At 35.1% G+C, this 72089-nt stretch overlaps 5 protein-coding genes and 1 pseudogene across 7 annotated transcripts; 1 reads left to right on the plus strand and 5 right to left on the minus strand.

The window, feature by feature from the left end:
• Positions 1-7786: 7786 nt before the first annotated feature.
• Positions 7787-11470, plus strand: LOC142627418 (sterol 14-demethylase). Of its 2 annotated transcripts, none has more exons than XM_075801276.1 (3): positions 7787-7985; positions 8680-9176; positions 10197-11470. In XM_075801276.1, the coding sequence occupies exons 2-3, from the start codon at positions 8712-8714 to the stop codon at positions 11193-11195; spliced, it is 1464 nt and encodes a 487-aa protein (XP_075657391.1). In that variant the 5' UTR covers positions 7787-7985; positions 8680-8711; the 3' UTR covers positions 11196-11470. The 2 variants fall into 2 exon arrangements, with proteins under 2 accessions (XP_075657391.1, XP_075657392.1); XM_075801277.1 differs by having other exon boundaries at positions 7859-8014.
• Positions 11471-11953: 483 nt separating this feature from the next.
• On the minus strand, positions 11954-18987 carry LOC142627419 (peptidyl-prolyl cis-trans isomerase FKBP19, chloroplastic). 2 transcript variants are annotated; one of them, XM_075801278.1, is made up of 11 exons: positions 18827-18987; positions 18648-18720; positions 18214-18345; positions 17372-17457; positions 17222-17272; positions 16841-16921; positions 16717-16761; positions 16260-16315; positions 12578-12653; positions 12350-12497; positions 11954-12269 (listed from the first exon to the last, which is right to left on the minus strand). In XM_075801278.1, exons 1-10 carry the CDS (start codon positions 18890-18892, stop codon positions 12402-12404), a joined length of 762 nt encoding a protein of 253 aa, XP_075657393.1. In that variant the 5' UTR covers positions 18893-18987; the 3' UTR covers positions 11954-12269; positions 12350-12401. The 2 variants fall into 2 exon arrangements, with proteins under 2 accessions (XP_075657393.1, XP_075657394.1); XM_075801279.1 differs by lacking the exon at positions 11954-12269 and adding an exon at positions 12759-12787 and having other exon boundaries at positions 12357-12497; positions 12578-12661.
• Positions 18988-20685: 1698 nt separating this feature from the next.
• Positions 20686-24139, minus strand: LOC142629600 (uncharacterized). The gene is made up of 7 exons (XM_075803609.1): positions 23761-24139; positions 22882-23053; positions 22651-22700; positions 22180-22480; positions 21563-21751; positions 21289-21471; positions 20686-21139 (listed from the first exon to the last, which is right to left on the minus strand). Exons 1-7 carry the CDS (start codon positions 23940-23942, stop codon positions 20894-20896), a joined length of 1323 nt encoding a protein of 440 aa, XP_075659724.1. The 5' UTR covers positions 23943-24139; the 3' UTR covers positions 20686-20893.
• A 5166-nt stretch (positions 24140-29305) lies between these two features.
• On the minus strand, positions 29306-34178 carry LOC142627322 (putative beta-1,4-xylosyltransferase IRX10). The gene is made up of 4 exons (XM_075801159.1): positions 33758-34178; positions 31901-32289; positions 30911-31152; positions 29306-30032 (listed from the first exon to the last, which is right to left on the minus strand). Exons 1-4 carry the CDS (start codon positions 33852-33854, stop codon positions 29519-29521), a joined length of 1242 nt encoding a protein of 413 aa, XP_075657274.1. The 5' UTR covers positions 33855-34178; the 3' UTR covers positions 29306-29518.
• Positions 34179-44476: 10298 nt separating this feature from the next.
• LOC142628880 (uncharacterized) lies at positions 44477-45823 on the minus strand. Its single transcript, XM_075802915.1, has one exon. The coding sequence runs from the start codon at positions 45821-45823 to the stop codon at positions 44477-44479; it is 1347 nt and encodes a 448-aa protein (XP_075659030.1).
• Positions 45824-59889: 14066 nt separating this feature from the next.
• LOC142628881 (exopolygalacturonase-like) lies at positions 59890-62653 on the minus strand (annotated as a pseudogene).
• Between the last annotated feature and the right edge of the window lie 9436 nt (positions 62654-72089).

The following is a 72089-nucleotide window of genomic DNA, read 5'->3' on the forward strand; positions in this document are numbered from 1 at the left end:
TAGGTTCCCTTCCTTAGCCATGATGTTATCTTGTAGGGTCCTTTCTAGTTTGGGCTTTCCTTGTGCGGGATCTCTGGCGGCACCCATCACTTTCCTTAAGACGAGGTCTCCGACTTTAAAGTCTTAGTGTTTGACTCAGGAGTTGTAATGTTTGGCCATGAGGTCCTGATATCGTGCGAGTCTTTGTTCAGCTGTTGCTCTGACCTCGTCAACCCTATAACTTGTGAGCCCAATCTCAACTGGGATGACTGCATCGCTCCCGTACGTTAGTCGAAACGGAGTTTCTCCTGTGGGTGTTCTGATCGTCGTCCTGTACGCCCATAGGACGCTTGGCAACTCTTCTGGCCATATGCCCTTTTCCCCCTCGAGCTGGGTCTTGATGATTTGAAGCAAGGATCGGTTCGTGACCTCAACTTGTCTGTTGGCTTGGGGATGAGCTGGAGAGGAGTAGTGGTTCCGGATCCCTAACTGTGAACAAAAGTCTCTAAAGGCGTCATTATCAAACTTCTTACCATTGTCCGAGACTAAGACCCTGGGGATTCCGTATCTACAAATTATGATTTTCCAAACAAAGCTTCGCACGTTCTTCTCAGTGATGGTGGCCAACGCCTCGGCTTCCACCCATTTGGTGAAATAGTCTATACCGACTATTACGAACTTCAGCTGCCTTATTGCTGTAGGGAAAGGGCCCATGATGTCTAGTCCCCATTGGGCGAATGGCCATGGAGCTGTGATTAGAGTTAGCTCTTCTGTTGGTTGCCTAATTATGTTGCTGAACCTTTGACATTTGTCGCAAGCCTTCACATATGTCTCGACGTCCTTCTGCATGGACGACCAGTAGTATCCTGCCCGGATCAGCTTATGTACTAATGATCGCGACCCTGAGTGGTTGCCACAGATCCCTTCGTGTACTTCCTTCATGACATAATCCGCTTCTTCGGGACTTAAGCATCTTAAGTATGGTCGAAAGAATCCCCTCTTGTACAGGACATTCTTTATCAAGACAAAACACGCTGACTGGACCTTCAGCTTCCTCGCCGCCTCCTTCTCGCCGGGCAACGTACCGTCTTTTAAGTAAGAGATTAAAGGGGTGGTCCAATTGTTTTCGGAACCTATCTCCTGTATGTTGACAAAATCTATTAGTGGTAAGGGTTAAATAAAAGAAAATACCTTATCGAGGGCGATCATATACTCTGCTGACGCGGTTTTGGCAAGACGGTCGGCTTGCTCGTTTTCTCCTCTTGGGACTTGGACTATCTTGGCCTGCAGCTCATCCACTCTCCTCTTCGCTTGCTCCCAATACTTTTTCATCTTTTCGCCCTTACACTCAAATTCGCCGTTCACTTGGCTTGTGACGACCTGGGAGTCGCAGTGAACAACCATGTTTGTGGCCCCTACAGCCTTGGTGAGGTCTAAACCCGCTATCAGGGCTTCGTACTCGGCTTCATTATTAGTGGTAGGGAAATCGAGATGGATCATACATTTGATCTCATCACCTTCTAGAGATTTGAGTACAATTCCTGCTCCACCAGCCTTCTTGTTGGACGACCTATCCGTGAATATGCTCCATTAGGGATTTTCTGCCCCCTCGCCTTCTGTGCTGGCGAACTCTGCAATGAAGTCGGCAACTGCTTGTCCCTTGATGGAGGTGCGAGGGCGATACTATATGTTAAACTCGCTCAACTCTATTGACCATAATGCCATTCACTCGGCAGCTTTAGGACTGCCCATTGCTAGCCGTAAAGGCTTGTCAGTTAGGAAGATTATCGTATGGGCTTGGAAGTATGGCTTGAGTTTACGGGCCGCTGTGACTAGAGCGAAGGCGAGTTTTTTCATGAGGGGATACCTTTCTTTGGCACCATGCAGCACCTTGCTGGCGTAGTACACGGGCCTTTAGACCCTATCATCTTCTCCAACTAAGGCCGCACTGACGGCGATCGGGGAGACGGCCAGATAGAGGAAAATATCTTCTCCTAGTTGAGAAGGACTTAATAACGGTGGTGAAGAGAGGTAGGCCTTCAGGTCTTCGAACGCTTGTTGACAGTTAGTCGTCCATTCAAAAGATTTCTTCAGTGTGCGGAAGAATGGTAGACACCTATCCGTTGCCCTCAACACGAATCTATTAAGCGCGACGACCTTACCATTAAGGCTTTGTACTTCCTTTATATTTTTAGGAGGCGCCATTTCCATTATGGCCCGGATCTTGTCCGGGTTAGCCTCAATACCTCTTTGGGACACTATGTACCCTAAGAACTTTCCTACCGTCACTCCAAAGGCACACTTGACTGGGTTAAGCTTCATGTTGTAGGAGCGAAGAGTATCGAAGGGTTCTTTGAGATCTTCCAAATGATCTTCTTCCCTTCGAATTTTCACTAGCATGTCATCGACGTATAATTGGACGTTTCTTCCAATCTGTCGTGCAAACATCTTGTTCATGAGCCTTTGATAGGTTGCGCTAGCGTTTTTCAAACCAAAGGGCATGACTTTGTAACAAAAAAGGCCTTGGCTTGTTACGAATGAAGTCTTCTCCTGATCAGCTTCGTCCATACAAATTTGGTTGTATCTGAAAAACGCATCCATGAAGCTTAGTAGCTAATATTGGGCCGTAAAGTCCACCAGGATGTCGACCCACGGGAGGGGGTAGCTATCTTTGGGGCATGCTTTGTTTAGGTCCGTGAAGTCGACACACATCCTCTATTTTCCGTTGTTCTTTTTTACCATCACGACGTTTGCCAACCAATTAGGGTAGTAAACTTCCTTGATAAATCCCGCCTCTTGTAGCTTGCGGACTTCTTCTGCTACAACCCGATCTCTCTATTGGGCGAAGATTCTTTTCTTTTGTCGAATGGGCGGGAAAGATGGCGACACATTCAACCTGTGTACCATAACTGACGGGTCAATTCTTGGCATGTCTTCATGGCTCCATGCGAACACGTCCCGATTTTATTTTAGGAAGGTCGTGACTTCTTGACGCACCATCAGGTCTGCAAGGGTGCCGATTTTGGTCGTCCGCTCCGGTTGGGATTCGTCAAGAGGTATGTCTTCGAGCCTTTCAACGGGCTCCGTTGCTGCCCGACATTCTTCTATGTTCATGGCTTGAAGGTGGTCGTCCATCTTCATCATGGCTACGTAACATTCGCGTGCGGCCACTTGATCTCCTCTTAGCTCTCCTATTCCATAATCAGTAGGGAATTTTATCATCAAATGGTAGGTTGAGGTTACTGCCTTCCATGAGTTGAGGGTTGGACGTCCTATGATGGCGTTGTAGGCTAACAAGCAATCGACTACGAGGAATGCTACATTCCTGGTGATCTGCTATGGGTAGTCTCCAATGATCACTGCCAAAGTGATGACGCCAAGTGGAAATACCCTCGTTCCTCCAAAGCCAACGAACGGGGCGTTAGTCGGAACTAGTCGCTCCCTTTGAATCCCCATTTGTTGGAAAGCAGGGTAGTAGAGGATGTCTGCTGAACTGCCGTTGTCGACGAGGACTCGGTGCATGTTATAGTCTCCTGCCTATATGGTGACAACGAGCGCATCATCATGGGGATGGTGAAGACGCCGTGCATCTTCTTGTGAGAATCCAATGAAGGGATTGTCAATCCGCGACATTTTGGGCGCGGAACCCGTCATCTAGATGTTCTGAACCATTCTAAGGTATGTCTTTCGGGCTTTCTTCGATGACCCGGTGATCGCGGTGCCCCCTAAAATCATCCTTATATCTCCTAGGGGTTGTTTGAGGTGATCGTTATCTCATCGAGGAGCTTGATTTTGTGGCGGGTCTGCCCTCTCCTTGCTGACGAACCTCTGCAGCCTTCCTCTTCTAATAAGAGCTTCTATTTGCTGCTTCAAGTCATAGCAATCAGAGGTGTCATGGCAATCAGCGGTGTCATGGCCATGAACTTGATGAAAACGGCAGTATTTGTCCCTTGGCCTCTTGTTGGGATTTCCCTTCAGCTTGCCGAGAAAAGTCAAGGCTCTTTCATCTTTAATTTGCATTAGTACCTGGTCGATAGGAGCGGTTAAGGGAGTGAAGCTTGTGAATCTCCCCGCGGGTGGTCTAGGGCGTCGATCATCCCGTCATTCTTCAGTTCTAGCCTTCTTTTGCCCCTTATCCGAGCGTGCGTCTTCCTATCTTTCCCTTTTTCTAGGCTTTTCTTCTCTGGCCAGTAACGCATCTTCCGCGTTCATGTACTTGGTTGCCCTGTAAAATACTTCGGACATAGTCTTTGGGTCGTTCTTATACAAAGAGAACATGAACTTACCCTTCCGCAGCCCGTTTGTGAATGCTGCTATAAGTATCTTGTCATCCGCCTCGTCTATTGAGAGGGCTTCGTTGTTAAAGCAAGCTATGTATGATCTTAGAGTCTCGTCTTCTCGTTGTCTAATGTTCATCAGACACGCAGTAGACTTCTTATGCCGGTGACTCCCGATAAAGTGTGATACGAATTGTATGCCTAATTCCTTGAAAGTGCCAATGGAATTAGGCGTCAGCCTACTGTACCAATCCCTCGCAGGACCCTACACATGATCTCATCCGGTACACCCTGAAGATGCATTAGGGTCTTGAAGGATTCCAAGTGATCCAATGGGTCTTTGGATTTGTCGTAAATCTCTACTTGAGGCATGTGAAATTTTGGGGGAAGGGGGCATGAACTTACGAGCACTGTGAAAGGCGAATCAGTTCTCTAGACTAGGTCATCCAAGTCACTGGAGATTCGACCTCTGAGGGCGTTTATCATTACATCCATCTGTTCCCTCATCTCCTGCATCTCAGCTGCTATGTTAGGTCGTAAGGTGCCCGAGATGGATGGCCGGTTAGTGTCTTGCCACTCTGGTCGACTCGGAGCGTTGCTACCCTCAGGCCTTTCCGAGTTTCCCCCATCCGCGCTTGCACCTTCCTGGTCTTCCTCCGGTGCGCTAGGGTGTGTATTCCTTTGCCACAATTGCTCCTCCAGATTATGATTCTGTTTGGTCAAGCGCTCAACCGCCGCCACAAGCGTTTGGACTTGCCTCTCCAAGACTGTGGTGTGCGGTTTGTCGCCTTGATTGTTGGTTGTTGCCACCGATCGAGTGAGTACCATGCAACTTTTGTCTTAGGGGTAGAGCAAGGGCTGATTACTCTCGAATGGTGATGTTGATTTCCCACAGACGGCGCCAACTGATGATGAAGAGAAATCCACCAGTTGTCGCGTGGCCCTCACTTGACTCGAAACAACACCTGCACAAAAAAAGACAAGACCAAACAAAGGGCACCGGTGTGGTGCCGGCCAAAAACCCTCCGAAGGTCAAGTTAGAGCTTCTTTCTTATTCGCAACCCTAAGGTGCTAGAGCTGAAGTGAATTATGCGTACCTTGCTTTGTGAGGGTTTTGGGGTATTTATAGAAGCGTAGGGCTGAAATTCATGCCTTGATCAAGAAGTTCTTTCCTTATAAGAGAGTAACTCGTGGATTTTGCGTATCTCTTAGAGTTCTTTTCCTTATAGGAGTCTTCTTAACTAGGGTCAAACGTGTAGCGCAAGAACTTTCCTTATAGGTGCATACGTGGAGAACAAGATAGGTTATGGATGAAGGTTTGCTTATCCCCTTCAGCTTTTCCTTCCGTCAGCCTTTCCTTCCTAAGGTCGTCAGCCTACGCAGCTGTTTCCAGAAAGATTGTCAGCTTAGAAGCTTCAGCTTGATTCCATCAGCTTTCTTCCTTCAGCCTTGATCTCATTAGTTTTCTCCTTTCAGCCCAACAGCGTTAGATATGAGGCAGGGCCGCGGACGTCGAAGGAAGATGGTTCAGCGACCAGAGCTGACGGGCTCGTTACTCCCGTCAGCCTTCTTAAGGTGTTAGGAACAACTTGTAAAATCACCCTCATCATATATATATATATATATATATATATATATATATATATATATATATATATATTTTAAAAGGTTGTGCATTTTTTATTATTAGTGATGTTAAGGATACTATAAATTTTATTATTAGCTTACAAATTGCCATGTAACTAATCACAAAAAAGTCATTTAAACATTTATTAATTAAATTGATGAATTTCATCAATGAGAGTCAATGTCACATCATATTGTGAATATTTTATAGTGCTTTTAGCACATTGTTCCTTTTCATATCTATTAAGACCTTCAATGTACAAGACCAATAGAACCATAGTCCAATTGAAACCTTAAAATGTTTCAAAAAAAAATGTTGCAAATATGTTAAATCATCATTTTTTTCTTTTTTTTGGAGAAACAAACACACACACACACACACACACACATATATATAGGGGAAGGGGATGATATAAAAGAATACACACACATATGTTAAATCATCAATTATAGATTAATCTCTCCTAATAATTTTAGACTTTAACTTTTGAAAACTCATATCATACGAAGTTACACACCAATTAATATTTATCTCTCTCTTAAAAACTAAATATAAAATTAAAAATTAAAAATTAAAAATTAAATTACAACTTTACTTAACTATGCATCGTTGTATATCCAAAATAAAGTATCTTTTTTAATTGTAATTTATTTTTATTAATATTTATGGTTCAATTATGATATTCAATTCTCAATATAAAATTAACATTAGTTTAGTTGACATTATTCATCAAATTATACATTTAATGTATCAAATTAACCTTAATTTGTTTAGTATTAAATAATTTATTTAATTAATATTTACATATTAATAGTCACGCATAAATATTTCTTCCCAGGATACAAATTATGTTGGGCCGCCCTGTCTAGCATTATTCATCATAGATAGAGGGTCCGTTTGGATAGAACTTATTGCTGAAAACTAAAAACTGAAAACACTGTAGCAAAATAATTTTTAAATATATGAATAGTGCTGCTGGACCTATTTTTAATAAAAATTGCTAAAAAAGTACATGAACAGTGCACGCACAGTACGCGCACTGCGCGCTTGTCCCCGCAGCAGAGGAAAAAAAAAAAAAAAAAAAAAGGCAAAATGTGAACGCAGCAAAAAAAATCTGAATCCAAACACCCTTAGAGTCTGCGATGAATTAATATATCAGAGCTCCCATAAAAAAAAAAAAAAATATATATATATATATATATATATATATATATATCAGAGCAATTTTTGTGGTTCTCTCGTCTAAGGTCTAACCCAACTTGCCACATTTTGAGAAAGATAATAAGAACTCTTCCCAACAATCAGGACGCACCACGTGTGCGACAAAACCACCTTTAACAGCCCCACTGTTTTCCAGATCCAACGAGCCCAGCTAATCAAAACCATATTCCCTATAAATTATTCCCTTTCTTCATCTTCTTTTTCAAAAAATACATTTCTGTTTAATATGTTGTTTTCCAAATAAAACTTGTACTTATCTTTTTAGTAATCTTAATTTTTATCCAGCTTTACTACTATTAATTTTTTCTGAATTTGGAAAAGAATAAAAAAAATTTTACTTTTTTTTAATTGAATAAAATGAGATATATTATACCAGAAAAGTTTTAAAAAACTGTATTTACTTTTTTTTTTATAAGAAAAAAACAGTATTTACTATTTAAGGGAAAAACCAAAAAAAGAAGGGTTTGTGTCCATTGGAAGTTTTCACTGGACACATCAGGATTTGAACACATGTTCAAGAGTGGACATGTGTTCACAATCCAATGTATTCAATAAAAACTTTCACTAGATACAAGCCTAACGAAGACAAAGTTAATGAGGAATTTAAAAAATTGAAGAGAGTAGCAAAATTCAAAATTGGCCTAGTTCTATAATTAACATTAACAGCACTCCTAATAACAACGCGCAGGCGCAGCACCCAACTCAAAAACTCTTTTGTGCTTATAAAATTAATAAATAAATAAAGGTTTAGAAGTGAGTATTATTTGCAAGACAGTGAGCCCTGACTGCCTCCCACTTCTTCATCTTTCTCTCATATCACCTTCTAATCTCTCTCTCTCTCTTTTCTCCTTATTTTCTTCCACATTACTCTCTCAAATCAGGTACATAACATTAATCACACTTACCTATGGTAATTTCTATTGCTTTATTGTTATTATCTATTATCTCTACCTATCTATCTGCTTCCATCATTTGCTGATTTGCTCATGTTTTTTTCTCTCTTTTCATTTCGTTATTTTGTTGTCTTTCTTTGATTTCCTTTTACTCTCTGTTTGGTTGCCGAGAAATCTGACGGAAATTTTTTTTTTTAAAAAAAAACTTACATTTTCCGATGAAAAAAATACTGGCCTCATTTAAGTCTGATCGTTGTCTTCTTCTCAAAAAAAAAAAGAAAAAAAGAATAAAAAAGTCTGATTGCTGTTCTTATCAGTGATTAATTCAGTTATCACATTATCAATACTCTATTAATTCATTTTATATTCTATTATCACATTTTTTTCTGTTCATTTACAAATAAATGCAGGCATTACTTTTGCTTCCCAAGCATTATTTCAAAAAAATAATTATTAATATTACCTAGATGCTAGTTGACTATGATAATTCCGTGTATTTACATTTTAGATCTGAACTAAATTTTCTCTAGGAAGTACTACTCTTTTTTTTTTTTTTTTTTTAATATGTTGCAATTAGATTCATAAAAACAAAGAAAAAAAAATCTTGCTATATGGTTTTATTTCACTTTTCAATCACTTGCTTAACATTTCTTTGAACTTTGTTTGGATTTTTGATTTTCAGTTAAATCGACATATTTTTATCGGATTACAATCATGATGGATGTGGATAACAAGTTCTTCAATGTGGGTGCTCTTATTGTGGCCACTCTAGTGGTGGCCAAGCTTATTTCTGTGCTTATAATGCCTAAATCTAAAAAACGACTCCCCCCGGTTGTTAAGACGTGGCCTTTGATTGGCGGCCTCGTCCGCTTCATGAAAGGTCCAATTGTGATGATTAGGGAGGAGTACCCTAAGCTTGGGAGTGTATTCACATTGAAGCTGGCTAACAAGAAGATTACTTTCTTGATTGGTCCGGAGGTTTCGGCACATTTCTTTAAAGCCCCCGAGTCTGATCTTAGCCAGCAGGAGGTGTACCAATTCAACGTGCCCACTTTTGGTCCAGGAGTAGTATTTGATGTTGATTACTCGGTGAGGCAAGAGCAGTTTCGGTTCTTCACTGAATCTTTGAGAGTTAATAAACTCAAGGGATATGTGGATCAGATGGTTACAGAAGCAGAGGTATGTGTGAGTGTGACTTGAAGATTATAGATATGTGGATCCTTGATGGGTTTGTTGTTACTTTTCTTCCACATGTCAGTAGTTTATTTATATATTCATAAGATCATGAAGGCTCCATTTTATATAGTAGGATGTAAGTACTAATTTGTTGGAGATGCGACATGTCCTAAGGCAGTTTTTTGTTACAAAATGGGTTGAATAATATACTACCAGCATTTTAAAACTTCAAAATTAATATATTACCAGCATTGATTGAAATGAAATAATAAAGCCACTTCGACTAACATGTCTAGATAGGTTTCTGCATCAAGTGCTCAGGTATTCTTATGGTGAAGAAAACTTAAACTATGACTTTGTCTAGGCTTTGGGTTGCAAATATTTTATTTTCTTTCAAACTTGATAAACTGTTATCTAAAGGCACAGTTGTCTTGTCAACGAGGCTTGCCCATTTATTGTTGACTATATGCCTAAATCCTGCTGATTAGAAGAAGAGTTATGCAGACTAACACAATGGGGCATAGATGCCTCATGCATGAAAAAAGGGAGGATATTCACCCTTAAGTGGTTAAAAGGATGTTTAGGTAGTGAATCAAAAAATGTGTAATTGTGTGTTGGGAACAAATGCGAATTAAGGACTAGCCTAGGATGGTTCTAATTAAAAAATTGACAATGTCTAGATTATTGTTTAAGTTGTTAAGCTGTAATATTAGTACCTATCATCTGCAAAAGTTTAATGTACAGGTCTACAGTCACCAGCCACGCTTAGAATTATGCTTTCAATGTCCTCACTTTCAGCTATGTTATGTAGTGCTTTCAATTCTTCATACTCTATGAACATTTTTTGCTTGGCAGATGGCTCTCTCTATTGTTATTTGAATTGCTCTATTGACCATACATGTGTGATATGGCTTTTGAGTAGTTTATAGATGGTTCTTTGATTTCTCAGATTCTGCATTATACCTTTTTCACAAAATTAATTACACTATGGTCCTAATTGCCTTTTTTACTGGCACCGGACAGGATTACTTCTCAAAGTGGGGAGACAGGGGTGAGGTGGACCTTAAGTATGAGCTGGAGCATCTAATCATCTTGACAGCCAGTAGGTGTCTCCTGGGTCGAGAAGTTCGTGATAAGCTATTCGCTGATGTTTCTGCCTTGTTCCATGACCTTGACAATGGAATGCTCCCTATTAGTGTTCTCTTCCCATACCTGCCCATCCCTGCTCACAAACGCCGTGACCAGGCCCGCAAGAAGCTTTCAGAAATCTTTGCAAACATCATAGCCTCCCGCAAAGATGCTGGCAAGTCAGAGAATGACATGCTGCAGTGCTTCATTGACTCAAAGTACAAAGATGGCCGCCTGACAACTGAAAGCGAGGTCACTGGCTTGCTCATTGCCGCTCTATTTGCTGGGCAGCACACTAGTTCCATCACCTCCACTTGGACTGGGGCCTATCTCCTCAAACACAAGCAGCACCTATCTGCTGTTTTGGAGGAGCAGAAAAACCTGATGCAAAAGCATGGGAGTAAGGTTGATCATGATATCTTGTCTGAGATGGACACCTTGTATAGGAGCATTAAGGAGGCATTGAGACTCCACCCTCCACTGATTATGCTGCTACGTAGCTCACATAGTGATTTTAGTGTGACAACACGAGATGGAAAAGAATATGACATCCCAAAGGGCCACATAGTTGCCACATCACCAGCTTTTGCAAACCGTCTTCCTCATATTTTCAAAGATCCTGACAGTTATGATCCTGACAGATTTGCCATTGGGAGAGAAGAAGACAAGGTTGCAGGGGCATTCTCATATATTTCTTTTGGAGGTGGCAGGCATGGTTGCCTTGGTGAGCCCTTTGCATACCTGCAGATAAAGGCAATCTGGAGCCATTTGCTGAGGAATTTTGAGTTTGAGCTTATATCACCTTTTCCTGAGATTGATTGGAATGCCATGGTTGTGGGTGTGAAAGGAAAGGTGATGGTACGGTACAAGCGGCGGGTGCTTTCTGTTAATTAATCTAGGTGTTTGGCAGGTCTAAATTAATTACTTGGTCTTTGGGATTTTATTGCTCCATCATGTATGCTTCTTTGGTGTCATGCTTTAATGTGTGTTTCTAGAAAGGTGTTGCTCTCTTTTTTTGGATTTGGTCTTTGTTAGCCTTCATCTGTTTATGGTTGATTATTGTAGCTTGTAATAGAACTTTAGTTTTGTTTTAGTTGTAACTGCCAAAAAATTGGGGCCCTTGACTTGCGTTGGATTTCTCGTTCATCAATGAATTTGTGTTAGAACAAGTATCTCTCTGAATGGTGTCATGTGTCTAGTTCGTGGTTGTAGGAAGGGCTGGATTACCGGCTCATCATCAAGTGGCGAAAATATTACATCAGGATAACCAATGCACTTGAACCGGGCTAATCAATTCCGCATCCAAAATAGAACATGATCGTCATTATGTTGTGTACTTGTCCACGTTTTGATACAACGGGACACCAGGGTTCATATCTTGTGCCCACAACATTGAGCTAAGCGAGACTGTAAAGACCAGAGTCTGTTGTAGGCCATTTCAATTGTTTATAGCCCATATGGTAGGCTGCAAACCTAATAATTAGCCAAGAGGTTTCATGGGCACAAATCTGATTAAGCAACACGTTTTTCATTTGCAACAGAACTTAAAGATCTGAGTTTTGAATGTTGTTCCGAGTGTTTAGGCACTTGGAAGGAAAGATGCTAGAGCTCTTTACATCAACTTTGGATGAATTTAACTCGATTCATAGAAATGAATTCAATGCTAAGTCGTTACCGGCATAAATAATTCAGTTTTGGTCCCAATGAGATATAGTTAAGATGATGCAATACTAATACAAGAATACAGTAAAACAAAAATTCCTACTACACAGGCTGGTGTGAAATAACCTTTCTTGTACATCTTCAAGCTACTTACCATAATATTAGATCACATGAAAAGGTCTAAAAAGGAAATAAAAATATCTCTCTATCTTCGTGGAGATCATCTTTACGTTCATCAAGACCATGTTTTAACATTTATCATATTATGTCTTTGTGGCCGATCATGATCTTCATTCTTCCAGCACCCTGGATTAAAGAGCAACTGAAATAAATGAAAGCTATGAACCTTTTCAGAATTAGAAGGAAAAAACAGAACAAAAACTAACCTCTATGTTTCAGACTGTGGCATCTGTAACATATGTTGAGCTTCACAGGTGATCAGTTTGATATGATTTTTAGGAGTTCAATATCAAACAAAAGAGTCTTGTCTATCAGCCCTTGGTTCCTCAGTACAAAATCCAAAGCTCGTTGACCCTTTGAAACACATTGGCATTGTATCTTGTAAGGGTTCACAAAATTATAATACAAGTATCAACAAAATACTCAAATTTTACCGAAAATGTTGTTGGTCTTGGGCCACTTTTGTTGTAATCATTGTCTGGATATCCCAGATCCGGCGGCACTATGATCCTGCAACACTGCAAAATGGATCATGAAATTTGCATACAATTTTCTTTTTCCCTCCCTTTTTTGCCCAGGCTCAATGCAAGTATAAATTTTGCCAATACTACTAACCTAATTTTGTGCTCAAGGTCAAGAGAAAGCTGCATTAACAATATCCAGGAGCTCAATATTTCATCCAAAAGAACATATAATTAAAGAGAGCACCAATTTGTGAGCTGGTATTAACTTGAAGGTATGGTGACTAGTATCCAGATAATGAGTCTATTAAGTTGGAGTCTGGCATCTCTAGTAGAAATGCATTTTGCAGATTTTTATAAAGTGAAATGCATTTTGCAATTTTTGGTAGTGCTTGGATCTAGTGGTTTAGGAAGGCGAAGAAGGATGGATTGGCAATTGGGGCCAGGGATTGAGATTGTGGTTGAAATTCAGTGATAGTGGTGGTGGTGGTGTGGTTGCAATTGGGGCTTGGATTGTATTGAGAATAAGATTTTTATTTAGCAGAAAGATAGAGTTTGAAATGAGGAAATTCGTTTAAAAATAGGGGTGGTCTCTACTGATGAAAAGATGATGAAGAGTTGCTTAAGATGGTTTAATTGTGTTAAAAGGAGAGTGATTAATGCATTGATGAGCAAGAGTGAGTTGATTCAAGTTGACGGAATACAAAAAGGTAGAGGAATGCCAAAAATTACAGTAGTAAAATAGTAATAAAGGACATGTCAATAAAGGAAGTAATAGAGAGTATGAATTTGGATAGAATAAATTGCTGGAAAAGGATTTATTGTTGTAGATCAATAGCTGAAGTTGACTCATTTGTTGAGGATCTATAGCCGACCCCAAAAATTTGGAAGAAAGGCTTGATTGTTTTTGTTGTTGTTGAGAGTTTTCTTGTGCAATCACTGTAATTGGGTGGCCAAGAAGTCACCGTGCATGATGGTGTGTGCAATTGCAGTTTCAGCCCTTTTTCTATTTGTTGTCAATGTGTGATCATCTTATACACATTGGCTGGTGATCGGGATGGATACAGTGGCTTTGGTGCATGGGAGTTTCAGAGATTTTAGAGATTGATTTAGAAATTTGGGAAATAGATTAGGGGGCTATGCATGGTGGCTTGACTTCTTAGAATTTCTTTTTTGGGGGAAATTGTAGAGAGTTAAAAGAAATTGGTGAAACAAGAAGATTATTTTGTTTGTTTTTTTTTATAGATCTCATTTTTTTTAGTTGGGGTTGTTATGTTTTCTTTTTAAAAAAGATATTGATTGGGTAATGGTTAAATTATTATTTAATGGAAAAAAAAAAAGCATTCTCCAATGACATAACTAAACACAATTTCATTAAGTATTATTACCCTTAAGAAAAAGTTTCAACATAATACCAACTGCATTTTTTTTTTTAAAGAGATACATTATGTAATGAATTCATTATTCGGTTAGAATTCATTATCCCAAAATGCAGTAGAGTTACCAAACACAGCTGAATTAATCCATAGAATGCAATCTTGGCACACTTTAGTGAATGCATCTAGAGACAAAAGACATTGATGGCCATTAGGAATTACGGACAGGAGGTTAGGCAGTTCCTTGAAATCACAAGTAACAAACCAGGCATACATATCATTCAGTTGTAATTCTCTTTAATACTTAATGTGTGGCATGTGCATTGTGCACTACCTTTAAGCAAATGAGCTTTGACAGGTTCTTGAAATCACACTAAAGTAATAAACTAGGCATACATGTTGATTATTTGTAATCCTCTTTATATACTTGACTCATGGTGTTAGGATCTAGATTTTAGTTGGTGAATTCCTGTGACAAAAAGCACTTTAATGAGTGTCATATTCATTGAAAATAAGTAGGTTAGGTATTGAGTCAAGTTTCTGTCTAAAGGTTGCAAGTTCATGAAGACTTGCTCAAACGATCACCAAGTCAGGCAGTAACCTTGCTTGATGCTCTCTCAAGCGAGATTACAGAATTTAGATTCCTGGCCTTTCTTAGACACAGTTTAACCTAAACTAGTAAACTTGAATCTACATATAGATATCTTTCATGTGTGATTTCGAAGGTGACAGAGGCAACAATTCTAATACCTATGAGAGAGCCTAAATTTCCTCAAGTCTAAACCATCAAAAAGCCTCTGCTTGAGCTACCTTTCATTTTCTCTGTAATTTATCCTCAAACCACAAATATCCTTAATACCTTTACTTTTTTAGCAGAAAGTAGAAACCGTCCAGAGATTTTTTTAGAGTGCTGGTGTTCCAAGTTGATGCGGGTAAGTTCCTTTGTGGAGAAAGTTCTATAGAAGGATTTTAGAGTTCTGGAGCCAATAATCAGGAGGCAAACGGGTTGCTTGTTGAGCTAAAAAGTCTGACAGCACATGCTATTACAACAAAGTCATGTTTATTTTACAAAGGTTTTGTGAGTATAAAATAATTTTTACTATTTCTTCTATAGTGGAAATTTCTTGTGAAGTTAGTTATCCTCTTAAGTGGTTTTTCTTTTGAAGAGTTCTTCAGAAGTTTTCCACTTCATAACCAAAATCCGTGGGTTTTTATTTATTTATTTTATAATTGCTTTGGATTGTGGTTGTTACTATGGTTGTGCTAATTTTTATGCAGTTAATTTTGGACATATGAGATAATTAATCCATTACTTCGTTAAGTGGGGTTGATATAACCTTCATACCTCCACTTGTTTGGTAGAAACCCTCCAGAGAGTTCTTTGGAGCGTCTGAGTTCTGGTTGATGCAGATGAATTCATTCATGTAGGAAGTTCTATAGCAGGATCTCAGAATTCTAGAGTCACTGAGGTAGGAGACAAATGGTTTGCTTGCTGAGATTACAAGTCATGTCACATTTAAAAAGATTTTACGAGTATAGATTGATTGTAACTGTTTCTTCTATAGTAAATTCCCTATGGGCTTCATTACCCCCGGAGAGGTTTTCCTTTTGAAGAGTTTTTTCAAAAGTTTTCTATGTGTTTTCTTTTTACTTTTTAATTGTTTTGGATTGTAGTGATTATTACTTAGTTGTGTCAGTTAATTTTGAGCGTATGCAATAATTAATCTGTTACTTTGTTAACTAGAATCACTATAGACTTCATACCTCTACCTGTTTGGTGGAAACCCTCCAAGGAGTTCTTTGGAGTGTCAGAGTTTTGGGTGGATGCGAACAAGTTCATTTGTGGGGGAGTTTCTATTAAAAAATTCTAGAGTTCTGGAGTCGCTGAGGTGAGAGGCAAACAGGTTACTTGCTGAGGTTACAAGTCATGTTTAGTCTACAAAGGTTTTGTGACTATAGGCTTATTGTAACTGTTTCTTCATTTGTGAAAATTTCACATGGGGTTGGTTACCCTGGAGTGGTTTCTTATTTGGAAAATTCTTCAAAAGTTTTCCAATTCGTCACCAAAATCTGTATGTTGTTTTATTACTAAGGATTGTGGTGATGATTACTGTAGTTGTGTTAATTGTTAAGCTATTACATATGTGATAATTATTCCATTACTTAATTCACGTGGCAGGTGCACTACTTTTAATGCTACTGTTCAAAAATTTTGTGGATCACTCAGAAAATAGCATAGTCTAAATAGGCTATATATTTTAGAAAAGTAGATGCAGCACCTTCTAATGCCACCCAGAGCCATGCCTGAAACAGCTTCTTCAAAAGCTGGTATTACCTGAAGATTCAATAGAAACAGAGCACCATTAGAAGCCTCAATTTTGAATGTCCAACTGAATAACAATATGGCCAATTAATCCATAGCATCCCAATTGAATCCAATTCCCAAAGTTGTACTTCCCTACTGAATCTTGACTTATGAAGTTGCACTATAGAATTTAACAATAAGCAGTAGCTTCTTATATAATTCCATACTTTAAAAAAATAAATTTAATAAATAATTAAATGCTTCATCAACATGAGATAGACATGCATTAACTTGAGCCAAGATTTAGAAATTAAATCAAATTCAAAGAAGAGTAGGAATTTGAGGAGACACAGTAGTTCTCCATTCCATCTTAAACAAGATGGAAGGAAAACATTGTTTATTGTTCAAATGGGGAAAAGAATATTCCTCACCTCTTGAGATCCTATTCTAAATTTGAAGAAGTCTTTGTCATCACCCTGCAATTAAGCACTTAAATATTGTGTTCTAATTGAGTATAGTAGAAACTCCAGTTAAAGGATGATAAGCATTCCATACCACAAAGGAGCCACCCTTTGTCTTGTTTCGGGCTTCAAATATACGGCCATAATATCCGATGGTGTAACCATCCCAATCAACCTAGAACAACATCATTGCCAGAAGCTGCTTCAGTTAGACAATTTGAGAATAAAACAACTTAGAATTGAACTTCAATGTTGCATGGTTTATATTGTATTAAATTCAGCTCACCATTTTCTCAAATGTTCATGTATCAACTCTATCAGACTTAAGACAGATGACTCCATGCATACTTATACATATAATTGGGGATATGGAACTAATGCAGTCTAAAATTTCTCTTTAAATGAATGAGATTAGGCTCCAAGTCTTGGCTAACTTACATTATGAAAAAATGCATATGAAAAATTAGTGGCTTACCACTACAGTCTCTCCCATCTTTGGTATGGGACCATTTCCTACTCGCAAGTCCTGCATTCTCATAAATAAGTTGTTAGAACGGATAATTAAATTATGATGCTTGTGCACTGAAACATGTTTGGAGGCCTTATGTATTTTCCATCAGGCAACCTTATACTGAAGACCTGATTCTGTCTCTGTGTAGTCCGGATAACGCATTTTAGTCTTGCCGTAGTCCTTTCCCCGAAGTGCTGGCACTGTAATCCCAAACATGGTGCTCATAATTAGTATTTAGCACTACAAAGCCTCCCATATTTGATTCTTAACAAATTAAGATTACCCAATGGTCCACAATCATACGACTGTGAGATAGAAAGCAAAGCAAAGCAAAGCAATATGCTATAATTAAATCCACTGAAATCAACCTAGGTTACCTACAGCATAAATAGTGTAAACATCAACTATCAAAAAATTCAAAATTAAAGAAATTAGACTATATTCAATGATAGCTCTAAATGACCCATAAAATCATATGAATGAGAGGAAGGACAAGGAAGAGTCCTAAGTGATGGCCAAGCTAAATTATTAACATGTAAGAACACATACCCAAAGAAATCATGTCATCTCTTATTTCAGCCGAAGCTGACAGATGGATTATTAAGCCATGATCAGAAATGCATAATAATTAAGGAATTCAATTGTTTAGATTTTAGTCGAATTTAAGGCTTTAGTATAGCCTTGCAGAATCTCTAAAGTTGATATAATTTGGAACCTTATTATTGTAAGGCTAATAAAGCAGCTGATTGGTGAGATAAAGAAGGCTAGTTGGACCTTCATTCATTCATATATAATCCAGCTAAAAGAGTTGAGGCATTGCTTATCCATCCAAATTCGACATTAATTTTTTGATGAAACCACGATTTGCTTACAGAATTTCCCAGTAACAAAAAAACAATGCTCACGTGCACAAATATAGTGAATAAAGGTCATTGTTAGTGAGGTATGTAAATTACTGTCAGTAAATTCAGCTGCCACAGATACTCCTTCCATTGAAGCATTCCACCAGAATCCAGCAACAAGTATCCCAACTGATGAAACCAAAACTTTCCTTCGCTCAACCACTTTCCCATAAGGCGTGGGGTCTCCTTTAAGATTCAGAAACAAAGTATTATTAAACAGTGCAACTTCAAAACAAGCACTTTTACAATTACTGATTCATTAAAATTTTTCCACTTTGCACACAAAACATATAGAAGAAAAAGCTAGAAAATAATGCAGATAACTGAAAACCCTCAATTAAGCCACATTATCAGCATAGACCTTAGGAAAAAAAAAAAAAAAATCCCAATTTGGTATACAGTTTTATCTTCTTTTTTTTTTTTAAGTACATAATTATTGAAGATTGGTAATTGTGGGAGCAATAGAAGGGTTGAGAAAAAACACAGACCGCATGAAGTTGGAACAGATAAGCAGTGAGGTTGTTGAAGAGATTGAGGAGTAATTGAAAGTCGGCAGCATCCCTGAGAATGAGATGAGACATGAAAGAATAGAAGTGAGTCAAATCAAATGAGAAAAAGAAAGACGAGGTCGGAGGACGGTAGACGTAGACGTAGTAGTAGTACTTACTATGTTTGAAGAAGCTTTAGTAACAAAAGATAACGGTACAGAAACAACCCCTGAAATCCACGCCATTACTAATTATCAATGCCTGTCAACTTTGGTAGTTTCTAGAGAGTGGGAGGGATGGCGGCCTTTCGCGCGAAGATAACGACCTTAGTTTAGAGCTGTGTCTTTGTGGCTCATTGCCACCTTCTGGTTGTTATTGGGCTTTACTTCTCCACATGGGCCCGTAAAAAGGGGCCACTCATTTATAATAAAAAAAAATTAATTAGCTTAATTATTAAAATCTCTTCCATAGCTTTAAATTTCTTAATCTTTATTTAACTAACAAAAGTAGAAGATAAAACTATTTTTATCATATATATATATATATATATATATATATATATATATATAATGGAAGTTGCAGAATTTTATTGCTAAAAAAATATAATTAAAAGGGAGTACATACAGAGAGAACACATGTATAAAAAGTAAGAAAGATATTTATGAAAAGTAGCAAACAAACAAAGAAGGTAGTGATTCCAAACTATCTACGCTCTTCTAGATCCTACTACAATGGCATCAAAAAATTATCAAATACATACACCAAACTCATGGCCAAAAAGTAACCGATAGAGAGAAATGACCCATAAGTAGGGATGATCAAAACCCGGTGGGCAACAAGTACCCTACCTAGCCAATGGGTATGAGTTTTGCCCAACTTGAGAGGGAATTTCAAGTTACATGGGTAGGTTTTTACTTCTGCTCAAATCTAGTGGATCAGGCAAAACCCCCCTACACAATAATATTATTTTTTTTGTTCTATTTTTGGTTTTGGTAAAAGGAAGAAAATTTTTCCCCCTTTTACCAATACCAAAATTAGAAGAAGAAAAAATACTAGTATATAAGGGGCTTTGCCCGACTTCTGCATTTTCCCAAGAGAGCCAGTTAACTCTTCCAAACAAAAAAGCAAAAACTCGGGTCAAGACAAGTTTAGTAGAGATTTATAAAATTCCGATTGAGCAAAGGAGTGGCTCACAGCCACCTAGGGCGGTGACCTATGGCTAGCCTCCACCAAAACAAGACTAACAAAAGGGCACCAATCTACTCAATATTAATCTTCTTTTCCCCAATTGTGGACAACGTTTATTTTTTATTTTTTTTTTCAAACTGGTTTCAGAAGAATCTCATCCAATTCATATGGGGCAATTTTTTAAAATATTTTCATGTGTATTAAATCAAATAACTCATTAAATTATTTGAAAGCACGGACACATGACTAAAGTACATTAGAATGGTTGTTAAATCACCACGTAGTGGGTTAAAATATCTCTTCTCTAAACTAGTTTGAAGGTAGACTCTATCCATATTAAGTGTGCGTTTAAATACTGTCTATTTTGTTAAAAATTAAAAACAAGAAAAAAAATAAAAAATAAAAAAGTTACTGTAGAGGCACGGGCTACAGTTCATTGGCCTAAATACACTGTTCATATCCCATGAATAGGACAAGAGGCAATGAGCTAAAAAAAAAAAACGTAAAAATGCAAATGCAGCAGACAGTGAAACATACCCAAACGGAGCTTAATAATAGTTTACAAAGTAGACCGCAATCTTAGATACTGTTCAAGGATGCTTTGAAAGAATCAACAGGAGCAGGATTATTATGTCCTTAATGTAGTTTTAGAACACAATTAAACATTCAATAAGCTTAATTAAATAACACGTCCAAATCCTGTTGGTAGGTAAGCAAGCTAGGCTCTCTTGGGCAAATGCAGGAGTCACTGAATAAGATCCTCATTGTTCCTGGGCCACCTAATAGAAGTAACTTCTTGATTGAGGAAAGAAAAGAGAGATTATCAGCACCAGTGGCTTTCACAAAATACTTCCCCAAAACACTAGCACATTTTATAGATCGTTACTAATCTTTACAAATCAGAAAATGATGCAATCAAACCTCACATAGTACACGTACTCATACAAAATACAACCTTATCGTCTTATAGTGCATTCATCAACTACATTTACAGCAGGATTGAGCACCCCACAAGTTTTATTAACTTTGCATCGCCCCAAATAAGCAAACCATGACGCTCACAGGCTGATTAATTTAAGAGAGTTCGCCTTCTCTTGCAGGGTATCGAGCAGGCTGTCAAAACTTTTCTTAAAGGAATCCACACCTTCAAGTTCAAGCTGGATGCCAACATCACTCCAGTCAATGCCCAATTTTTCGAGTGCATTGTAAACGCCTTCAGCCTCAGATACATTTGAATCAATTGTCCTTGAAACAGCACCATGATCAATAAATGCTTGAAGAGCTTGGTCAGGCATGGTTGACACCTACACAAAGAAAAATGACAACAAACATGAGGAGGATGAGTTTTTAATTTAATAAAATTGAGTTTGAAAATCATGAACTTCCATTCTAATTTTCATCAAAGGCCATAAGCATATAATAAAATTGAGGTATGATAGATGTGTCAGCTCACCGTGTCAGGTCCAATGAGAGGAGCAACATATAAGGTGTCGGAGTAGGCAGGGTTCTTAACACTGGTTGAGGCCCACAGCAGCCTCTGCTTCTTGGCACCTTTTTTCACCAGAGCTTCCCATCTTGGACCAGAGAATTTCTTCTGGTAGAGCTTGTATGCCAAGGCTGCTTGAGCAACTGCAGCCTGAAAAGCAGTGATTAGCCATGACATTAGCAAATCTCTAAATTCTAGGTTTCTTCCCCCACAGGAAAAATAGAATTCACAATCTAGTTACCTTTCCTCGAAGATCAAGGGCCTCTGGGGTTCCAATCTTCTCAAGCTTCTTGTCAATGAGGGTATCTACTCGACTGACAAAGAAGGAAGCAACACTGGTTACTTTGGAGAGGTCATTTAAGCCAGAAGCTTCAAGACCATCCAAGTAAGCATCAATGACTGCTTCATATCTAGAAAGAGAGAATATGAGCTGTGCATACCCAACAGAAGGAGATGGTTAGAATGGTACCAAATGGAAATCAAATCAAAACTTAGAAAATTATGATACAAGTTCATAATGCTACCACTTTATCTGTCACATAACCAAAATAACAACATGCTGTAAATATTCCATTTTTCGTCATGCATAGAATAGCTTTGTCAATCAAGGAGATCATGCTATTCCTTACAAAGACTGCCTCACTTAGTAATGGCCAAATAAACCCAGTATACTACAATCACTTTGTAATCATAATCTATTACGAGTGATGGTCCAATAGTACACTATAGACATAGAGAAGTGAAGGAGAGAGCCAAATACAGTCCAAGATCACATAAAACAAAACTACCAAAGTCTACCAAATGCTGTAGAGTTTCTTTTAAACTAAGCATAGATGTGTAGAATGAACTACTACTTACTGTCACATTCACGCTTATGCCAAGTGAAATAACATCCTTAATAGAGGGAATGCATGCAGCTGTAGCAGGAATCTTGATGTAAACATTGCGCCGATCAACCACTTTATGGAGCCATTTTGCAGCATCTACAGTCCCTTTAGTCTCGTCTGCAAGTCTGGGGGAAACTTCAACAGAAACATAACCATCAGCAGCATTTGTTTGATCATAAATTGGCTCAAAAAGTTTGCATGCATCTTGAATGTCCTTCACCACAAGTTCCCAGTACGCAGCTTCAATGTCTTTTCCTGATTGAACAAGTTCCCTGCAGATTCAAGTAATAAAAGGTTGGATTTATAGCCACATAAAGTACCTGCTGGAATGAAAATAATCAAAGAAAAGCACATCTAATTTCTAGATATCCGAAGTAAGCAGCAACCAGCACACTGGTAAGAGTTATGCATACATCACGCCACACACACACACACACACTACCTGAATTGGTCATTGTAAGCATTTGAAGATGATATTGCTTTCTGGAAGATCTGCGATCATGTATATTAAAAAATTAGTTACATGGGATTGGAAGTGATAAATTAAAACTGCATAAAAAGCATCCTTAGATACAATTCTATAAGTATAACTGATCTTGATGGTTTCATCCCACCCGCCCTCCCCAAAGAAAAAAGAGCAAAGTTTTAATATTAATAATATGTGCATAATTACCGCTGGGTTGCTAGTAACACCTCTAACACCACTTGCAATTAGAGGAAGCAGATCTGTAACAGGCCGGCAGAGGTTATCATACCATGGACTCTGCCCTTCCTTCTCATAGAGATCATGAAGAACTGTTCTCTTCACTGGAGTTCCATTTCCATCAGCATGGGAACACTTGACACTATAAGAACAACTAATATATAAGAATCCAAAGTTTACAATTCAAGATTAGAAGGACTACCATGCAACAACCACAGATTACAAATACATCAAAAAAAAAATATATTATTGCAATCTAAGATTTCAAAAACTAACTAACATAATATAGAATTAATTTCAAAATATTATGAAACGCTGAGTATCAAGATTTCAATGATATCTAGTAATCAAGAACCATGAGCGCATACAGAATTAAGCCTTACAAATGATGCATTTTGAATGGTATAGATTATGCATCGTAAGCAGGTAATCATTCACAATTCTGTGAGAACTTGAAAGGAAATCAATTTTTATAAATTTTTTGAACCAGAAGACCAACCAGTCCACAAACAGAGTGCACGTTTAAAGTTTGAGAAATTAAACAAACAGATGGAGATTGATTGTCACTCTTAGTATGTCTAAAAAATGCCACCTTTTCCAGGAGAATAACAAAGAACCCTCTTTTGTTCTAACAGTAAATCAAAGATCTTAACTCATTTTCCCTTGAAAAAATGAATTGAAAAAAAAAAAGGGTGACTGTCAAATTGCAAAATATGCACAATATGATTGTAAATCAGATCATTACCATAATAAAAATTTCAAATCACAATTACCACAAAGAGATGCACAAAAAAGCCACGATAACAATATTACCAGCTAAGAAAATAACGAGTGAAAGAGAAAACATACACCAAAGGGCCCCTCAAAGCTGGGTTGCTCCTCACGGCTAATTTGGAAGATGAAACTTTGGCGTTGAAATCACTGCTCCTATAGAAACCAATCAAGATCTTAGGCTGTGCAGATCTGGGTTTCAACGTAGAGGATACAGAGGCGGCATGGCTCGGAGTTGAGAGCCTGGAAATAGTAGCCATGGGGGATCAAACGCAACACAGACACAGAGGGTAGGTGAAGGTGTGAGAGAGAGAGAGAGGGAGGTTTTTTGCGTGTTTATATATTACGCTATGATACAAACGATGATAGTGGACATGTACCTAGGACTATATATGGTTTTTTGCTTGTTTTGGTTGGTTCAAGTTTTACCCCCTTGTTTCTCAAAAAAAAAAAAAAAAGGTTTTACCCCTTGATCCGTGTCAGCAAAATCAGCTCTCTATTTGACCAAACGGGCAGGTGGAGATTGTGAGAGGTGGCTGTCAATGTAAATAAGGTAGGAACATTTGGTGAGTTTTGTTTTGTTTTCTTTGTGACTTTTTGTACATTTGTGACCCTCATCTCATTGCTGACCAGCCTGACCTCGTAATTCCTTTCTATTAAATTAGATAAATCTGCTAATTTTGCTACTTTATTATCTATTTATAGTCCCTTTTTAACTTTTAAATTTTCACATTTTTTTCTCAATTTTTTTTAAGGTTTAAGTATTTAGCACACTTTTAACAAAATTTTTTTAGCAAAAAGTTAAATAAATTATTTCCAAACAAACACATAGAGCCACTTTAAGAGCCGACTTAAGCATTGTGGGGCCTAAGATAGCTACTTTAAGTGGGGAGTATTCTTATATTTTAAATATTAATAAAACATTTATTTAACTTTTGACATATTTTTTTTCATTTAAAATATGTTTTTATAGATGAAAATTACAAACAACATTTGTGTCTAGGATATTATTGAATTCTACGCCAAAACTGAGAAAACTTAACGGTCATTGTCACTTCAAATAGAAATAATCTTCTTTTTCTAGTTTTTCTTTGATAAAAGAATTTTTATTTTTATTTATTGACTAATATTTGAAGCTTAATTAATACTCTTATTGGTATGTAGATATTTCTATTTGTTAAAATTTGGGGACCTTTTTTTTCATAGGAAGCTGTAGGATGTTCCTATTTGCTTCATACCTTTAGTCTGCCTTGGTCACTTCTCGTCACCAATTTTTTTTTATAGGACCCATCACCATTTTATTGGGTGTCAGTTAATATTTTGACAGGTTCACCATAATAAAAGACAAAAAATTATAATTACGTTGACAATTACTTCAAAAAGAAAATTATAATTTGAACTCAATATGTAATCCCTTCTATTTGCATTAAGATTTTATTACTTATATTTAGATATTAATATCCTCTTAAGAACTTGAAAGAAGATTTTAAGTTTTTAACATTAAAAAGGGAGAAAAAACTCTTGCACTTATGTGATAGGATAAGAACAAGTGTTGTTACTCTATATGAGGAGAAATTATAAGGTTCTCATAGTGGACTGGTGAGGATGTGAATGCATTAAATATATAAATTAACAATCTAGTTGAGGCAAATACATGATCTTGACAGGTGGAAAAATTAGGAACTAAAAACATTTAAAGGGGGGGGGGGGGGGGGAGGACAGAGAAAGAGAAATTATAGTAATTTTGGAAAATGAAACATTTTATCTCAACTTATAGTAATTTTATATTAGCTTTCATATACCAAAGGAAATGACTCATGTAAGAATTGTTTGTTTCGCATAAAAGTATATTCTTTTCTTTGAAAACCTAGCTTGTCCTTTAACCAAGCATGCCTCAATTTAATTATAAGAGAACTCTAACTACTTATAATAACTTTATATTACATTTTGAATCTCTAAAATTGAGGCATGCCTCACCAAGTTTTACAAGAGTGTAAAAATCTGAAGAGTTTATATCAGGGGCAGAAGAAGACACTATTTTTTGTTGGCTAAAAAGACGAAGACAGAATTGTACAAGAGTTCTTTGAAGAATGGATGTGACTATGCACGTAAGACCTAAAGTTGAAACTTAGAAAGAGAAAGAAAGTTTGTTCTGTTCTGTTTCTGTGTATTAATGTTAGGACGATTCTAATGGGACATGCATGCGTTCACAAGTTGTATATAACTATATATACCTAGCTGGCAGCTGGCAGCAGCCAGTAGGTAGGGTTTGAGTTCAACCCAATGACATTTTGATTTGGGTCAAAACTATCTAAAATTGAACGACCCATACAAGACCCATGACGGGGTTGGTTGATCCTAAAGTACCTCTTGGTTTTTTTTAACATTAAAAGTAGATTGTTTGAATTTTTTTGTTGGAACGATTGATTGATTAATTAGTAACATGAAAAGTCATAAAAATATCAACAATTAAAGCTACTTGCAACTATTAAAAGTCAAAATAACTTCAACAAATTATATCCAAATTCAAGTCACAAGATTAACACAACTTATTACTCTCAATTAGAGGAGAAGTCTTTCCTAAAAAAAATTAGAGGAGAAATATCACGTTTAGAGAAAATTGACCTCCATAGTATTTTAATATATATACACACACATATATGCAACTACAAAAGCACCAAAATCAACAAAAAAAAAAAAAAAAAGTCATCCTATCAAGGTTATGTTAGTCAAGGGAAATATGGGAGTGATTTGTTTAACCTGGAGTCTGTTAGTCCACAATAAAATTCAAACTATTAACCATGTTAAGTCAAGGTTGGCCATTGGGGTTGAATGTCAGTTTGACTAAAGTTTTGAATCGAAGAAGTGTCATTTCCTTAAATCTCAAGTGAAAAGTCAAACTTTTTAAGAAAATATCATTTATTGTCTTGTCTATCTTATAAAAATATACAAATTCACAAAACTGTCCTTAAATAAATTTATCAGCTTAAAAAAAAAAGTTATTTTTAATGAGGCAACTAAAAAGGTGCCCTAATTAGATTGATTTTTTAAATATTTGTTAGTTTTCTTTTCAAATAGTTTTGAAAATAAAGTAGGAGTATAATAAGAATATTAGTAAATTAATTGATTTTATTTTTAGAAATAGGACAACATTTTGGGACATCCCAAAATGGAATAGAGGACAAACAAACTGGGACGGAGAGAGTAATAAATAGCAATAAAATATATATTGAACTTATTGATATGTTTGGATCCCCTTTTAATGAACTAAGTTCAAGTTGACCCATTTTTTACCTTGAGTTCAAATTCTCCAAGACAACAACATGACATTAGTTTGGTTGAAAGACTATTGTTGCCCACCACCACATAAAAATTTAGAGAAATTAAGTTAGGCATTGGGTTATGGTTCAACCTACTTGAGGGAGTGCCTGTAAATCCCTGTAATATCCCATACTTAGTGGCTTCATGTAGGCCCTTCAAAAAGAAAATAAAGTTTACAATAATCATGCCCATATAAAATTACAATGAATACTTAACCCTCCTCCCCAAAAAATAAAAATAAAAAATAAAAGTCTCTCAAGATGCTAAGATAATATGCATAATTAAAAGAAAATTTCTATTCTTTTTAACTTGAAAAAACAATTTCTATCTTCAGCCGACTTCATACTTTTTTATGAATGAACATACACAACTGAATACTTCAACATATGAAGCCTTGGGTTTGATGCAGATGTGAAAATATCCTTTTTCTTTTTTATTGTTTAAAAAATTTATAGTTACAGAATATTTTGTTTTTGATAGATTTGAAACCTATGACATTTATTTTAGGTTCTTTATTTGATGACAAAATAATTTATCAATAGAAATAATAAAAAATCACACACACACACACATTTATATATTGTGGTTGAAATCAGCTATATATTTGCAAAAGGGAAGTTTGAATTGGATGTTAATTATGAGTATTGTTCTAAGCACCAGCTTAATTTGCCACATATCTGTGCGGTTTAAAGAGCAGCACAAATGTGTTAAGTGTCCCTCGTGGTAGATTCACTCAATTGAAAATGTTTAGAATGTTCAGATCTCTAATAATAATATAAGCTTTTCCATAAATAGGATAATGTAGAGTGTTGAGATTGTGCCAGTGCCAATGGATTGGGGGGCATAAGCATATATGCAATGCAAGTCTAAGTCTTGTTCTAACTTGAAAAATATGTACTCTGGACCTTCAGGTACACCCATCCATCTTCCATCATAATTGGGTCCCGGTCCTGCAATCATTGAAAGTTCGGAAAAGAAGCACGGTTGGAGTGGTTGGGGCCGCTGCCGCATTCGTTAATATTGTTACTAGTAATTAATAATTTAATTTAATAATAATATAAACACGGATTGAAGCTTAGCTAATGGTCTATAAGAGTTAATCTGACAACATTTTTGGTCAGAACAAACAGCCCTCTTGCTTAAAAAAAACCTCAGCACCGCAGACGCAGGCGCAGGGTAGTGCTTGGATCTAAGTTCTGTATACAAATAAATTTATTCTCAGAACATGGAACATTGCTAAGATCTTAGCAACCTTTTGCTTTGGCAAGAATATGAATATTATTTTTTACTTTTTGTTTGCTACAATAATAATAAGATTTTAAACAATAATAATAATAATAATAATAAGATTTTAAAGGGATTAGCCCCGCAATTGAACACTTTGGGCTTGGGCAGAGTTAAAAATAGTAAATACCACTTGAGCCTATAGTTTCGGGGTGAACATTAACCTTTTTTACTTCTTTTTTTTTTTTTAAATAAAGAATAAGAATACATGAACTTGTTGTACTTATTGAAAATATACCATGAATAACATATATTAGGATGTAGGATTTGAGCCATGGACATAAAATATCACAAAGAATATTATTACTCTTTTTTAATTTTTATTTATTTATTATTTATTTTTTAATTTTTTTTTTTACGAAAGATATTATTACTTGAACTATCACTTGAACCATTTGGGCTATTTAATATAGAAAATTAACACGAAAAATAGAAATTTACTCTATAAAATTTTTTTTTGGGCTAATCTATAAAATTATTATTATAAAATCATGTAAAAAGTCAAATGGCCAAATTAAGATTGTATGAAAAACTGCCAGTTTTGACCTATCCAAATCAATATGTTAAGTTACTTGACCCCATTATTCCGACCCTAGTTATCTGATCAACATGTCAGGTTGCTTCTTCTCAAAGAAAAAAAAAAAAAAAAAGAGCCAGGTTTCTTGACCCCATTAAGTCGACCCTTGTGATAACTTAAGGGACAGCCATCTTAAGTAGCTGCATGCAACTTCGACAGAGTAAAGGATCATAAGAACAAAATTTATAGCAATTAGAAAATGATTTGGCTCTTGCAAAATATAATTTGTCAGTGTTTGCCATTGCAAACTTGTTGCATCAACATCCCCCTCCATTTGTTTTGTTGGAAATATAGAGGATTGCGTACCAAAAGTCACATGACACTGATGAGGCAACAGAGGTTAAAAAGTTTTGACCATCAATGAGTCTTTTTTTTTTGGCTAACATCTACGAGTCATTTAACTTATCAAGAAATTAGTCCACCAATCTTTAATAACAGTACTTGAAACCAAAATGCAAAATTTTGAATTAGCTGCTGGACATGGCAAAATACACATTACCTTCAGGAATTTCCAGAAAGTACCATTTTTACAAAATTACAGTACCCAAAAAGGGAAAAATTACATTTCTGGTATAGGCCAACACTTTTCTCAATTTGATACAGCACAGGACTCTTAAGAATCAGTGAACATAATACAATGCTAAACCACTTCTATTACCAAGGTTTCAAGTCCCCTACAGGTCCAGCAGTCCAATTCAAAAGCTTTTCACCAGACTTTAAGTAGATGTTCTTTTTATGTGGCAACTTGCGAGCCAGTCCATTCAGTATCTGATGGAAAGCGTCTCCAGGTTGTGTAGGTTGTGGGAACATCATTGCCGATTTCATTGAAGGATTTGCAAGCAATCTCTGTTTCCTTAGAATCACTTCTGGTGGTATAGATGTAAGAATTGTATCCAGGTTAGGGACATCTTCTTCTGCCACAAACACTCCAATTTCTTCCCATGGGATCGCATCAGCGAAGGGTAAAACAATATCGTCCGCTATAATAATAGGAATACAACCAAATACCACTGCTTCAACAAGTCTAGGACTCCATGGAGCCCATCCCAGAGGGCACAAACAAAATATAGCTCTTTGCATGTCTTCATAATAGGTGGTTGGATGGTCAGTTGAGATGTCAAAAAGTGCATTGTCTTTAAAATTCTCCCAAACTGCTGCCCTTGCACCTCTGCAGTTAAACGAAAGCGTCAGGAAATGATTGACCCAAAAACTTCAGAGATGCTACATAAGGTTATCACATTTGAGATTAAGGCTGAACCCAAATCCAAATTAGGACACCATGTCTTCTTATAGCATTTAAAAAAAACAAAAAAAAAAACCATTACAACCCTAGACCTAGGCTTGAGCTAGACTTAATATAATAATGGAGTTTTAATATAAGGTTATCTAAACTTTTATCCCATTTTCTCCCAATCCCCCCATTTATAGAGGGAATCAGTTTTGGCATTTTAAGGGAAGGGAATGGAATTTGCATTCCTTCCGGGTTGTAAATGAATTGACCTATTTATGAACAACTTAGCCTCGGCTTGGGAAAAAGCTTGTTTATGTTCATTTATTTAGCAAACAAATAGTAAATAAAAATAAATATTATAATATATCACTTAAAAATAATATATATAAATTACTACATTAAAAAAAAAACAATTATGATGGCAATACATAAAAATACAATTTTACATTATATTACAATATTATAATAATATATTTCTCTCAAAAATATTATAATAATATAATATCAACATAATTAAAATGTTTATTTGGTTAAGAAAATTATTTTCTTCTCAAATTGCCGGTAATAATATAATAATATTAAAAAATTTAATTTATATAAGGAGGGCATAATGGTAATGTTGTCATAGACAGATTCTTTCCATTCCTTATATTACTGCAAAACAAGATCACTTTAAATTTCATTCCCTTTTTATTCTAATAATCCATTCCTTTGTGAACTCTTAAAAGGACATCTCACATATTTGTTGTATGCCTGACCAAAGTTTTCAGACCCAATTGTGACAAACTACTTGTAAAAGTTCAGTATGAGCATACCTAGCATAATAACCACCTTCGGGGTCATTGTTAACATCATAGAACAAGCCACGGAAGTAGACAAAGATGGACCGTGGGGTCTCTAGGGGAATCAAGTGTGCTTGCATTTTCTGAGGGGGAGCGTATGGAGGAATAGTGATTGAACCCTCATTTAGGCACACGTGATTCCGTTGTCCAAAAGTCTGAACCAATGTAGCACGCTGGAGTAATGGAAGAATGCCCCGTTCAATAGCTTTCTCTTCCTACACAGTACAAACCAGAAGTGAACCTTACATTAATCATGATCAGTATGTGCAATCCTGCAATTTAAGATGATTTTGCATGCAAATAACAGCAGTGTACCCTGCAAGGGGAGTGGGAGGAGTCATGGCCTTAAATATAAGAACAGGTGTGTTTTGATTGTTATGTTACAACAATAATCTTGCATACCCACTGCAAAACCTGATATCATGTTACCAAAGCCATACTAGCCCCAACAAGAGCAAGGGTAGACCCAGCTATGGTCATGGCATAATGAGTTGAAAGCTACTTAGATAATTTGAAATATGCAATAACTGATCTATTCTTAAATGAGTATAAATATGACCAGTCTCTTCCTCTCTAAAATGAGTATTGTAGGTTTCCTCACCCTTCATTTCACCTTTCTAATTCATAATTCAAAGAAAAACATTTCAATGTTTCACTTAGAAGGCCAAGGGATATCCAGACACCTTCCTTTCTGTGAAATGAAAAAGAGGCTACAAGATTGATGACCTAATGGAAGTGGAAGATTGATGCCAAAGCTGACATGACATAACCTAAGCTACAGTACTAAGAAAATAAGTTGAATATTAATCCAATCAAATAATTTTGCATAATTTCTCACTTGACCAACTCAACAAGACTTATCTATCTTCCACGTCTATTATGAACCTGGAGAGGATTCCCAACAAAGATAGCAACCTTATATCCAGCCACAACGTTGGTCCATTCAAATAAAAAGTTTCTAACCTGATAATGAAAGCAGGCTCCAAAGTCATGGGGCACAACAAAGAAGTGATCAGCCCCTTCTGTACGATTCCAATAAGGCCACTTAGAAGAGATGAGCTGTATTGCACTTCTCATCATCCGTGGAGACTTGAAGGGCAATGGCAAGCCAGTTGGTGTAAGGTCACAAGTGATGTATATCGGGGTATAAAACCAATCCGCTTCTTCAGGGTTGAGGGTTCGAACAGGACTGGATAAGAGGAACCTATGCATATAGATCTCAGCGGCAAACATATGATTCAGACATCTTGGGTCCTTCTGAAGAAGCTTCTTGTTGTATTTGCTTGGAAGCTCATATACATAAACTTTCAACCTTCCTGTTGGATCATCATCCAAGACGTCACCAGCACTTCCTGCATCATTAAGACCAACCAAAGCTAAGATTCATGCTTCAAAGTCCAACTGAGTCAACCTGCTCTACTAAATTTAGACTTATTCTTTTGGATGCTTCACCGAAATAAGCTCAAATCATGATTTGCCAGTCATTCTACAATCAAGACTAACAGAAAAGAAGCTATGTATGCCTACAATATAAATTTTCAAAAGTTTCAGTTTTTGGGTTTATCAAGCAACATGGTCAGTGTGCTGGAGCATGAAATTGATCAAATTAAAGTTGGCACGCCCTTATAAACAGTGTCCAGCAGCTAGAGATCAAATAAAATCTCTTTATCTTTTTTTTTTTTTTAAATATTTATCAGTCCAGTGCAAGCATTTTAGAAGTGGTTCACAAGTTGAGTCAATAAATCAGTTTGATCTAAGACTTTGGACGACAATGTGAAGACACAATTGTTTGTTAATGAGTTCAGAAAAAAAAAAAATGTTGGGATAACAAACTTTTTCTTAGAAATCTGCTTTGAAGGAAAGTCAAACATATCACATCCCAAATAATTATTCTCAATCTTAACTAATACCATGAGCTATATGATGAGCATGTGTGAAAACATGATGTTCTTCTAACTCAGTGAAGCCAGAAAGTACTATATGATCTGCCTATCACTAATATGCACTTCTGCTAATCACCTTGGTCCAAATCACCTTCTGCCAACAGCAGAGTGAAGTCCAATGTGTATAATCATGACACGTGTGCTTGATATGAAGCAAAAATCTTGTACATGACATTCATTCTTAACCAGATTCTCAAGACTTTTGATGAGTAAAAAAATGGTAATAAATATAAAAACCACACTCAGAAATGTTTAAGAATGAAAGCTATTGAAAACCATTTTAAGGCAACGTGCTTGTCTAATTCAATTTTCCCCAAGAATCAAAGGTCTAGTTTCCGTCAATAATATCTAATCTTTAATAACTGAAACTGAAAAAAAAAAAAAAAAAAAAAAAAAAAAAAAAAAAAAAAAATATATATATATATATATATATATATATATATACACACAATCATACTGGTACGAACAATCATATTCAAGCTGAAATACCAGTTCCATTTGGAAGGAAAAGATATTCCATAACCCCATAAATCTCACTGATGATTAAACAGTAACCCCAACGATATATCACTAACTAGTGTCGAACTAACACATCGCCAATGCAATCAATCATACATACATCCCATTTCGAACGTTACATATTACAAATGCCAAAATCCCAGTAAAGCAGAAGTAAAAAATTACCAATTGTCAACACTTGAACCTATAGTAGAAACATAGAAACAACAAAACGCCCGGACCAAATTGCCAAAAATCCATGTCACTGGCAAAAAAGTTCAATGGACAACATAGACAGCCAATGCATAAATTGAGCACATGAGAACAGCTTAGAATTCCACTTAAATCAATCGAGAAAACTTCAAACAAGTAAAATCACCTGAAATTCGCTCGGTACGCGCAGTCTGGTCAGCATTAATCCCACAAACAAGACCACAAACGATAAGGACAAGAAAAACCCATATGCAAATCCTCATTTTGCTAACTGCTATGCAACTCTGAGACCAGAAATGGAGAAAAATGGAAATGGGTCTTGTGGGTTTTTGTCTCAAAGAGAAGGAAAAGGGTGTATAAATGAAGGAAGAGTATATGGTTGGAATGTCGTATGGGTGGTAGTTGAGGAGGTTTCTTAGAGTTTAGACTTATGAGACTGAATAAAAAATGGAAGTTTACAGGTAGGGATTGATAGGGAATACAGAGTGGAATTGCTTGAAGAAACAGAGAAGGTGCATTTTCGTGATGAAATTGCAGCAAACATGTACATATCTATGGGGGTTACTGAAAGCTGAGTTTGTTTTGCCGGTTTGATAACAAGTCCATCTCATGGGCTGATAAACAAGTCAAGCCGTTCTGTCTGGAATTTTATTAAAAAGAAAAATAAATATTAAAAACATGGAACTTTTATTACTTTAGCAATAGAACTATAGAAGGCTAGATTAAAAAAATAAAAATGAAGATGAATTAAATATTGGGTTAGTTAGGTCAATTGTTAATAAATTATTTTAAAATAAATTTTAATACCACTTTTTTAAAAAATATAAAAAATTGTCAAAAAATTAATTATTTTTTACTTTCCTCATAAATTTTTTTACAAATATTTTATGAACCAATATTCTTAGAGTATCAGTCAACTTTTTCCAAGCAGGTTTGAGCCTCTCTTTTTTAACCTATTAGGTGACAATTAATAAGATCAGCTATGTGTATTTTTTTTTTGTTGAAAACATCAGCTATGTGTATTATATAAACAATTAACAAAACTCAAATTACACATAAATAGTTTCTTTAATTGTTGTATCAGCAAACCTTTTTCCTTTCTATTTTTATGAAAGCGAGCATTATAGAGGATTCAGATAAAAATCTATTTAAAGGTATTCTACTGACTTATTTTGGAAAGGGTAAAAATGAACTTAAAAGGTAATGATTTTCATTCATTTCCTTTATACTAAACTTCCAAATAAAAAACGTTTTCAAATTAAAAAGAGGGGGGGGGGGGGTGGGGGTATTAGGGGTGTGCATAAAACCGATGAACCGAAAAATCCAGCCGAAACCGACCGAACCGTTGCAAAAATTTCGGTTTGGTTTCAGTTCGGTTTGGTTTCGATTTTTAGTTTTAATACACCGAACCGACCGAAACCAAACGGAACATATTATAATATATTTTATATAAAATATATAATATATAATACCTATACTTATTTGGGCCTGCCATTGACCTTTTCATTTTTTTTTAAACCATTTGGGCCTTTCATTTTTTTCTTTTATATGATCTGGCCCTTTTTTTTTTTTTTTTTTTTTTTTTTTTTATAGAATCTAGCCCTTTCTTGTTTGATAGGAATCATCAATGAATTATAGGAATAGATCCGGCCCTTTTCCCTTTTCCATGTATTCATTTTATTTTTAGAATAAGTATAATTAAACTAATTACTAATTAGATATCTAATTAACCTAATTAAACTTAATCTAATTTAAGTATAAAAACAAAAGTTAAAAACCCTACCCACAGCCCATTTTCATTCTCAGTTCTCACAGCCTCCACTCTTCAAGTTCACTGTTCAGCCTTCCTCTTCTCTCACCACTCCACATGCCGCCTCCACTCATCGGCCTTACTACGCCGGCCTCCACACGCCGGCCTTTCTACGCCGGTTTGTTTATATCAAAGAAACTTTGGTGTCAATTCGTTTTTTTTTTTTTTTTTTTTTGCTGTATTGAATTTCTAATTGTTAAAAAAGATCGAAGCTTTATTGTTTTTTTAGATTGAATTGGTATGTGGAATCCGATTATGTTTCTGGGTTTTGTTTGTTTTTTAAAAAGATTGGATCTTAGATCGGATCTTAGCGTATATGCTTGTATTCTAGGTGCAATTAGATCGGTTTAGATGATTGTAGAAGCTAAAATAATAGTGGGTTTTGAATTTGTGATTGTCCCATGTGCTTGGTTGTTTATATTGTGGGTTTGTTTATTTTTTCAATTTCCTCTCTTTTTTATATTCTGGATTTTTTTTCTTTGTTTGCTTTTTTAGAAAATAAATGATAAGGAAACCGAAAAAAACCACCGAAACCGAAATCTAACCAAAACCGATTGATTTCCAATTACTTCGGTCGATTTCGGTTGAGGATTTCACCCACCGAAAATTTCGGTTTCGGTTGGCCATCACTTAGAAAACCGACCAAAACCGAACCGACACACCCCTAGGGGGAATACTTAACAATTCTTTTATGAACAAAGTTACAATTTTTTTTTTCTTTTTTTAAGAAGCCAACAAGTTACAAATCTAGTTGTAGCCTAAACTTGCAATTTTACTCAATATATTTATATTGGATGTAAATTTTGACAAATTACTATTGGATTACATTTTCTTCTTAAATCCTTCATACTTGTAAAATTTTCAGAAGATAAAAAATTAATAGTTAGATAATTTCAAATTTTTGTGGTCTAAAATTATGCATAAACAATAAGTTAATGGATCAAACAGTAAATAACATTTGATTGACACGAAATTTGATACGTGCATTATGAACATAAAGAATATGCAATTTAACGATTTAGATTTTTAAAATATATAACAGTGTTAATTTTTTGAGTGAGATACATAGCCTTAGGCTACAATTATGTTTGTAGCCAAACTTTGTCTTTATTTTATTTTCATTCTATTCCCTTATTTTTGGACTTAGCAAGTGGGTTCAGGTCAAGTTAATCAGGTTCGGTTCAAACTTCAAAAATGGGTCATCCTAAATGAGCAAGCAAATTGGGTTACTAGTCAACCTATATTTTTCACATGCAAATAAAAAAAATGAACAAAAAATATTAAATAAAAAAACTAAAAAATAAAATTTAAATAATACAAAGATTCTTAATTTTATATAGTTCAAAGTTCACTAATAATATCATCTCCATAAAAGTTAGGTGATTTGCTGTTAAGTTCTCAAAAATGACATGGTTTTGGGTTTAAAAATTTTTTTACATTAAAAAAAAATCCATAAATTTAACATATAAAGGGGGAAAAAGGAACAATAAGTGCCCATAAACTCTATTGGGATTCTAGGGCAACAACGGTGCATTCATTCAGCTCTCATCCTCTCAAATACTAACTTTGTTCTACTTGATGATGGTGAAAGAGATGCTGGTTCACTTATAGCAGATGAGAGTGAGATTGACAATGAAAAAGAACTTATAAGTTTTATTATAGAAAAATTTGTGAAAAATACACACTATTCCTTCTTTTTAATAACCGATCATAACCACTATCTACATTCCACGAAATTGTACTCCACAAATAAGGGCTAATAAAGAGACCTGCAATTTCATAGCAAGACATCATGTTTCCCTATGGAAAAAAAATTTATTTGCATAGGCAAAAATAAAGATATCAAATTTCTATAAGGATTTAACTTTTCTATTGATTCTTGCAGATTGGATCAAAAACAATTCTTAAATGAGGTATTTAACTCCAGGGATGAATCGAAAAAGAAATATTTGTTGGCTCTACCTCCTTTTTTTTATGAAGGGAATGAATCCTTTTATGAAGGATTAGAGAAAAATGGGTCCAGTCCTCCAGCAAGAATGATTTGGAAGATCTAGCAGGGCTACTAGAGCTTGGGTCTCTTTCTTAGGTGGGGCATCGAGTACATGTATCTTTACCAATTTAGACCAATGCTCTGAGTCTTTTAGCACATAAGTTGAAACTATTTCTATAAAAAAAAAAAAAAAGAAGTTTCAATCTAAGCTACTTAATACTATCAAAATTTTTATTATAAATTTAATTTAATTTGAATCTGGTTGCCCGTGTATTGTGGTCATTTGGTGGCTACTATTTGATTCAACATAGTCATGACCTTGACGTCATGTTATATTTACAAGGTTTCAAATTTTGGAGTGATTTGCTAGCTTATATGGTTAGTTTAAAAAACGAGTCGGGTCACGAGTCAAGGGTCAACTCATTTTTATCCCAAATCTCTCGAATTCAAGGTTAGGTATTTTTCTTTGAGTTTGAGTTGGGTTATCAAGTCAAGTCTAATTTTTCCAGTCTACTTATATCTTCCTCCCAAACCACCTCTCTCTCTCTCTCTCTCTCTCTCTCTCTCTTTTTTTTTTTTTTTTTTTTTCAAGTAAATATTTTCAAAATTGTTTACATTTTAGTTCTTTTAATGTTATGTAACGAAGTTGTTGTGACTTGTGACTATTTACCAAAGAAGTCAATACCATACCAGAGACTATACCAGTTTGGCTATCAGTACGATATATTTTGGATACCGGTTAATTCTGATGTACTGTTTTGGGTTTATCGCTATTTTATATATTTAATACACACACACACACACACACACACAAAATCTCTATTTACACACACATACACACACAGACTCTCCAGCTTTTAGTCTCATAAATACCTTCCATTTCAACTATTGTATACTGATTGATACAATAACCTAAAGATCAACTGGAGATTAGAATCAATGCAGGTAAAATAGTTAAAAAAATATAGAAAATGGAACTCTTAATTCAAACACCAAATCCAAATTAGGTAAAAGAATTGGAGAGACCAAAGGTTAGGTGAAATAATGAAATTATCCACAATTACAAAAAAAAAAAAACACAGCATTTTGTGTTTCGGTCCGGTACAGCCGAAATTCGCCGGTACGACCAGTATTTTTTTCGGTATGAAATAGGAGTGTATTTGTACCGGTGCACTGGCTAGTACGGGCTGATACAGGCCAGTACGGTATGATATCAGTAACACTGCTATTTACAATAACAATTATTGGTTGTTGACCCTCCTTTATTCGGAGAATTAACAATCATATGTCAAATTAACAAATTTGTAAGCTTTAGATTGGAACCCTATACTTACTTATATGACTTTAATCCTAAACTTGGACGGGGAACATGAGCATGAAAGAAGAGGATATGAGTATATCACATTCAATTGCAACCATTAATCCTACGATTCCTACAATATGAACAGGCGAACAGATTGTCCTATAACAAAGCACCAACTAACACTACAACAAAATGTATTTTCAGTGACGAAAAAATTCGTCACTAAAATTTCAATATTTCGTCACTAAAAACTTTTAGTGACGAAATTGGACTTTTAGTGACGAAATTCATTTCGTCGCTGAAACCCCGTCACTAAAAGTCCTGGTGATGAAAAATTTCGTCACTAAAAGTCCGATTTAATTTTTTTTTTTTTTAACTTTTAGAGACGAAAACGTTTCGTCACTAAATGTTTTCCTCACTAAAAACATCATTCAGTGACAAAAATATTTCGTCACTAAAAACACTTTAGTTTATTAAATCATATTTAGTGACGAATAATGTCGTCACTAAAACTATTTATTGGGTACATATAGTGACGAAAAAGTTCGTCACTAAAACTATTTTTAAGAAAATCCATGCACATATAGTGATGAAAATTTTCGTCACTAAAACCATTTCTTACAAAATTTTATTACATTTAGTGACGAAATATTTCGTCACTAAAACTTATTTTCTGTTTTTATTTTTTTCATGGTTTTGATATTAACCTGTAACCTGTTTTTACATTACTAAAACCTCACGTTTGAATAATACATTTATTTCAGCAACGCATTTATAAAAAAAGATCCATACATTCCACAAGTAAAAAATAAAACAAGTATCTAATTCAAATTCCTTCCATACAATAATTGTTTTCAACATATACAATAACTCAAGATGTTTTATAACAATACAAAAAGTGTAGCATAATATAATTAGAACTAACGGAAGATGTCCTCATATGTCTTCAAGTAATGCCAAAAGTAAATCTTCTTAAAACTACCAATAAGAAATCTGCACAAATATAAAACCAATACTACATTAAAATCATAAAGTAAAAACATTAATTATATTAGAAGAAACATTTCTAACAATACATTAAGAGTAGTCATACCATGTAATATGGATCAATTGCTAAAAGAAAGTACTAACCAAAACATGTTTTAACTTGAAGTTGAACCACCCCCATAGGTAAGAGCGTCATCATAACCATTCCTCCTTAAAAAATTAAGAATATTCTTTTGGACCTCTTCTTGCTTAGCTCGTGCCTCTTGGTCCCTAGCTCGCTCCTCTTGGTCCTTAGCTCTTGCCTCTTTGAGCTCAATGATCTCATTTTCTAACCGTTGAATATACTCCACCGAGGAATTAGATGAGGCGGTGGTTACTAGAGAAGAAGAAGGTCTCATGCCAAGTCCTTTTACAACACCGGACTTCTTCTTAAAAACCAAATTTGAGATCTCCTCTTGTGTAAGGGGAATTGCATTAGGATCTTGACAATGATCATCTTGCACTTTGAGAATATTTTCCTATCATTTGAAAAGGAGAAAGAAACAAACAATCACAACATTAATAATACATATGTTATAACTTTACAAACATGATAGACATGGAATGATAAGAATGGAATGATATACATACATATGTAGCTTCATCCTCATAGTGTATCCACATATTTGTATTTGGATTGAAATGAACATCTTTGAAGATTTTTGCCAATTCAGGTACTTGACCATTATTACTATTTGTCTGATTAATTAACATTCAAGTGTTAGATAGTTATACTTATTAATCACAACATGTAATATACTAAAGTTTAAGAAAAATGAAAAAATAGCACCTCCTCATCAACCCTAACAGCAAGTGCCTTCGTCCCGCATCTATGTTTGCCTGAAGTTTTCTTCCTATTTTCAGAGTTCTTTATTGATTTTTCCTAATAAACAACATTCAAGATATCTATTAGATCATGAATAAAATAGTATACATTTACTTTATCTAAGTATTAATCTAATTAGTTTACAACAGAACATAGTAAACATTGGATAATAATAATATATGCATAAATAATTTACCAGCCAATCCTTATTGGTCCATCTCTCATCAATAAGTTTAGTCCACAGCTCAAGTTTGGCATTCTTTGGCGGGTGGCTTCTTGCATAGTCAGCACCATGAGATTGTACGAGCTTTTTATAAGCTTGATGCAACTTGTAGGAGCTGGAACTCAATAATCTTCCACATTTTGTATTTAATGTTTTCGTTACCAAGTTGGAATCCCCTTGTAGCTTAAACTGATCCTGTAAAATGAAGTTTATATATATTATTAAAATACTATTATATGAATTTAATATGCTTAGTGACAACAAAGACAAGTTAGACGTTATCAATGTAAATTTACCGCGATATTTTGAAGCACCACATCTCTAGTAGCAGCGTCAACATTTTTCCAATTTTTCACGTTGTAACTAGACAAATTACTTCGCACTTGTAGGCCAATTTGATTAACAAGCTTGCACGCATTCTTCCCAATAGGAGCATCATATTCTGCAGCTATACGTACTGGTAACTTACCATTTTTTTCAACAAGTGCCCGTACTGCTATACCACGTGTTGTTCCACGGGTATTTCTGCTAGTAGATCCTATTTAAACATTATTAATGTTAAAAAATTATACATTCCATGTATATTATAACTAAATTAAGTGAAGTATAATCTCAATAGTAAAAACAGGATGCAGTTATAATTAAGTATGTTCTATGTAATTACCAGTCGTGCTAGTTAATGCGCCAGTAGTCTGCGCCTCCGCACTAGAAGAACTTTGGATTGGAGGATTTACTTCAGGAGGTGTTTCCGTAGATTGGACTGTAGATTGAACAACTGGGATAGATGCCTCACCTCGTGAGCGTGTAAGTCGTCATGCTGCCATCTGTAACTAACAAACATACATTTAATGGAACAACAAAGTTATTACAAATAATGGAACAATAAAATTATTATCATCTATTGTATCCTATGGAACATCTATTGTACCTTATGGATTACAGAATTAGATGACTCATCATCATTGTCATCGTCACCAATAGGTGGTACATAATCACCATCTACCACAACACTAGCTCTACTTCTTTTCCCTTTTGCACAATTGGACTGAGCAGTATCCTTTAGAGAAGTTGAGATGTGCTTCAATCCCAAAGCATCAATTCTCTCTTGGTTTTGCCTCATTTTATCCAATCTTGCCATCTCATACCTCGGTATGTTATGAGTGTATTTAGCCTTTTTGGGCATTTTTTGAAACTATGTATTGATGTTATCAAGTTCAAAATAAGTACAAAACATCTCAATAACAATTACTACTAACTTTACATATTATAGTCTACGCCATTATCCATATCAAGCAATTCACAAGTGCAAATTTGAATACAATTACTACTAACTCAACACAACAAATGACCACATCAATATCCATATCAAGTTCAAGATAAGTACAAAACAATTGCTACTTAGACAAGCATAAAACTTTAAGATAAGCATACAACATTTAAGACAATTTTTATGAACTCTACATATCATAATCCATATCAACATCAACATCAGGTATGTCATGCTCTTCATTTTGATTAGCATCTCTTGAAGTTCCACCTTCAAGAACAACCTCAGTTTCAACATCACCCATACAATAGTCAATAATATTGTCCTCAACATTGATAGAGACAACATCAACAATCGCTTCTTGTTGAAATGCGTCACTATCTTCTGTATTATCATTGGATTCTCCACCCCCGACTTCCGGGACATCAAACACTCCCCTATGTTGGATGGATTGCACAATTTTTCAAGGTTCACCCAATTTGGTATCTTGAAGGTAAAAAACTTGTCTCGCTTGACTAGGAAGTATAAAAGGGTCATTTTCATATCACCGACTTGTAACATCAATGCTTGTGCAGTGTGCATCCGTTCTTATTGTTCTCCTTCGACCATTGGTACCAGTATTGTACCATTCACACTGGAATAAAACAACTTTATGGCAAAACACATACTCCAATTCCCAAATTTTGCACACATAACCATAGAAGTCGTGCATTTCTCCCCCATGGTCCCCTTCCGTACATACACCACTGTTTTGAGTTACACGACGATTGTCTAGGTCCCTTGTATGGAACTTTACACCATTGACCATACAAACTGTGTACTCCTTCACATGCGGCTTAAGACCATTTGCTAATGACCATAACTCTTTAGTAGCTTCTGGTGACTCATTAACTTTCAATCTATTCATCTATAATGACATACAACAAGTGATATTAATTAGTAATAAGTAATGACGAAACTATTTAAATGTTTAATTTTTATTAGTGTGTGATTAAATTTCAAATGTCTTACACGTTCTCTGAACCACTTGGGAAACTCTTGTCGTTGGATTTGAGTTATGGCTTCTCCAGTAGGATTATGCAATGTACTTTTGTGTTCACTGTTAAAAATAAGGTGATTTATTTTCAGCTAAGCATTGCAGAATAATATTCAAAACTTGATCAAACAATACATGCATATGAAATCACATACTTTAAATAAGGCTCTAGTTCAGGACTATTGTACAATAAGTACCAATGAGCAGTATCAAGCAATGCACGAGACAAGTTGCCATCATTCCGCCTACCACCTGTGGGTCGGGCAGTCTGTGAAAAAACTATCAATCCTTCACTAGAGTCACCAAAATCTTCATTTCTTTCTCTTCGATTATGCACAGTTTTGATTCCATCAATATACAAAGACCAGTTGTTAATACATTCTTTGAGAATGTAAGCCTCTGCAATCGAACCTTCTGGTCGAGCTCGATTCGATACGTATCTTTTCAATTTTCCAAGATACCTACGAGGATAAAAAAATACACATTATGTCATTTTATACCACGTGGGAAAGATACAATTGATGGATGCATTAAAGGGTCTAATTACCTTTCAATTGGGTACATCCACCGATATTGTACCGGGCCTCCTAGAATTGCTTCTCGAGGCAAGTGAACAGCAAGGTGGACCATAACATCAAAGAATGCTGGAGGAAAGAACCTCTCAAGCTTGCATAGTATAAGAACTATACGTTCTTCTAGTTTCTCCAATTCACTCCGCTTTAGGGTCCTTGAGCATAAGTCTTGAAAGAAGCTGCCCAACTCAAACAATACAATACTAATATCTTTATGTGCAAACCCTCGCAACCCAATTGGAAGAATTCGTTGTAGTAGCACATGACAGTCATGGCTTTTCAAACCAGATAATCTACCATTTTTTGCATTCACTGACCTTGATATGTTGGCTGCATAGCCATCCGGATACTTGACTGATTTTAAAAAGTCATAGAAACCATCCCTTTCATTTGGGCTTAGTGAAAAAAAAGCCCGAGGCTTGTCATATGATCCATCAGCACGTTGTTTCAAATGCAACGTGTGCCTAAAGTTCATATTTTGCAAGTCTATCCGTGCCTTGTCAGTATCCTTGTTTCTCCCCTCAATGCCCAACAAAGTACCGTAAGTACTCTCACTAATGTTCTTCTCCACATGCATGACATCAATGTTGTGCTTAAGCTTCTTATTTTTCCAGTATGGAAGCTTGTACAAAATACTTACCTTTGACCAATTTGGCTCCCCAATGAGTTGTCTCTTCTTATTACTTGGATGCTTTCCTAAAATTATATTTGGCATTCTATCTAACTGCTCTTGTATCTTTCCCACTTGTAACTCTAAAGATCTCTTCCGTTTCTCCGATAGACCATTATGCAACCGACTATGTCTCCAACAATGTTCCATAGGCAAATAAGCTCAATGATTAATGAATCCAATTTTACTTTCCAAAGCTTCTGAATATGGTTCATCGTTGCAAGTGTAACAAGAATGATAACCCTTTGTCCTCCACCCAGACACGTTACCAAATCCAGGATAGTCATGTATTGTCCACAACAAAGTTGCACGCATCTGAAAATGCTCTTTACTATAAGCATCATAAGTTTCTACACCTTCTTCCCACAACTCCTTCAACTCGTCAACCAATGGTTTCAAGTAAGTATCAATCTCATTTCCTGGTTGATAGGGACCAGGAATAAGCAAGGACAACATAAAATATGGCTCTTTCATAATCAGCCAAGGCGGTAGGTTATACGGGATAAGTATGACAGGCCACATACTATAGTTGTTGTTCATATTCCCAAAAGGGTTAAATCCATCAATAGCCAACCCCAACCTTACATTACGAGGTTCGAGGGCAAAATCAGGATGTTGTAAATCAAACTCCTTCCACTTCTCACTATCAGCTGGATGCCTCATTATCCCATCATCCACTCGTTTGTCTATATACCATCTCATATCCTTAGCTCTTTGGCCTAACATGTACAATCTCCTCAATCTCGGTGTCAACGGGAAGTAACGCAATACCTTATAAGGAATCTTTTTACCTTGGGCACGTGTATCCTTGTACCTAGGCGTCTCACACACCGGACATTTATCAAGATTTTCATTTTCCTTCCAAAATAATGCACAATCATTTTTGCATGCATCTATATGCTCATATGACATGCCCAAGTCACGTAATATCTTCTTTGCTTCATAAGTTGACCTTGGAACCAAGTTATCTTTTGGTAAAACCTTTGTTAGCAATTCTAGCATCATATCAAGTCCCTTATTACTCAAGTTGGTCATTACCTTTACATTCAATATCTCTATAACAAACTTCAAGATACTATAATCAGTGCAACCCGGATACAACTCACGCTTTGCATCTTCCTCAAGTTTGTCAAAATGACGCACCTCCTCATCTTCGGTTGCATTTCTTAGTTCTCCTCTAATTCGGTCACCTACCAGGGCATCGATACTATCCATATGATCACCATCCGATATTTCATTATCATAAATGTTCTCGTTTAATACACGAGGTTCTCCATGATTATACCAATTAACGTAAGATTGCATAATCCCACGATGAAGCAAATGGATACGCACAATTTGAAGAGATTGTCGATAGCAATTCACACAGTGAATACATGGGCACGGAATATTACCACTCAAGTCCACAACCGATCTTGCAAAATTAATAAATGTATTGACCCATTCAATATATGGACGACTTAATCTACCATCAGGTGTCTTAGCCATTAGCATCCAACTTTTATCCATGTTTGAATACAATAAGGTAAATGCTACTTTAGTAAAATAAGAATAACTCATGCATAATATATTCTAACATCTAAGTCTATAAGCTACTTAGATAAAGTTCTATCCCATTCATGAATGCACAAGTTTTGAAATCAAATAAAATCATGCAAGAAATGAAAAACACTCCCACTATTAGTTTAACCCACCTTATAACACCATGCAAGCCACCCGCTTGCTCCAACACAACATACCACCACAAAACCAATCACAAATATCACAACTATAGAGTTTTACAAGTATTTAAATCAAATAAAATACTATTCATCACATCTAATCAACAATACTCATTAACATTTGCAAGAAATGAAAAACACTCCCACTATTAGTTTAACCCACCTTATAACACCATGCAAGCCACCCGCTTGCTCCAACACAACATACCACCACAAAACCAATCACAAATATCACAACTATAGAGTTTTACAAGTATTTAAATCAAATAAAACACTATTCATCACATCTAATCAACAATACTCATTAACATTTGCAAGAAATGAAAAACACTCCCAATATTAGTTTAACCCACCTTATAACACCATGCAAGCCACCCGCTTGCTCCAACACAACATACCACCACAAAACCAATCACAAATATCACAACTATAGAGTTTTACAAGTATTTAAATCAAATAAAACACTATTCATCACATCTAATCAACAATACTCATTAACATTTGCAAGAAATGAAAAACACTCCCACTATTAGTTTAACCCACCTTATAACACCATGCAAGCCACCCGCTTGCTCCAACACAACATACCACCACAAAACCAATCACAAATATCACAACTATAGAGTTTTACAAGTATTTAAATCAAATAAAACACTATTCATCACATCTAATCAACAATACTCATTAACATTTGCAAGAAATGAAAAACACTCCCAATATTAGTTTAACCCACCTTATAACACCATGCAAGCCACCCGCTTGCTCCAACACAACATACCACCACAAAACCAATCACAAATATCACAACTATAGAGTTTTACAAGTATTTAAATCAAATAAAACACTATTCATCACATCTAATCAACAATACTCATTAACATTTGCAAGAAATGAAAAACACTCCCAATATTAGTTTAACCCACCTTATAACACCATGCAAGCCACCCGCTTGCTCCAACACAACATACCACCACAAAACCAATCACAAATATCACAACTATAGAGTTTTACAAGTATTTAAATCAAATAAAACACTATTCATCACATCTAATCAACAATACTCATTAACATTTGCAAGAAATGAAAAACACTCCCAATATTAGTTTAACCCACCTTATAACACCATGCAAGCCACCCGCTTGCTCCAACACAACATACCACCACAAATCCAATTTCCAACATCACACGTATAGAGTTTTATAAGGTTTTCTACTAAAATTTACTTACTTTGCTCAAGCGAAGCTTACAACTTTCAGAAAAAATTCAAAGTTATTGCAAACAATGTGTATTTAACCTGCAAAAGAAAAGTTAAATTTATAAATACTTCAATCTTGAAAATGATCCTCATAATAAAAAGAAGCAAAGGCACTAGGCCAGGAGTGATCAATCACTAGTTTTTGCCAAAGGTATACTTACTGTCGAAATGTTTTCCTGCAGAAAGAGAAACAAAATTGAAAATTGAGAAACACAAAAAATAATCTAAAATAACTAACTAAACCATAAAACTATAATCTAGCTTTATCAAAGTGAAGACCCAAAAGAAATAAGATGTAGTGATATATATATATTTACAATTTAAACTTTGGGAGAGATCCTTTATTATGCAGCCTGTATACTAAGGTTACTCCCTATGAGTTCTTGTATACTTCCTTTGCTTTTAATTTTATAAAGTCATCTTTGCTAGTAATATTATAATATATACAATTTCAACTTTAACACTAGGATAACCAAGCAATGTTACATGCATTGGATAAAATGAAGTTATTTTTTACTGAAATCAAGTTCTTGGTTTGGTGAACATTAAGGACAAGCCACATTGTGAAATGATCCTTACAGATTATTATAAACTTACACATCTTATTTCAAAGACAGAAAAATGTAGACAATAACCATTTGAAAACAACACAATCTTCATTTAAAAAAAAAAAAAAAAAAAACAAAGGAAACAACACAATCCATTAAAGCAATTCTCCACATAAAGGCAAACAAAAATTATGTCAAATGATAGATAGAGAGACGTAAGGGCAAAGATTTGGAAGAAGTTACAAGACTAGAAGGAATAATCAACTCAAATATAGCAAAATATGCTGTAATGTAAGTGCATCATCTAGCAGTGAACCCAACACCCATTTGATCTAAATTAAGTAATCCATGCCAACTGACTACACCAAACCCAAGTTCGTTTACTCCACCCAATTAAGTTTACCATAACCAAGGTGATTCATACCCAAATTTACTCAAGATTCTCCCAACCCAGATAGCTCAAATTCCAACTAATTTAACAAAAACACAAAAGAACTTCAAATTCTACATACCCAGTTAGCCATCTCAAATTCCACATGATGCAAAATTAATTCTAAACTAAACCATATGAAGCAACTTAATTCTGTATAATAAAAAAGAACTTTCAATTATAAATGAAGAAAAAATTGAGGAAAACTTACACGGGTGAGAGACCAACTTCAGTCTTGGGTGAGCAAAGAATCTGAAAAGTCCATCAAAATCAAGTGTTGCCAAATAGAAATTAAAGAATCAAGCAAAAAAAAAAAAAAAAACTGTAAAAAACAACAAAAGAGAAAAGCGTACAGAGAAGAGAAAGAAACTTACGAGTCGGCGTTGGGAGTTGAATCAGCAAAAGGAGGTGAACGGTCGGCGAAGGGAGGCGAAGAGTCAGTTGGGGTTGAATCGGCGACGGAGAGTTAAATCGCTGCGATTGGGAGAGAAGCGTCGCCAGAAAATCGTCGCGATTGGGAGAGAAGCTTCGCCGGAGAGTTCTATCGTCGCGATTGGGGTTGAATCGGCGACGGTGAGCTGGAGAGAAGCGTCGCGACTGAGGAGATCGTCGCGGAGATCGTCGCGACCGGAGAGATGCTTCGCCGGAGATCGTCGCGACTGAGGAGATCGTCGCGATTGAGGAGAAGCGACGCGGAGATCGTCGCGACTGGAGAGAATCGTCGCCGGAGATCGTCGCGACTGGAGAGAATCGTCGCCGGAGATCGTCGCGGTTGGAAGCGTCGCCGTCAACGAATGAAAGCCTCGCCGTCGCCAACAGGAAGCGTTGCTGATTGTGTGTTGATCTGAAGGTTTGTGTTGGTCTGAAGGTTTGTGGGAGACTTTTGGGAGCTGAAATAAAAGGGAGAAATGACATGTAAATTTCAGGTTTGTGTGAGAGACTTTTGGGAGGATTTGTTAAGGTTTTTAGTGACGAAATTCATATTTCGTCACTAAAGCATACTTTTAGTGACGAATTATGATTTCGTCACTAAAAATATGTAAGTGCAAAACCTATAGTGACGAAATGTTTCGTCACTAAAAATTTCAACTTTTAGTGACGAAATATTTCGTCACTATAGATTAATTAAATTCGCGCTAAAGTTTCCCTCCCTTGGCGCCCATTTTTCAGACCACAATAGTGACGAAATTTATTTTTCGTCACTAAATGTTATAATTTTTTTCACCATTAGTGACGAAATGAATATTTCGTCACTAAAGCTATATTTTTAGCGACGAAAAATATTTCCTCACTAAATTTCGTCACTAAAAATACATTTTGTTGTAGTGTAATTAAATAAATATTCTACCCAAAAAAAGAATCTAATTAAAAATAAACATCTATGATATGAGTTATTAATCAAACCTGTGGCCAAACAAATCTCGCGTATTAGTAACAATACAAACAAATCTAGCATTCTTGTAACCAAACAATCCAAAACATCCACCAATATCCACCAATTGTTACAATCTAACCACATGCAAACCGACATCGTTGCCTCTTATTCTTGTCACTACCAACCACCTCTACGTTAACCCATAATTTTTCTTTTCCTCATTGATCCCTTCTCTTTCTCCACTCGATCACCTTTGAGGAATGGCAACGTGAATGATGGGTTTGTCAATGCATGGGATGAAAAACCCATCCTTCATGTTACCACTCCATGACGATACTCGAGAGTAGCAGGTAAAACTAGAAGACAAAAGAGAGGGGGATTGGTGAGGAAAAAGGAGAAGAGATGGGATGGATCATCAGTGAGAGGTGGTTGGTAGCAATAGGAGAGATAGAGAGATAGAGGTAGCATTGTAGCAATACACTGTTAACGTGGTGAAAGAGTGATAAAAGCTGGGGTTGTTTGGTAATACATAGAGGGTTAAATTCATTTTTTTTGTTTGGCTAAGTGAGATTTATTTGGTTATAGGATTCAATACCTTATATTTCTATATATATTTCTTTTTTTTGAGATTAAAGATAGAAATTTTATTGATGTAAAGAAAAACGTATTTAAATACAGACTTGCACCAAAATATGCATGTCTCAGTAAAAGAAAGAACATAAAAAACATATAAGACATTCCAGGCAAAACCGAAAACAACAACCCAAAGCCTAAGAGCTCTCTTGAGTGGTTGAAACGCGCTGATATGTCTCCAAAACTGCTGATGCCCCCTACAAAATCCCCTTTGGCTATGCTTGAGTTTTTTCAAAGTAGAACTTGTTTCTTGCGTTCCAAATTGCCCAAAACAGAACAGTCCATTGTTCTAGTTGCTCTTTTGTCAGCTTTCTTGCCATCACACCGAATAGATGAAAGAAATCCTGAGCTTCGTTGCTGCATTTATGCACTTTCCCGTCACCAATGCCCAAACGTTTCGAGCGAAGGGACATTCTCGTAACAGATGAGCACAAGTTTCTGGTTGTTGTTGGCATAACTCAAACCCTCGATCCTCCTATATCTTTCGCTGGTGAAGATTATCCCAAGTAGGGATGATATTTAAGCAAGCTCTTCATATAAAAGTTCTAGCCTTTGGGGGCACATTTACTTTCCATATCATCTTCCACCTCTGTTTGTCTTCTTGTGCTCTGGAATGTTCAGCAACAACCTGTTGTAACACCCCAAACCTAAACCAAGGATTTAAATGCACGACCTTTCTTATAAATAATCAACATTTGCTATAATAGAACAGAACGTAATTAAATATCTACAAATAAGAATCAAACCATCAAGTCTTTCTTATAAAATCTCTCAAACTAAAACTTTAACAATAAAATCTTCAGAAACAATCCCAAATAGTTTCAAGAATACTAAACTTACTATCCTAATCAAACATAATAAAATAATCCATCAACTAATATAGCTCCAAAAGAAGTCTTCAATCTATGGTTCTAATGATCTACCACCAAAATATATTCCACTGCTCTAATCTGAAAGGGTGGAGAAAGGGGGGAGGGGGGGGGGGGGGTGAGCTAGAAGCTCAATAAGAGAATACATAACATGAGAATGTCTTTCAAAACAAAACAATAGTATCGTTTACAAAATATTTACAAATAGTTTTAACAGTAATATAATATATTCTATAAAACTGTCTGAAAGAAAACATTTAACTATAACATTGTAATCAGTAAATGAAATAGTAACCACTATAGTAAGCCAAAATACACTAAATAGGTAGAAACAATATACTATAGTTATAAACAACTTTTCCACTTATAAAGGTCAAAAACAATAAAACAATAGTTTGATATGAAAAATATTAAACATTAGCCAGATAAAGACATAAATTGCTAAACACTCAGTGGGTGATTCCCATGGGAAACAATAACACTAACCTCAAAGAGACAACACTAGCTCCAAAGAGCAAACGATAACACTGCATCCAAAGAGCAAATGATAACACTAAACCACATCACAATAACACTACATCGGCCAAAGACTAGCACTTAACCTTGTGTTGGCAAAGGTTGCAGACTGTCTAACTGACCACTTGAAAACATTCTTCCTTTATTACAATATTGTCAATACCAATTATATATCATATAATGAATATTTTTTCAAAAATATAGTTTTGAGTTATTCTTAACATATACAGTTTTAAAGTAACATACAAGAAATAATAATATTCAGGTATGTATAAAGCATTGACAAAGGTATAAGTTTTTGAAACTTCACTTTGCAAATATGTATATGTATATAATAATAATAATAATAATAATAATAATAATAATAATACATGTCTTGAGAGACATCATGTTCAGAAGTCTACTTACCTCTAGTTGCTAAACCAAGCTTCACTTCAATTATCTGGAACAATGTCAACTAGAACCTAAGTAAGATCAAATAACTCAATTAGGGCAGGTTTCAAATAACCCAAAAGGTCCTCTTATAAAACTTTTCCTCAGCCACTATGAAGATTTCGCAATATTAAATCTAACATAGCTTTCTAATATACATCATGTCTATACTAAATTTTATAAAATTGTAGTGTAATCCCTAATACTACAATTTGCTATACCTATATATATACCATTGAACACCACCTATGGATGTCTATATAGGCTTAATTTATAAAGAATGGTGATACTACTCTACATATATATATATTAGGATCTCTTTCAAAATCAATTAACTAATGTACGTTTATATAGATACTTTCATGATAGCCTATTTTTCTTTGAATATATCAATATAATTTCTAAGACTTCCATGCAACTATGATGATGAATCATAAGTCAAAGATGTGTTTTAATAATTCCAATAAAGCACGTATAGTTAGATGTTTACCTCAGTACAATATAACTTGCTAGTTGCTTTAGTAGGACCATACTATTCTATTCTTTTCAATGTAGAGAAACTCTAATTCTCTATTCCTAAACCTTTACACACTAAGCATTGACTTCTTCTCTTCATCTTTTTTTCCCGGAATCTTGCAGTCTCTCGCTACCTTTCACGTGGCTGACTTAAAAAGACCGTGTGTGTGTGTGTATAAATAATACTCCAATTCAGTCTAGGAAGACCAATCCCACTCCAAGTAGTACTCTTTAAATAAATTTAACTTTATACCCACTAAAACTTATCTCTTTAGCCTCCAAGAAGCCCATAAAATTTAAATAAACTTCCAAGACTTTAATTCTCAATTAAACTCAAATTAAGGTTGTTTAGATAGGCTAGAACTCTACAGGATTCCAATAATACTTAAACTCGTAGTCTAAATAGGTTTTAATCTCTTATCATTTTCCTCAACTGATAAGGAGACTAAAGGTTGAATACGAATAATCCACAAAATAACTCGCCATGTTACATCTTCTTTTATTTATTTTCTTTGTAGATATCATAACATAAAATAATATCACCTTCAAAATGAATTAAATAATTAATCAATTTCACTCTAGAAGTAATTAAATTAAATTTAAGTGAGGTGGGTGTTAAACAGCTGCCTTAGTCAAAGAGCCAACTAGTAAGCAGACTTAACTATAAACTAATGTTTTACATTTTCTTTCAATATAAGCATGCCCCTAGTGCGAGACCAATTCAATGAGATAGCAAGAATCTCCCTCCTAATCCTTGGTGCAAATGTTTTATAAGGCTTTGGTCTATCCCACTACCAAGTGTCCGTGTCAATGAAGCTAAAAACCTTTTGATTTAGATTTTCTCCATCTCTGAACTCAGGTTTGTGTGATAACCACATTGTTGACAATGCTAGATGTGAGAGACCGGGAAATTAGGCCTCTCAAAAAAGAGATTTTTGGGTACTTTGAAGGGCACCTCTCTTTTTGGGTAAGTGGTGTGGAGTCGTCACTTATTTTTTATACAAAAAAATAAGAAAAAATTAATACAACTTTACATGGTAAAAATGCTTCATTGTTATTGATTGAATAAAAATAAATACAAGCTTGATAGATTGAATCTTACACGACTTTGAATCCTAGTTACAATCTACCAAAAGTATACATGAATTTTTGTCCTAGTTACAATCTACCCAAAACTAAAAGAAAGACAAAGCATAGGTCTACCCATTCAAAAAAAAAAATCTAAGTTCGAAGACTAAGTTACAGAATGAGAAGGTGTTAGACACCTATTCCGCCCAGACAGAGACTGGTCTTCTAGACTCTAATGATCACTATACATTTTATATATGATATGAATGATACATAGCATACATGACACACTTAACCAAAATTGACTCATATTAATCTATTTTATGAATGTATTTTTTTTTTAGAAAAAATTAAGATCTATTTTTGTGAATAAAAAAAAAAATTAATTTGATTCATTAAAAAGAAACCAAATCTTTTTTTTTTTTTTGTATAGATAAAAAAATTAGTTTTGTAAAGAAAATCATATCTGTGTTTACGTAAAGAAAGAACAAGATTTTTGTAAAAAATATCAAATTTGTTTTGGAGCAAAGTTAAAAAAAAAAGTGATTTTTGGTTTAGATGTAAAAGAAATTTGATCTATTTGTGAATAAGAAAATCATATTTGTAGAGAGAAAAATCAGATCTATTTTTATGAATAAAATAAGAAAAAAAAACTTTTTTTTTTAGAAGAGGAACTACACTAATGAAATAAATCTATGTTACATGCATCAAACAAAAACCATCTCAACTTTTGGCTTCCTCTTTTAAATTTCAAAAACATGCTAGTTTGTGACAAAGAAAATTTTCTCAAAAAAATCAGAACTGTATTTAATGAAAATATAGAACAGTTTTTAGTGTTAAAAAAAAAATCAGATCTGTATTTAATAAAAATAAAAATAAGTTTTGATGTGTAAAAAAATCATATTTATATTTAATGAAAATACAGATCAGTTTTTATGTGTTCGAAAAACTCAGATTTGTATTTAATGAAAATACAGATCAGTTTTGATGTGTAAAAAAAAACTGATCTGTATTTACATTAAATACATATCAGTTTTTAGTTTTTTAAAAAACCAGATCTGTATTTAAGGAAAATACTGATCTGTTTTTGTGTGTTAAAAAATCAGATCTGAAAAATTCAGATCAGTTTTAGTTAAAAAAAAAAAAGGCGAAAATGCATTTTTGATCTCTACATTTTGGGTCAATTCTCATTTTGGTCCAAAAATTGATTTCGTTACAAATGTCGTCCCTAAAAAAAGAAAATCGATTTTATTTTGGTCTTTGCCGTCAACTCACTAACGGAAACCTCCTACGTGGTAGACAGAATACTTTGCTTGCTAATGTGGTACTGACGTTGCTATTAAAATATTATTTAAAAAATTATTTGGTATTTTTAAATGCCACGTCAACATTTAAATTATAAAAAATTTAATTCCTCAAATTTAATTTTGATTTTAATTAATTTTTTTCTTTTTTTAAATAAAAATTTTACTTTCTTTTAATTAAAATGATTTTTTTATTCCAATCTCTAAGATTCATATTCTTAGCAAATTAATCCTTATTTTCTTATAATTTTCTTTGTCTTTCTTGTACTTTATTTGTAACCAAACACATCAAAACAAAATAAATTAATTAAACGTATTTCTTGTCTTTTATTTTATTTTATTTTTATTGCTTTCGTTATTTTATTCTTTCTTGTTCTTCCCCAATGGTCTTCCCCATGATCAATCTCTAGCAAAGAACCAAATCCCAAACCGAAATCTCAAACAAACGCCAAACCCATATCTCCAGCAAAGCAAACCTTACCCTTCAAACCCATAAATTTTCTTGGCAAACAAACACAGAAAAACCCATAGGAAAAACAAACAAAAACCCCCAAATCACCACCACCGAATCAAAGAACATGAATATCAAATCCAAGCAAAAGAATAGGAACCCAATATCCAGTAAAGCACCACCATAGATTGGAGTTTAGCAAATTGGCAGAGATGAGATTTTGAGATTAGAGAGAGTTTGGATCTGAGAGTGATTCTGTCGATGGTGAAGAGAGAAAGATACAGAGAAGATGATGATGAATTTGGGTACACCCAATGTCGAGTCAGGCCCACAATCCAGAGTCTTGCCTGGGCTTTTACTCTGGCTCATCCTCTTCGTCATCGTCACCTACGTCGGCGGACCCAAACTCCGATCTTGAACGAGTTCGATGGCGGCGACCTCATCACTGAGATTAGAGAGAGTTTGGGTTAGATCGGCAAATGAACGAGTTTGACGGCGACGATGAGATTTTGAGAGAGTTTGGGTCTAAGAGAGATTCTGTCGAGGGTGAAGAGAGAAAGAGAGAATTAAAGATAGAGAGAGTTTAGAGATGTTTTAAATCTCATCACTGATGAGGTAAAAAGAAAAAGAAAAAGAATTAAGGTTAAAGAAAAAGAAAAAGAATTAAAAGGATAATTATTTTTGTTTTTTAAAGAAATAATTTTAATTAATTAGATTTAAGGTTTTTTTTAATTCAATTTATTTTTTTATAAATTTTCTGACGTGGCTTTTTAAAAAATTTAAATGCTGACGTGGCATTTATAAAATGCCAAATAATTTTTTTAAATAATATTTTAATGGCAACGTCAACGCCACATCAGCAAGCAGGGCATTCCGTCTGCCACGTAGGAGGTTTCCGTTAGTAGGTTGATGGCAATGACTAAAATAGAATTGATTTATAATGAAATCAATTTTGAGACCAAAATGGGAATTGACCCAAAATGTAGGGACCAAAAATGTATTTTGGCCTTTTTTTTGTTGTTGTTGTTAATTAGTAGATTTTTGAGACTCAAAGGAGAAATCATAACAAAAAAAGAATTATCTAAAGACATGCTTTAAAGAAAAGTTCAAACAACACACGATAATAACATCAGAAATCAAAAATAATAAAAACATCCTAAACCTATTCATGCATCATCAAGTAGAATTAATAAAAGGAACAGAAAAAGGAAAGAAAAACTAACTCTTGCATGAGCGTGCTCTTCTTAGTGAAGGAATATTTTAGGGTTCAAAGAAATTTATTCAATTCTCTTTAAAACCTAAAATATTTTGCTTACAAAAAAGAAATTCCTAAGGCCAGAGCCTTTGGAACGTCTTTAACGTAAGAGAGAAAATAAAAGAAGAGAAGAGCCAGAAAGGGGAGGAGGGGGGGTCAGAGAACGTGAAAAAGTGTGCTGAATTTTGAGATGCAGCCTTTACTTATAGAGGCTAGGATGTTTGAAAAATTAACTAAATGATCAGAATACGAATTAGGACACGTCCTTATCTCTTAAAAATAAAAGAGGTTGTGTTTTATCTTAATCCAAGTGCTCTCGGGCTGGGGCTCGAAAAGTGCCGATCGGCACTCCAAAAGGGCTGAATGGCCCTTTTGGCCTTTTGGGTGCCAGTCCCGCGTTTGAGTTTTGGTTCACTTTGAACTCCTTTTTTGAGGTTTTTTGAGCCGGGAATTGCACTTAGATACGTTTTTAATCCATATTCTAAAAATTAAACTCATTTTCTAATGATTTAGGTCTATACAACAATGATTATCTTGTAGATTAACATTCTCAAAAGTCTTGATTATTCACAATTTTATTATTATTGGAAATCAGGCATACCGTCACGACCGTTAGAATCTCAAGTTCATTTTTATGATATGCAATGATTGAATTAATGCATATAATGCAATCATGAATTTTGGGTATATAAATGGTCATTCTAGTCATCTTCCTTGATTAAATCATGGGTGCAAAATCGAGTGTCTACACCAGAATTTGCCTACCATACCCTACTCTCCATCTGGAACCTTGTATAATGACATCTCTAACAGCTAGTAGACTCCTCCATACATATGATGAATTGCAACCCATTCTAGCCTCTAAGAAAGAGCTGTTTGGAAAATACCTTGCTTTGTAAACTCGGTAAAAAAGAGAGTGTATATTGAGAATCAAACACCAAGCATGCTTTGTTAACATTGATAAGTTGAAAGCATGTATATCTTGGAAACTCCATGTATATCTAGACACATAAACAAGGCATAGTGCACTCAAAGATATAGATCTAAGCGTAGACAAGGCAAATAGCACAAAAGCATGTGGATCTAAGCATAAACATGGTAAAGTACACATAAGCATGTAGATCTAAGTGTAAACATGTCAAGGAGCCTAAAAGCATGTGGATCTAAGCAAAAAAGAACACATAGGCATGTAGATCTAAGCGTAAACATGAAAAAGAACACATGGGCATGTAGATCTAAGCATAAACAAGGCAAGGAGCCTAAGAGCATGTGGATCTAAGCACAAACATTAAATTTAGACATGTCCTAGCCGAAGAAGGCTAGGCCAACAACATCAAAGTGATAGATCATGGCATAAGCAAGGAAACATGCTAGAAAAACTATAAAGACATTGTAGGAAGCAAGAATAAAGCTAGGAAAAACAATAAAACATTTTATTAAGCAAGGAAAAGCTATAGAAAGAAAAGGGTGTGGATTGTAATTAAAAAGCTACATCCACACCCCTAAACCTCAAATCCAAAGTATGGAACCAAGGAGAGGAAGATTGGGTGCAAGACCACTACCTTGATGATTGTAGAGAAAAAAAGGAGAATCTAAGGTGTTTGACAGTGTTTGGATCTGTTTGGATGTGTTTGAGAGAGAAATTAAAGATAGGAGAGAGAGAATCTGCCAAGAAAAACTGCTCAAAACTCTTCTTTTTTTCCTTTTTTTTGGGGTGCAAAATGAGGGGTCTGGAAGTTTTTATAGCAAAAAAGTGACTCTTCGGCTTCTGGCACACCTTGTAGGGCAGCTTGCCACCCTGCTGACAACGGCAGTTTTGATCTTTTGCTTAGTCCAGCTTCCAATGCATATTTGAAGGCTTTGCCAAACTCGGATCGAGCTGATCTTGGTGTACCTAGAAATTTCTGGATGTCTAGTGTTTAGAACACTAAAACAATTGAAAATCCAACAGCCGGATCAAAACTTATGGCCTCAAGGAGTGTGCTAATGCACTTTTCATGGTTTTCTAGATATCTCAACAATTTTAACTCCGATTTTAACCCATGAATAGTCGTTGGAAAGTGAATTTGATAATATTTGCAATAGCACTGGTCCTAGCCCACTTTGACAGTAAAAAAAAAATTAGGATTTCCGGTGCCCTTGGGAGTCAACCTTGGGTCAAACTTGGTCGAAGTTGAAAATCACCGAGTAGCTCGGATTTGATGTAGAAACATGAAAAATGTTGTTTGAAATGTTTTTGATTGACTTTGACTTTTGGTTAACCCAGGGTTGACCAAGGGCAATTTGACTGAAAAAAGTACTTTGAGTGCTTTGATGCCCGATTGGGTTGTGCCATGTCAATCGCAACGCTTCCGCGGCCCCATGGAGAAAAAATAATATTTTTAGAATTTATGAGGTCCAGCACACAAATTGAGTGCGGACAAAATACGGTGTCTAGATCGTTGAGCTACGAAATTATTGATAAAAGACAATAGTTAATGCAATAAACCATTTAGGTACTTGACATCCTTTATTTCATTGTTTATCATTTGTTAGAATATGCAGATTAATCATCCAAATTGCTTCAGTTTAGTAAGAAAATTAAGTAAATTTACTAAAATATTTATGTAATTGGTTTTTATTTCCTATCTTAATTTTTGCGTTGGTGTAATCATCTTCAATAATATATGTTATATTTTTTAAAAATAAAAGTGATTAAAATTTAGTTGTTACAGAAATCTATATTAAAAATATACAATATTTAGAGACTCAAATTTGAATATATGGCGTCCTTTGCATGAGTTTTATATCTTACCGTTGTTGAAGAATATGAGAGAAAATTAATTTGGTGTTAAAAACATGCATGCAGATGAATTGAATGTTACCATATCATGGACACAAGCATGTATTTGGTGAATAATAATAAAAATTACAAAGAGTTTAATAACTATTTTTGTTTTATTCTGAAATATCTCAACTACAGTAACAGAACAAATACTATCTACAACAACACTCCAAATCATAGTAGATTTTAGTAAAAGGCTGAACTTAAACAACTCTAAAAATGACTATCCAACATTCCACAGTTTCATTTAAATAAAGAAAAAGGGAACATGATAGACTGAAGTAAATGAAATTCTACTTAGAATAGAACTCCTATAACCTATTTGCAAATAGTATTTCCTCATTTTGCATTAGTTACAATAGCTTGGGATGCATTTAGTTATTGTTTGATGGTACAAGCAGGAGGATTCTGCTTGCCCAAAACGGTGGGCTTGACATTAACAGAAGTGGAAGTAGTAGATCCTCCAGCTCCCTTGTATATGAGATTAATGTTAGTAACCGCCACTTGTTGGCATGGAACACTTTTACTGCAAATAAGCTTCACAGCTTCTTTTGTTGAAGAAGTGCCTCTAATGTTCTCGAAGCTAACATTGCCGATCTTAACTTTCGAGGGAGACTGAAAGAAAAACAAACAAACAAAAACCCACACAAGAATTTGATATTAGTATATGTAATTTGTTTTTCTTTTTTTAACTTCTAACATCAAAATGAGTGTATATATTTGTGATGTTTATAATAACCTTGTTTGAGCATTGATTATTTGGGTAGTAGCCTTGATCAATGAGGATAGGATTGGCAACATTGTTTATGATAATATTCTCAAAATGCATATTAGAAGCACTCCCAGGAGGGGAAGAAGACCATGTTTTGATTCTAACACCATTCTTTGTACTGCTAAAGGTGCCACCAATTACTCAGATTCCTGAAACAGGTTGTTCATTCTGGTACTTTCCAAGACTTCCAACGCTGATACCATGGCCAGGTCCATAAGTTACTTGGTTAGATGTAACATCTTGAGCTCCATCACCAATGGAGATGCAATCAACACCTGTTCCAATTTTGGCATTGCTGACGGTGATCTTAGATGAATGTCCGATGCGGATTCCATTGGTGTTGGGCCTATCTCTGGGTGCAGTTATGGTAACATGTTGCATTTGCAAGTTCTTGCAACCCATAATGTTTATGTGGAAAAATTTGCTGTCCTTCGATTAAATGTCATGGACTATTGAATTTGTGACGAAATTGAACCTTATATTCTGTTCATGTTTACAAGTTAAATAAATCAAAACACCAAATATGAACGCCATAGTTTCTTTTAAATATTCTCCTAAAAATATTTTCATTTAAATATATTATAGTAAAATGCTAATGCTTCTTTGAATTACTATATTTAAAATAATTACAAATATATATCAATGAATGTGGTTGGTACTACTTCAACAATATTGTATAAAAAAGTCTTTTTGGACCAAACAATTTGTCACAACTTGATGTTATATGCGAGTATGATTGGTGAACCATCACTTTTACCTTTAACCACCACTTTTTCCCCATTACACACAGTTGCACAAGTTAGGGTCATGGCACAGAAGTTGTGTCCATATTTCGTATTTGGACTTTCTCATATATAAATTTTGAATTATCTTTTTTGGTGAGTTGTGACACCTCACTATATAAAGCTTACATCAAATTATTAATAATATGATAATATCCTTACCATCATTAAACGAATAAGTGCTTGAATTATTATTTCACGATGGTTAAAGTTCTTAAAGTTGTAGTGTCTGTATATATCTACATAAATATAATGGAAATTGAAATGCTAATTATTAAGATTGAAATCTTACGATAGGAAGTTTTTTGCAGTTGTACTTTTCGCCACAATTATTTTTTCGCCATGCCATTTGCCCTTTGCCATCATAAACTCCACCACCTGACACTGTGAGACTATCGATACATTCAAAAGAAACCCAAAAGTCTTTTCTGTTGAAGGAGGCAATGTCTGTTGGGGCCTGTAGAGTGCCTTGAAGGTTAAAATTGATAGCACCTTTGCATGGACCTAACAAAGTCACTACACCTAGTTTGTATGTCCTTGCTGAAATCACAACTTTACTTCCTGCTACTGCACATGTAGCTTTCCAAGCTTTTGACAAAGCCTGATAAACACATTATGAAAAACCAAAATCAGTATATTACAACCATTTTTCACGTTAACGTTTTATGGTCTGGTCAAGACACCGAAGAGTTTTTAGTGTAAGTAGAGTTTGAACCCGAGTACTTTTATTTGACATTAAAAGAGTTTACTAGTTCAGTTAACTAGAACCCACTTTTCATGTTAATTAGGTTTAGTTAATTGTGCTACACATATTTATACTTGGGTGATATCAGCATTAGGTTGTCCTCCATATGATTTAACATCAAAGACTTGCCCGACACTGGTGGATGCCAATAGCAGTAGCAAGGAAATTGTTACAATACTCAAATTCTTTCCCTTTTTATTGTTCTTTATTTCCTTGCTATTGCCTATTTGTTGTACGGTATGATGGTTTCCCTCTTTGGTTTGAAGCTATTTATACTACAGTACCCGAGCTCATCACCATTAAAGCTATCCAACTGATATTAACTTATTTTATGCACGGTTGCTAAGAACTCTCCTGTTTACACTTCAACTTCTATACTATTATTAGCTTTCGTGCTTCTTCCTTCACTAATTAATTAATAGTTTATCGTTATAATCAAACCGTTGATGACCAGTTAAGATTAAATTAATTTCATTGACCATGGAAGGATAAATTTTTAACAACTTTATGACTGAATTATGCTAATAACTCCAAAGGATTATGACATGTCTTTTTTTTTTGGTCCATTATTCTATAAGATAAGATTATTACCACTATATATCACCCTAACTTCTTAGCCTTAAATGGCAAGCTCTTAGCCACCTGAAATCTGTTTATTTTCTCGTTTAAGTAAATTGAATACTTCCCGCTAGAGAGGGGGGAAAAGTCTAGAAAAATAATCACCTCTGAAAACTGTCCAAAGTTAGTATAGGCAGCATGCTCGTCTGTAGTGTAAAATAGATAATAAGGAAAATACTATATAGGAGAAGTTGAACTCACCTTTTCAATTATTATATTTATCATTATTACTATAATTAGTTTACAGCTTTTTGGGCTAACGAGTTTTAAGTCCAAAAACATCATCTCCATATTTTTAATGGTAGTTGTTCTTTAGGTTGTTGATGATTTGTACATAGTGCTCCCTGAACTCCCGAGGTGTTAATGTGTAAACTAGATTGAATATGAGTGATTGAACAAGTAATTTAATTGACATGTTACAGGAGAGATTAAGCATTCAATATACTCTAAGATCCTAACTAATCAAAGAGTTGGCAATGTATATATATGTGTGTGTGTGTGTGTGTGTGTGTGTATGTGTGTACATATATATATCATATTAAATCTTAAGATCTTGTCAACTTGCAATGATTCCAAATAGTAAATTAATCTCAAAATTCAATCATCAATCTATAGAAAGCACATAGATAATCCTAAGAACACATGTTAAAAATATTAGGTTTCACCTCTAACCCTAACTAGATATTTAGCCACACATAGTTAGGCAAAAGAAATCAATAAAAAGAATGCTAAACCTCTAAAAGAAGAAGAAAAAAAGATTAAACAATGTTCTCGGACTTTTCCTCCTCTATTTTGTCAACCTCCTCCAAAAGCTGAAGAGAAAATCCCATAAATTTAGGATTTAAAATTTGTGATTTTTGGAATTTTATTTGCCGTCAGCTTCTAGCCCACTTTTTGCCTCCAAAAAGATTTTTTTTTTTTTTTTTAATATGTGTTAAGCTAAAAAGTTGAAGATTTTCTACTCTTGAACATTTGTGTAACAAGTTATGGCAAAAATACAAAGATAGTGCAGAATGTATCCATATCAGAAATTTTCCAATTTTGGCTTGAACGAATATTTTGTTAGGATATGTGCCCTTTAAATCTTATTGTATGATATTATGTATGGCATTATGTATGACTTAATGTTGTGATTAATATTTTTTTTTATTATCTAAAATAATGGTAACATGAATATTTGGACATTATCATATAATCCATGAGATACATAGTATGTGATTTAGTTACAGAAGATATAAATCATAAGTTCTTTGTAAACTCAGAATTTTAGTTCGTAGTCGGTGATAAAATTGGGCATTTCATCTGCGAAGACTATAACATATCAACTAAGATGATTTGTCTTGATCATGGAAGTGGAGACTTCTAATTAATATATTGATATGTTTTAAGAGTTAAGAGATTTATTATTCTCCTAACGACTGTCAAATGAATAATAAATCTCCCGACTTCTAGTTACATCAACTCTTAATCCTGAGAGACTAATGAACCTGATCATTAAGTGTAGGTTGTTTTGATATATCAGGAGTGAGATTTAAAGTCATGATCAAAATTTCAGTATGTTGGGTAGCCAAATTTAGTGTTGATGGAGCATATATTCTCAAGATGGAATTCATAATCTCTTAATGAAGATATAAAATATTCACTTGAGATAAGTTTAATGGATTTGGTTATTTGGAGTGTTAGACCTAACCACTTTAGTAAGGAGTTCCTAAAGTACATATTTATGAAATTGGATTTCATAAATATATGATGAATAACTTAAAGGATTAAACCGGGTACTCAAAGATTAAGAAGTAGTAATCTTTAAATATAAAAAAAAAATGTAGTAATCTTCAAAGTGGCAGTCAACATTCATGACTTTGTATTATTATGAATATTTTAATGAAGGGATTGCATGTAGAATAAAGTCTTGGAATATAATTTATTAATAAGGCCTAGATTGCAATTATATTTATATAGTGGTATTAAATATAGTAAATGGTAATTTTAGACTTGTCAAGAGTTGATAGAAAATCCCAAGGCCCATTGGAGCTAGAGTCTTATTTGTTCCCTTTTGATCCCACTGCAAGCCACATACTAAAGCCCAATTGGAATGACCCAAAAGGCTAGTTCAATTAGATAATCAGTTGGATATAAGGAGAGAAACATACAAATTTTATAATGCACTTGTGTGTGAAATGAAATGGTGTGTATGTAAGTGTAAGCCACTCTCTTACTCTCCTTTGAACACATACATGCAAACTGATTGAGAGACCACATTTCTTGGGCGGAAGTGGAATTGGAGTGAAGATTAAAAGTGTTCCCAAGTACTTCTGATCTTTGGTTTTGAATTTTACTGCACCAATGTACACTTTCTTGTTCTTAAATTCTGAAACTTACATAGTACATGTTATCAATTGCGAATGAAGTAGATCCATTAATTTTCCATTGCGTATGTTTTGTATGTGATACAAACTGTGTTTTTCCAAAAATTGGTATTAGAGTGGTCTTCAATTTCGCATTAGTATAACATGTTTTGTGAGTTTTGGAATCAAAGATAGTAATTTCATGATGTTAGAAGATTATACAATCAATTTTTTGCATGGTTATTGAAATTGTTGATTGATGAAAATTGATATTGATGTTATGATGTTGTTTAAGTTTGATATTAAGTATGTTAGATTGAACTTTAAGGCTATATCATCAATGGAATTCAGTTTTGATCTCCATCTTTTTCTAATGTGATCAAGAAACTATGTTTTGTTCAAGTGAAACGTCAAAAACGGTTACCAAAAAATTTGAAAAAATTCAGTTTCACGAGTTTCGATCGATCAAGAATCACCTTCGATCGATTAAATGTTCTTTTCGATCGATCGAGTAGTGATCAAGAATCGATTGAGTCAACCCGAGACTTTGTGATGAATTTCTTCAATTTTTTGATTAATCGAGAATTCCTTTCGATCAATCAAATTTGCTTTTTTGATCAATCGAATAGGAATCGGGAACCGATCGGGTCATCCAGAATCTTTGAAGTGGATTTGATGAAGATTTCGATCGATCGAGAAATAGCTTCGACCGATTGAAATGACATGTTTTTGAGATTTCACTAAGTTTTCAAACATAGATGAAGCGCAAGGCTATGTGTGATAAGATTACACATGATTTCTAATTAAAAACCTTTCTTTTAAAATATTTAGTGGGAGAGAGATACAAGGGTTAGATCTTACGGCCTCTATTGTTGGTTCATAGTTGTATGAAATATATACTTTGTCTTTGCTTCGAGCTTAGCATTTCATGCGAAGAGTATTTATTTCATGGTGCTACAAGATTGAACTTCCTGGTTTATAATGGTTTGATCAAACACCTTGTCTTAGAATTCCATGCGGAGGGTGTTTTGTATCATGGTACTACAAGATAAACTTGCTAATGGTAGATAAAATGTGGCTACACATGGCTCTAGAAAATGGTATACATTAGACTAAATATAATAGTATCCTCTATGCTGAGTTCTTACTATCATTATTTAGAGGCTAAATGTATAATAACATATTATTAGTGTTTGATAAGAGTTATCAAGATAGAACTAATAATGAGAATAGTTCTTAATCAATCATAGTATTTAATGTTCAGTCTATACTGAGGGATATTGAATATGAATTGGGTTGTCGTTGCATATTTTATGTTATGGTTTTATTAAGGTTCCATATCATATGTTTATATGCTAAATTGATAATGTCTAGTTTACTTATTATATTCATGTTTGTTATTTTCAGATTTAAATCATGGCATTTTTTAGCCCATTTGTTGCTATTCTTAATCAAAACAAACTGACTAGATCCAACTATGTTTACTGGAAAAGAAATTTGGAAATTGTTCTAATTTTTGAAGAGCAAAAGTCTGTGCTTAGTCAACCTTGTCCTAACTTTCCATCATTAGATGCTCTTCTTGAGGAAAAACAGCGATATGATCGTTGGTAGAAATCTAATGAGATGGCCAAGTGCTATATCCTAGCATCTATTTCAAATGTTCTACAGCATCAAATGCAGGATGTAGAACTAGCTTCGTGTTAGAAAAATACATGTTGTATCACATACAAAACATACGTAGCGAAAAATTAACGGATCTACTTCATTTGCAATGGATAACATGTACTATGTAAATTTCAAAATTCAAGAACAAGAGAGCATACTTTAGTGCGGTGAAATTGAAAAACAAAAGATTAGAAGCACTTCGGAATACTTTTAATATTCACTCCAATTCCACTTTACGCCCAAGAAGTGTGGTCTCTCAATCAGTTTCCAAGGGAGAAATTAGAGAGTGACTTACACTCACACATACACACCATTTCACAATAGTGTCACACACACATAAAATTATGTATGTTTCTCCCTTTGTATCTAACTGATTATCTAATTGGGTTAACCTTTTGGGCCTTTCTAATTGGGCTTCAATATGTGGCTTGGAATGGGACCAAAAGTGAACAAATAAGACTCTAGCTCCAATGGGCCTTGGGCTTTTTTGTCAACTCTTGACAAGTCCAGAGTTACTATTAATTATAGTTAATACCACTATATAAATATAATTGCACTTTAGGCCTTATTTATAAATTATATCCAAGACTTTATTTTACATGCAACCCCTTCATAAAATATTCATAGTAATACAAAGTCATGAATGTAGACTGCCACTTTAAAGATTACTACATCTTAATCCTTGAGTACCCGGTTTAATCCTTTAAGTTATTCAACATATATTTATGAAATCCAATTTCATAAATATATACTTTAGTAACTCCTTACTAAAGTGGTTAGGTCTAACATTTTAAATAACCATACCCATTAAACTTATCTCAAGGGAATATTTTATATCTCCGTTAAGAGATTATGAATTCCATCTTGAGAATATATGTTCCATCAACACTAAATTTGGCTGCCCAACATACTGAGGTTTTGATTGTGACTTTTAAATCTCACTCCTGATATATCAGAGCAACCTACACCTCATGATCATGTCCATTATTCTCTCAGGATTAAGAGTTCATGTAAATAGAAGTCGTGAGATTTATTATTCATTTGACAGTCGTTAAGAGAATAATAAATCTCACAGCAGTCCAGTTCAATATGTCTTAACTCTTAAAACATATCAATACATCAACTAGAAGTCTCCACTTCCATGATCAAGACAAATCATCTTAGTTGATATGTTATAGTCTTCGCATATGAAACGCCCAATTTCATCACCGATTACGAACTATAATTCTGAGTTTACAAAGAACTTGTGATCTATATCTTCCATGATTAAATCACATAAATCACATACTATGCATCTCATAGACTATATGATAATGTCCAATATTCATATTACCATTATTTTAGATAATAATAAAACAACTTTATTAATTACAACATTAAGTCATACATAGCATCATACAATTGTATTAGGACATATGTGATTCAATATTAGGAACATATGTCACTATTTTATGTAATTGGCTACCACGCATTTGCATGTTAATTTGATTAATTAATAAACTTGACTAATTATTCAATTAATTCATCACAAGGGGTCAATACATTCTTGGCCTATCAAGTGGTATTAGAGCTGGCACACTTTGATTATGGTTAATCTTTGTGTGTGATCCATTAACCCATGTTTGTCATGGATAGAGGACAATCTCTTATTATACCTCCATTGTTTGATAGTTCTAACTATGCATACTGGAATGTATGCATGAGAGTTTTCTTGCAGTCTCTAAATGAGAAGGTGTGGCAAGTTATAGAGATTGGTTGGACCAAGCCAAAAGAAGCGCCGACCGATTGGGATGATGCTAAGATCAAGGCGGCAAACTTCAATAGTAGGGCATTGAATACTTTATTCAGTACAGTCACTAATGAGGAGTTCAAGAAGATATCCTTCATTGAAACTGCTAAGGAAGCATGGACTATCCTTCAGACAACCTATGAGGGAACCAAGGCTATCAAGGATTTGAAGCTTTAGAGGCTCACTACAAGCTTCGAAGAGATTAAGATGGAGAAGGATGAGTCATTCGATGAGTTCTATGCCAAGCTCAAGGACATAGTGAACTTAGATTTTAATCTTGGAGAAACCATTTCTAAACCCTAGATTGTGAGAGAAATGCTCAGATCTTTACCTGAGAGATTCCATGCCAAGATCACTGTCATTGAGGAATCAAAGGATATTGATAAAATTCCTTTGACAGAACTTGTTGAAAATCTGCAGACCTATAAGTTGGGTTTGATAAGAATCGGGAAATCGAGCAAGAGCAAGAGCATGGCACTAAAGGCCAAGAGCAGTGACACTAATGAGTCTTCCGATGATGAAGATTCTAAAATGAAGTCCTACATCACCCGGCAATTCAAGAAGTTCATGAAGAATGCCAATACAAAGGGCTTCGACAAGGACTGTAGGCAGTCCAGTTCTTCATAGTTCAAGAGCCAAGACAAAGGAAAGAAGGATGCAAGGGATGATGGTCTGTACACTGTTCCCTCAGGACCCAAGTGCTTTGTGTGTCAAGGCTTTGGACACATGAAACAGGAGTGCTCCATTAAGCGACTCTGAACCTAAGGATGATTCCGAAAATGAGGATGACGGAATCCTGAATGCCTTCACCACCACTGTCAATCCTACTAAAGGGATTGTAGAAGATGTGGAAGAAGAAGAAAACTTGGTGAAGTCAAAATTTGAGAAGATGGATGAGTAAGATGACATCCACACTGCTTATGCAAAGCTATACAAGGTCTCAAAGAAACATAAAAAGTTGTATAGGTTGACTACCAAGAAGCTCAGTGATGTGAAACTTGAACGTGAAGAACTCTCTACAAAGTTTGATGAAGCCAATCAGACTATAGGAGCACTGAGGTTTGAGAACAACTTCCTAGTTGAGAAGACCAAGAAGCTTGAGACAGAACTGTTCCAAGTCAGAGCTCAATTGGAAAGGACTTCAAGCGTTAAGCTCGATGAGATGCTTAGTCTTCAGAAATCTACTTCCGATCGAACCTGTTTAGGATATGATTTCTCTTCTTCTAATTTTGCATATACTAGTACTACTATTTTTGTTCCTCCTAGTAATAATGTTGAAATTAAGAACACTAATGTTAAAATTGATTTAGCTAGTGAGAATATAGACAAGGATAAATCTATCTTAGGAGCGCCCCCTAAGCAGGATAAGAAAGGAGCTAAAAACCCTAGGGCTAAGAAGGCTAACTCTCAAAAGCCTAAATTGAAGAAGTACCATCTCTGTCATCACTGTGGAGCAGCGGGTCATACTTGACCTAATTGCTATAAGTGGTTAGCCACTCAACAGAGTAACAGCATGATCGCATCAAGAAACCAGAATCAGTTTCCATCCTCTTTTGCTCTTCTTAGAGATCTTCTCAAAGCCTTCATGTTCCTTTCAAACTTGAACGGTTTCAATTCTTCCCCCTCACTGCCGGTTCAAAGCTTTGCTCAAAGGAAAGGTTCTTCCAAGTTGTGGAAGGAAAAAGAGCTCCAAGTGATTTTGTCACTTCTTCTTCTCTCTCTCCCTTTCTTGTTTTTGCATTACTTGTGTGTTTTGCTTTAGTGTTTTGAGTTAGTCTAGTTTTATGCTTTGCTTTGATTTGTTTAAAATGTTTTTGTTTGACTTTGTTTTTAGTTTTGCTTTGTTTTGTTTTTCATATAAAAATAAGAAAAAAAAAATTGAAAAATCAGAAAAATACAAAAACAGTGTGTGTTTGTGTACATTGGTACTTGTGTACCTTGGATGGCCATTGAAATAAAGTTTTCTAAACTTTGTATCTCTTGTATCTTAGATGAGCATTTCTATGCATAACTAAGCAAGTGAGCTTTGTGGCTCGTGTTTGTGATGAGTAAGGTTAAGTAATCTCTTGTACTTAACACTCGTATCGCTTTTTTTGACAAGAAGGACTAGAAAATCCTAAGAGAAAGGCATAAATAACCATCTCACCACTATTGCCCGCCAATCATGAAATGACATCTGTATACTTTGGCATAGCAAAAGTGCAATGTCAAAAATGCTTAACATAATTGGGTATTTCTTTTCTATCTCTTATATGCCCATGCATGGTTTGTTTAAAAGAAAATATGCAAAGAAAAATAAAAGCAAAAAGATCAAAATGCTTTACATATGATTGCAAGTGTGTATTCTTGGAGATGTGGGAGTTATAGGATGTACCTCGAATGTGATAGTCCCCATCAAATAGTTATGATTGTGGGTGAGTTAAAGTGATTTTCTCATATCTCAAATCGTCATAACATGTATACACTTATGCAATCTTGCGATGTTTTTCACACACAACACGCAATATTCTTTGCTACTTTTGATACATGTGCAGGTACAATGTGATTTGGCCATCACAAGGTTTACATGTATTAATGTATGCTCACTAAACTGTCTTAATTTGTTTTTGAAATATAAAATTAGTTAGACTTGTTTAGTGTGTGTGTGTGTGTTTTGGGATCTATGTGCTTACATTTTTCTTATTGAGAGATTTTTTGAGAGATTAAAATGTTGTTTGGATCCTTGCTTGAGTGGTATGCTTGATTGCATTCATATCTGTGTTTTTCTCCTCTTTGAAAAGTTGTTTTTAAGCTATCTCGACAGCTCCTCAATACCTCTCGACACCTAGCTTATCTATCGAGCTCCTCAGCTTTTTGTTATCGCAATCTCGATAGCTTCTCGATAGCTCCTTAATCCATCGAGAAAGTTTCTATCTGCTCGATAGCTCTTCGATCCATCAAGCTTGTTTGCTATGGACACCTATGGACACCTCTAGACACCTGCTCGATAGCTGCATCTGTCAACCCTTTTAAATCTCGACACCTCTTAATCTGTTGAGAATTACTAAGCTTCTATATATAGGGTCAACGCGATTCGGATCTCATCTCTCTCAATTCCTTTCGCCTCTTCACCTCCCAAAACCTCTCTTTCTCACCCCAAACTTCTTCCTCAAGGATTTTTTTTAGCCTAGATCAAGTGTTTCTTCACTTGGTAAGTGTCTAAATCCCTCATATATCATGCATTTCATGATTTTTAACCTAAGTTTTTAGGATTATTGAAAATTTTGGGGGTTTTTCAAAATCAAGGAGGTTTTTGAAAATTTTTGGGATGGATTTTGAAGAATTGATCTTAAAAACTTCATGCATAGCATCTCATGTGCATTATAACTATATTTTCATGCATTTAGATGTGTGTTATATATGTTATCTAATTGTGTGCTGGTAGGATTGGATTGGGTTGAGCCCATGATGCTTTCTCTATTGCATGTCACATGTTCATGCATTCCCATGCATACGTTCTTTCTTTTCAATATATTTGGATATATTTGAACTGCTTGGGACTGTTCTGATTGTCTCTTTCTCCCTTTCTCTCTTCTTTTTTCGTTAGTCTGCTTCTATGGCACCTAAATGTAAATCTGTTCCGTCCCGGAACCCTCTACATTTTGGGCATCCACTTCTGCTAATCGTACTCCCTCACACGTTCGGTTCCATGATGAGAAGGCCAAGATGGACTTCTTTGAGAACTTTTCCCGACGAGGCATTCATTTTGAACGCCAAGTCATTCTGTTAGACTTCTCCAACACCGACCTACCCACTGTCATTCATAGTAGGGGTTGGGAGTCACTGTGTGACATCCCGGTCACATGTCCATCCGTACTGATCT

This window comes from Castanea sativa, chromosome 3 (genome assembly GCF_040712315.1).
Source record: "Castanea sativa cultivar Marrone di Chiusa Pesio chromosome 3, ASM4071231v1".
NCBI lineage: Eukaryota > Viridiplantae > Streptophyta > Magnoliopsida > Fagales > Fagaceae > Castanea > Castanea sativa.

Coding starts and splice junctions, on each gene's coding strand:
- LOC142627418 (XM_075801276.1), top strand. CDS start 8,712: ATGATGGATGTGGATAACAAGTTCTTCAATGTGGGTGCTCTTATTGTG. Junction 9,177..10,196: donor AGATGGTTACAGAAGCAGAG/GTATGTGTGAGT, acceptor GGCACCGGACAG/GATTACTTCTCAAAGTGGGG.
- LOC142627419 (XM_075801278.1), bottom strand. CDS start 18,892: ATGGCGTGGATTTCAGGGGTTGTTTCTGTACCGTTATCTTTTGTTACT. Junction 17,458..18,213: donor GGCAGCTGAATTTACTGACA/GTAATTTACATA, acceptor TTGGGATTACAG/TGCCAGCACTTCGGGGAAAG. Junction 12,654..16,259: donor GCTCTGGGTGGCATTAGAAG/GTGCTGCATCTA, acceptor GCAGTGTTGCAG/GATCATAGTGCCGCCGGATC.
- LOC142629600 (XM_075803609.1), bottom strand. CDS start 23,942: ATGGCTACTATTTCCAGGCTCTCAACTCCGAGCCATGCCGCCTCTGTA. Junction 22,701..22,881: donor GTGTTACTAGCAACCCAGCG/GTAATTATGCAC, acceptor ACATGATCGCAG/ATCTTCCAGAAAGCAATATC. Junction 21,140..21,288: donor CTCTCATTGGACCTGACACG/GTGAGCTGACAC, acceptor TTCTTTGTGTAG/GTGTCAACCATGCCTGACCA.
- LOC142627322 (XM_075801159.1), bottom strand. CDS start 33,854: ATGAGGATTTGCATATGGGTTTTTCTTGTCCTTATCGTTTGTGGTCTT. Junction 31,153..31,900: donor GAGCCTGCTTTCATTATCAG/GTTAGAAACTTT, acceptor TGTACTGTGTAG/GAAGAGAAAGCTATTGAACG. Junction 30,033..30,910: donor GAAGGTGGTTATTATGCTAG/GTATGCTCATAC, acceptor GTTTAACTGCAG/AGGTGCAAGGGCAGCAGTTT.
- LOC142628880 (XM_075802915.1), bottom strand. CDS start 45,823: ATGGATAAAAGTTGGATGCTAATGGCTAAGACACCTGATGGTAGATTA.